We start from the raw sequence: 72,089 nt of genomic DNA on the forward strand, positions 1-72,089 counted from the left end.
CAATAGTCGTTGGATGTCCTGTGCTCTTATTAGGGTGTACTACTAGCTCGAGTACCTATACCTAATGAAACATAATATCCCCCCATGAGAGATATCAATGCAAATAATTTACTGGATATGTAAGGCATGAAATGACTATAGATAAGACAAGAGCTCAACAAAATCAGATATCAATATATAGCAATATAGACAAGTATAGAAGACACATTTGCTTGTATTTATGGAATCGTGTACGTTATATCCTTTACTTTGCTTTATTCTTCTTTACTTTATAAAATTATAAGGCATGATACAAATGACCAGATGATCATTGGTAAAAGAGGATGACCCATACTAGGCATTTTATCCTTTAAGATACGGTCCTCATAAATTCACAAATTGAGGTGGAACAATACTAGTCTTTCCTTTCACCCTTATGATACCACCCGTAATGTTAGGATTGAGCCATGCTATGTGTTCCTTCCACACTTGGGATACCACCCAATAATATGTAGATTAAATTCAGATCATTCTTTTTATCTTTAAAGTTGTTGTTTCGGTGGTCATGTATTAGATTTGGAACTTTGGAACAGTAGCAAAAAGTATAAAAATATACACTAAAAGAAGTAGTAATGAGGAAGAATGAAACAATAATAGGAATATAACACAGAGGAGGTTAACTAATACCATAGGCCATGTTGACTTAGAAAATAACTCATAAAGCTTGTTGTTGAAAACACCTATATCATACTAGTATTTTGAAGGGAAAATGGGCAGATCTAGTAACAAAAACATCTTTAGGTTCTTTAACACCCTAACAAGTTAGAATAAGGTTGTTAGCCACCTTGGAACTTGTACATTGCATTTATGCATAATTTGAAAGAAAGAGCACTTAAGAAGCTCACTTTGTAACACAAGAGTAAGATTCATGCCAAAGAGTATAAGATCAATGAACCATACATACCTTTCCGTACAACTAATCACATTGTAACTTAACGTCCTTCCTTTCAAATTATTAATCTACAATAGATTAAAGCTAGTATTAGTAGCTAATTAACATATTCATGCCATTTAATCTTACCAAAACAGTAGTAGGATTCCAAAACTGCGCACCCCTAAACTACAAGCTTTCTTTGACTCGCGTAGCTACCCATAATTAATTTATTCAAGGGTGTTCTTTCAACCCCGTTTTCCTCTAATTACATTCACACGCAAAACAACTTCTTATAAGGTCCCCCTTGAAGTGGGCAGAAGCTTATGTGATGTTCAATTCGGTGGTGTACTACTATACCCTTCTTCTACCTTACAATAAAAACTATTGACATATTTCCCCATCATCAACCAAGAATCCCCCAACATATACACAAAAATAGTTCCAAACATCCCAAAATGTCCTTTAATATAGCAACCAAATATTGAACTCACCATCTTTTAAGTTTTTAACAAAATATATATGCAATCTTCTACCAAGACATGTATATAAGAAAAGGGAAAAAATGGACTGTAGCCATACCTTAAATTCTGTGGTAGTTTATTCTCTTAATGTGTATATCTTTAATAGATTAATCCTTCACACATAAACCAAATGAGAAAAGAGAAATCTTAAAATAACTAAGAATAATGGAACTGCTAAACTTATAGAGGGTTGTCCTATAATTTAATCATGAAGAACATAATTCTCATAGTTTTCTTAAGATAAGCTCATGACTTGTTCACTTACCTTTATCTTGGAAGGAAGATAAATCTCAAGAACCCTAGTAGAATTATATGGCTATTGTATAGCTAAGAGAGAGAAAGAGATAAAACCTAGCAAGTTACTTTTTTGTCTAAGTTAAAAGAAGCTAAAGGAGTTGGTTTCAATCTATTTAAACGGAGCAGTTCTTGGCTGACTTTGTTGGCCATTTTTTGGGCCATACTTTGTCTTTTAGGTGATGCAACTACTTACCCATTATATTGGGACTTTGTGGATCTAAAACTATTGTGTTTTTGCTTCCCATTCTCTTTCTACTCTCTCCTTTAATATAGGCCAGAATTAATTGAAGTAGGTGATAGTGTACTTGGTCTAATAAAATGGTCAAGGGAGTCTTAGTAGGTGATGCACCTACTTAATTCTTAGGTTGGTCAAAAGGTCAAGTAGGTGACGCACCTACTTACTTTCTATTGTCAAGCAAGCACCTTAATTTTTATTCCATTTTTTTTATTAAAATCCCTTTAGTTAAACTTAAACCTATGTACACTTGGTTGCTTCAGTCTTTAGACTCAAATACCTACTTACAATCCTAAATTAAAAATGCTCTCATCATTGGTATCTTGATTGTACCACATTTAAATTTATGGGAACTCCTTCAACCCTATCTCAACGTCATTAATCACATAGGATACCGATTCCATTACCTATACTATAAGTCTATATTAAGTTCCATATAAGTAGAACTAGTACATGAAGAATATGGGGTGTTTCAAAAACATCCAATCCTTTTATGAACTTCTAAATCTTCTCAAAGTGGGTGGCAATACTGGCAAAACATTATCTAAACAAGGCATGGAAACGTGCCTCATACTCTAAAACAATCATGGAGCCCTTCTCCAAGTGATAAAACTTATCTTTCATCTAATCCCTCAAAATGAATGGCATAAACGTGTCCAAAGAAACCTCAACAAATTGATCCTAAGTCATCTTTAAGGAACCTACAGGTTTGTAACTAATAAGTGACCTCTAGTAATCCCTGATAGTATCTCTCAACTAGTAGGTAGAGTAACCAAACCCGTTCAACTCAACTGATCCATTGTTATGAAACTTCTCCCTACAATTAATTAAGAACTCACAGACATCCTTTTACATAGCTCCACTAAACCTGGGTGGACCTAAACGAGTAAATATCTCAAACCTCTTCTAATCCTCAGAATACATAATTGTACCTACAATAATAGGAGACATAGTGAATCTAGTTGGTTGAGACCCTACCTGAGGGGTAACATATATAAAGGCCAAACTCTTGATCTCACAATAAAAAACTCGAATACAGGCACAGAAGAAGGAACAACACTCAGAGTCTATAAAGTACTATAAAAAGACATTGGTACCACTAGAGGATCCATAATTCGAGTAGAAATGCCACAGAAATACTTAGGTATAGATGGAGGCACAATACTCGAAGTTGGAGAAACAGCTAAGCACTCAATAAAATGCCTTCCAAATGAGCCTGTGAATGAATCAATAACCCTTTCAATATTTAGGTAGAAAAACTCTGTGGAACCTGAGTTGGTCCTATACCTATAGCATGCTAAACCTGAGGATCATGGGAGGTCACCCTATTACTATCTTTAGAAGGGGAAATTCTTATGCCAGTTCTATACCTCGAGCCCACCTACAAATCAGGACTCACCCTTTAGACTGGGCTCTCTTCTCATATAATAACTCCACATCTCTAGCCTCACAAGATTTACTCCTCAATATCTGCATGCGAATGAGTGAAATATGATTTAGAAAAAAAATATGAAAGATAAGCATGATAAGGAACAAAACAAAAAAGTTTCCAAAAGATATCTTAGAGCCTATCGAAGATAGATATGGACATCTATGTATGAATCTGCTAGACTATACCAGACACGTTATTCTTACACGAATGAGACCAATCAAACTGGCTGCTCTAAACCAATTTTTCATAACCCAAAAAATATGGGTCATTATGGTACTTATCATGGCTAATCCTTGATAAGTAAGCCAATCATCCAAACTAATATGAAATTTGGAAAACAATACCAAAATCCCAAGAAAATACTTCTAGGACAAAGTCGAACCTTACATAGGCAATAAAAGTGGAATTATGAATATCAAATAATAATAACCCATCCCACCACCTGGTGTCATAGTGTAAGAACAATCTACATACAACTTGAAGTCTGAAAATTCAACTAATAATCCAAAAAGGAACATAATTTTTTCTTCGAATACAAAATAAGACATAAACTAGATTGGATAGGGTAGGAGGTCAACTATGGAAGCATAGAGTAAAACTACCTCAAAAGTATCAAATCATTACCCGAACTCAATCGTCGTGTGGTGCACTCATACCTGGATCTATATAGAAAAGGCATAATAGGGATGTGTATGATCCACTTATACTCAGTATGTGTCATAAGCTAACTGATCAAAGTAAAATATATGGCATAAATATATCCCAAATGAATATGTCCCAAATGATAGATCATACAAGCTCTGCTAACAGTTCTGAATATATGACATAAACCAGATACAAATATGGAAAGAAACTATTATATCTTATTTTGATCAACTTACAATAAAGGACCAGGTCCTGAGGTCTTCATGAAAACATACAGCTGTCACATGTCCAATGCAATTTGGTCTGTTAGTGTAACAAACAATGTAGGTGAGCTGTGTACCAGTTAGGACATCGGGCTTAATAGAAATTATACCCTAATCATTATCCAGCTATAAATAAAAAAGAATGCTTTTCAATTAATAGTTTTTGCAACTTGATTATTCAGAAGTAAATCAGTGAAAACTCAAATATTTCTCAAGTTCCAACTTTCTGTATGCTGAGGGCGTATTTTTCTTGAGTTAAGTATTATTCTGTAATTGAATTACTCGTCATATAAGAGTAATGCTTTTATTTTGTTTGTTATGTTCTTAGGTAGAGTTACCTTAGTTGACATTGGTTAGAGTTAATCAATATTAAGGACAAATCTTGTCAGAGTTGTCAAAGAGAATTTGTAATAGAGTTGTTACAAACTAGTAGAGCTTAGAGTTAGCTTCCAAATTGAGTCTATTGTCATGATTTTTATAATAGTGGATTCTTGGGTGCTTGTGAGGGAAATCCATGGTTTTTCTTCCCTTGAGCAAGGATGTTTCCAGGTTAAATCTTTGTGTTCTTTAGTTTTCTCCAAAGTATTGTTTCCTTACTACTTTATTGTTTTATTACATGTGTCTGACTTTAAGGGACCTGGTCCCTTGTTAGGTGGTACACCCCTCATGTTTTATCAATTGGTATCATGGTAAGGACACTCTAAAAGGTTTAAACCTATAGTGATTTATTGATCATGGTTTCTCCACCTAATCTGGAAGAAGGGCAATCTACCACTAGACCACCCTACTTTAATGGGTAGTACTGTATGTGGTGGAAAACTAGGTTGTATAACTTTATTATGGCTAAGGACAATGAGCTGATGGATGTAATACTTGATGTTCCTCATGTTCCTATTATATAGGTCAAATAAGTAGACATAACAAGGATGTTTGTCAATACAAGGATAGAGTTTGATGGTGAAGATCAAAAGAAAGTTGAGAAGAATTAAAAGGCAAAGAAATTTCTTGTCTATGGCATAAGACCTGATGAATATAACAAGATTTCTTCTTGTAAAAATGCTAAGGAAATCTGGGATTGCTTGAGGACTGCTCATGAAAGAACCATTGATGTAAAGGATTCAAATATTGATATGCTGACTACTCAGTATGAAACGTTCATTAAGGAAGAAGGAGAAACTATCCAAGAGAAACATACTAGATTCACTTCAATCACCAATGAATTGGACTACTTAGGAGAAGTTATTCCTTTGTATAAATGGGTGAGAAATATTTCGAGAGTTCTTCTAAAATCTTGGGAAAGCAAAGTAGATGCTACCATTGAGGAAAAAAACTTGAAAACTCTAACAATGGATGAACTTATTGGTAATCTAAAGACCCACGAACTCAATAAGTAGCAAGGGCAAGAGAAAAAGTAATCAAAAAGAGAAGAATCTCTGGAATTGAAGGCTTCAAAGTCTGATTCAACTGAGGAGGACAATAATGTTGCCTATTTAGCAAAAGGAATTGTTAGGTCTATGGAGAAAAGTGGTCAGTTTCAAAGAAGACAAAGTAGCAGCAAAAAGGGCGGTACTATTGAAGTTTGTCACAAATGTGGAAGTCCTGAACATTAAATTAAGGACTCTCTAATGCACAAAATGGATTATTAAGAATATCTCAAGACTGAAGGAGAAAAAAGAAAGAACAGGACCAAGTTCTTGTGAAATCAAGAAGAAAGGCTGCAACTAATTATATAGTGAAGCAAACTCCAACAGTCTTGGGAGACTCCTCCAGTGAATCTGAAGAAGCTGAGAAGTTTGAAAATATATCTATGCTAGCTATGGAAGATAGTGAAGTCAGAAGTGATTCCTTCTTTTCTCTTAAGGAAAATACATAAGATAAATAAGAAAATGAGGTAAATCTCTCTAACATTAAGGAAAACTTAGATTACTACTCTGCTAGAAAGATAAAGAAAGAGAAAAGATAAAAATACACCTATCAACTTGTATGACTTTTTCAAAATGACACTTTAACTTTACGGGCGACCTATTACCCGCCTAAATAATTTTGAAATGATCTTAACACATCTTTTTGAAATGAATCCTAGTTTTTTAAAAATAGGTGCTAAAGACGCACCAATCACAGATTGACATGTGTTATTTTATTTTTAAATATATTTTTTGTTTTTCTCTTTTTATTCTTTTCTCTCCTATTCTTTTGACTTTTTGTCCTCTCTCTTACCCAATCCCCTCCCTCCATATCAGCCAATACCCCTACCCCTAAACCCCATACACATTCTTGTTCTTTGCTTCTTCAACTAATTTCATCTCCTTCTTTTACATTCAAAACTACCATCTCAGAATTTTTAGAACTCTCCCATAAATCTTCCACATTATATTTTTCCTAACTTCCCCTGCAATTTTATATAATTACTCATCCTTGTAAAATGTCTTGTACTCTTTGCACCCATATAACCCATGCGTGTTCATGCCCTCAATATGACTACAACCGGATTCTTCATGTGTTGGCCTCACATGATGTCATCAAAAGTTAAGATGGCCATTTGGAATATATCATCCTTCCCTTTTTCAAAAGGATTCAACCTCCACACCTCACAAAATCAAAGAAAGGACAAACAAGCACAACATCCTCATGGCATGAGGGTTAGGGTTAGTACAACAAATAACAACATCATGCCAAGATGGTTCACACTTGAGGTATATCCATGGGTCCTTTGTGTTGAAAGTGACAAGCTTAGTGAATATATCACAAAGAAAGAGGCTATGACAAGTATCAAGATATAAGGAAACTACAATGGTCTTAATGGCTTCATTATACCCAAAATATAAGACTACCTTTATCTTAGGAACCATAAGATACATTTGTTTCATTAACTCTACAAGGTATCTCATCAAATTTGGTGCCACTATTGGTCTTAAGGTCCACCACACCCATATATCATTATCATTTCAAACAAGGAAACCAGTCACCAAACTTCCTGCCTCTACATAATATAAATTCAAAATTAACATGGTTGTCATCATAGATAAAAAGGTAGTATAGGAAGGAATCAAGTGTGAGGACATTACCCAAAGTGCTATCATTTATAAGAAGGCCAAGTACATAAGGATGGACTTAAAACAATTAAGCACATGTGACTTCTTCCCTTCAAGTAAACCATCAACTTGGCATCCACAAGTTAGGATTCACTCAACTCAAGCACAAGTGTGTCAAACAAGTATGCATATTTAGAAGCATTACCCCAATGAGACAATGACACTTTTACCCTTGGGTTTTCAAGAATGACACCTTGTTTGTAATGTAGACCAAGCAACAAGTTGGGTGTGCCAACATCATCATATCCATATTTGGCACTGGGGTCAAATAGAAAAAGTTGCCTTAGACATAGATCCAGACAACATTTTTCTTCCTTATAGGCTTCACCCAATCTAAAAGACATACTCTCTTTAATAGCATACACATCATCAAAGGTAAATAGAGAATAGAGAAAGGTATCACCCAAGTCAACTTCAACTAAGGTTTCCTCATGTATGTACTCACTACTACTTTCAAAATCATCACCATGAGTACTCTCAACAATAAGATCACACAAGGTAGAAGAGGAAGTAATTTTTAAATAATGGACACTTTCTCTATCTTTGGAAGTACCCTCAAGTAGACACATACCATTATGAGCATAAAAAGAGTCATAACCAAAACCATTTTCATAAGAACAATCACTAATTGGGCTTCTTAAACATTTAAGCATATCAAGCTCATCATCACCCAGTTGATCATTCTTTTTCAAAAGTAGGAGATCACTATCAAGAATTGGATGGTTAACATAATCTTCACCCAATCCTATATTCTTAATAAATTTCAAGAAATAGGGTATCAAGTGAATCTTAAGCATACCATCTTTCCTTTTAAACACATCATGTCACACTTCACTAGGTGTCATGCAAGAAGTGATCTCACTATTTTCACACAAGACATCTTTCTTTGAGAAAAATTCATAATTCAAAGGTCAGGAGTTTAAGTATACAAGATTACTCTCACAAAGACATATGTCTTGCTTCACAAAATTTTCTTCCATATGATATCTTTAAGGAAAAATATGATTAAGGCCTTTATTACACAATATGCTCAAATAATAATTTCCATTCTCATGATCAACTCTATCAACATATCACTAAATTGAGACTCATCAAGCATACCACATAAATTCTCAAGTAGTAGACTACACTCATGAGTAAGTTGATCATAATTCACACCTTCACTAGTTATTGGGAACTCACTTGCCAACTTAGACTCAGCTTGATTTTACAAGGGTCAACTAGTGTATGAATACTCTTATCACTTAGAAATAGGACCTTACTTAAGTTATAAGTGCTAGAACTAGGTGGAAACAAATCATTCTTACGAGAAGAATCAATTTTTTCATTTATAGGATCAACTAGTGCTTGCAAACTTACAACAAGAATTTGGTTTTAATGCAACCTAGCAATACCAAGAGTATTACAAAAGGAAGACTCATTCAATTCTCCTCCAATAAAACCACCAACTACATCCACTTGGCCACTACTAGCCACATCACAACATTCTAAGTTTATAGGAGTGTAGGAGATAGCATAGTTACCTTGTGTATGTCTGATATGGGAACGATCATGAAGATGGATGTACGTGGGTATGTATTAAATTAATCCAACTGAGTGTACAAGTTTAAGTGTGAAGAGGGCTTTGGACACTCCAAAGCCACCCCTACATACACTTCAAGGGTTCTTCTTTTGCTCCCATCATTATAGGTTTTTTGGACCTTTCACTTTGTTTTGTAATAAGTCTATAAATATACTAATGTTAGGTCATTTTAGCTTAGTTGTTGAATGTTGTAGAAAGACAAACTTAAAACATCCTTTCTTATCTCTTTGAGAAAGTGGAACACCTTAGTGGTAGGGCTTGGAAAAGCCAAAACCAAAATAAGGGCTAATTCAAGTGTGGAATCACTTGAGTGCAAAACTTGGCTAGAAACTTCGTGCTTGAGTGACGAACACCCTCTTGTGTCATAATAATAGTATTGGTGTTACTTTTACATTAGTTAAGGGTCTCAATGTTTGAGATACACTTAGGTTCTTAGTTCTTCTAAGGATTAATGTCTCACTACCAATCTTTATCTTTTTGTAATCATTTGTAGTGTTTGTCTCTTGTTCTCGTGAAAAGCGTGGGATCTTGTTATCTTGTGTTGTTATTCCTCTTGTTTATCTCATGTTGTGATTGTTTTAGGGTTTTTGTACTCCTTATTATCTCGTATTATTGTGTTGTTGTTCTTGGTCGACAATTGTTCTCATTTGTTTCTCAATTTCTATTGTATTTTGTGTCTTAATGTCGTGTGGAGGGTTGATTATGTTATCATTTGGTATCATAGCAAGGCTGATTTTGTTCCACAAGATCAATCTTGGGTTTGGTTGTTTGAAAATCTAAAAAAAAAAAGTTATGTTCTTGATTTTGGTGTTCTTGGCCAAAAAAGTTGTTATTCTTGTTGTGCATCTTGGCCGAGATTGTTGAATCTAGATCTAGGAGTTTTTTTTAATTGTCTTGATTATTTCTAGTGTTACTTTTATCCTTCACTAACACCTTTGGGTCTAGATCATAGTTGAGCTTTTATTGTTGAAGTTGGTGTTGTGCAACTATAGGCTTGGCCGAGTGTTGGTTTGTTGTTGTTGCGAATCCGAGATATGGAGGTGTGTTGTTGGTTAGTTGTTGTTGTGAATCCGAGATTTAGAGGTATTCATTGGAATTGTCATTGCGGATTTGTGTTTGAGAAGCTGTTGTTATTTAGAAGGTCAACTTGAACCTTTGGTCTTCAAACCATGTTGAAGGTTCTTGGTGTTCTTGACCAACCTTCATGTCTAGTGACAAGAAGAACCTTCAATAGTGGTGTTTGATCTTAAGACCAAGTGGAAGAGTGTAGTATTTCTTGTTTGTCTTGAAACAAGTTCCAAAACTATACCAAAGTTTTAAGGGACAAAAGACCTTTCAAAAAGACTAGTTACCAAAAAGGAGTAAGAGGACTTTTTCAAGACTAACCAAAAGAGGAAAGAGCCAGCCACCCTTCAAAAAGGTGTTTTGCATAAAAGGTGAAAAGAAAGTCAACCTATTTTAAATATGGAAAAAGCTCCAAACTTGTGTATTTCCCCTCCAAAACTGAATTTACCTTTTCACAAATTGAAAGTTGAACAAAAATTTCAAAGTTGGAGAAAAAACAAGAACTCTTCAAAACCCGCAACCAATCAAAGGCTGCCACATCACCCATTTTGTACAACTAACTTTTTTGTGTTTTGTAGATAACTTCTTGGATATAATGGATAACAATGATCATAGTGCTATCTTGGCTGGGATTGAAACTATCAACTGAAGCATGGAAAAGATACACAAAGTTATGTCCTCAATCAACAGAGGCATGTCCTCAATCAAAAGAGACATGTCTACTATGATTGATAGGTTGGATTGTATGGAGAGTCAAAGGAACTCTCATACTTCTACTCGTCGACACCATGTTTCCTCAAGTGGGCATAACAAAAACACTCCCACCACCATTGTCCCCAAAACTTTACCTCAAATGATTCATTCTCTAAGACCACCACAAAATGCCATAAGCCAAGCTCCCAATTACCCTCAAAACCGAGACCTAAGTATACCACCTCCCCCACAATTTTATCAAGTCCAAAAAGAAGGACTTAGAAAACAAATACCTCCACTAAAACCGAACTCTCCCATCCAAGCTCTACTTCACCAAATCAATCCCCTCAACCAAAGATAACTTCACCAAAACCGACACATCCATGTAGAGAAATATGGTAGAGAGGTCCATAAAGGATATGGAGTAAACAATGATGCTTATATGATGGGAGAAGAGTTGAGAAGGAGACATAGGGATCAACAAGGAACTCCCACCAATAAAAGAGGTGGGAATTGAATTGGGTGAGATTTAAGGCAAAGCTCAAGATAGAGAGAAAGGGGAAGCCAAGGTGCAAAATAAAGATGGGGGTAAAGATGTTGGATTGCATGATAGTGTGTGAGACGTGCCTAATTGAAAGAGATGAAGTTGTTAATTTGAGGTTAAATTCCTCTCAAGATGGAGAGGATGATATGGTCACAATCATAAAGATGGACGTACGTGAGTGCGCATTGAATCAAGCCAAGGAAGTGTACAAGTTGAAGTGTGAAGAGAGATTTCGACACCCCAAAGCCACCCCAACATACACTCTAAGGGCAACTCTTTTTCTCCTTTCATTAAGGGATTTTTGAACCTTTCAATTTGTTTTGTAATAAATCTATAAATAGACTAATATTAGGTCATTTTAGCTTAGTTGTTCAATGTTATAGAAATACAAACTTGAAACATTGAAACATCATTTATTCTCTCTTTGAGAGAGTGCAACACCTTAGTTGTAGGGCTTGGAAAAGTCAAAACAAAAATTAGGGCTAATTCAAGTGTGGAATCACTTGAGTTGCAAAACTTGACTAGAAACATTGGTGCTTGAGTGGTGGACGCCCTCTTGTGCCATTGTAAGAGTGTTGGTATTGCTTATACATTGTTAAGGATCTTAGTGTTTGATATATACTTAGGTTCTTAGTTCTTGTATGGGTTAATGTCTCACTACCAATCTTTATCTTCTTGTAATCATTTGTAGTATTTGTCTCTTTTCCAATGAAAACTGTGGGATCTTGTTATCTTGTGTTGTTATTCCTCTTGTTCATCATGTGTTGTGGCTATTTTGGGGTTATTTTACTGCTTTCTATCTCGTATTGTTATGTTGTTGTTCTTGGCAGAGACTTGTTCTCATTTGGTTCTCAATTTCAATTGTCTTTTGTGTCTTGTTGCCATGTTGAGGGTTGATTACATTTTCAATGTCATGGCAACCCAATTTCTCCTTTGGGAAGATTGCATCACAAGGGTATTTGTCAAGTCTTCTCCCTTGAAGCATAGATGACAAATCCATTTGTATTCTTTCTAGGTTATGGTTAATAGTCCCAATATTGGCCATGATAGCACTAAAAGTAATTTTTTTGATGGTACCTAAGAAAAGACAGAAACAAAACCAACAAACACGTTAGCTCAAAAAAAGTATCCTCACAACTCTTCTCTCTTTTGGTTACCTCATACTTGGCTTCACAAGTGTTGAATGTTGGCTTATAATCCATGAGATATGAAGGGATGAGTCTACTCTTTCCCAAAATAGATTTTTGTTTCAATGACTTAAAGAAATCTTGTAGGACTTGAACCAACAAACTACAATGAATCACAAAAAGAGAAAAGCACACAAAGAACGTAAACACGAAAGAAAAGGACTCAAAACTAGCTCACAACCTAGTAGACAATTACTAGTTTATCAATTAGTGCTAGAATCAACAAAATGCAACTAACAAACAAGGAATAGAAACTAAGAAATCAAAATTTGAACTAAAATATTTGTGGTATAAGAGTGATGATGTGGCAGCTTGGGGTTGGCCAAGAATTTTGAAATTGTTTTTTATTCAACCTTGAATTTTGGTCAATCTTCACTCAAGAGAGGTATAAATTCGATTTTTTGGAACAAAATAAAAGGTTTGGAGCTTTTTTCAAGCTCCGATGAGTTTGAACGCCCTTGTTCTTTCAATTATACTTGAATATTCCTTTTGTTACCTTCTTCTTTTGGATGACTTAGAATATGCTTGGAATACTCTTTGTACAAACAACATATACACTCTCTTTCTTCCTTTATCAAGACCAAAAAACCACTTTTGGATGTTCTTCTCCAACAAGATATGAAGATCTTGAAGAACACCAAGAACATTCAAGGTTTGACCAAAGTTGACCTTCAAGCAAACAAACTCAAAATTTGATTTTTCTTGAAGATCCAAGGTCACTTTGTCAAAACAAAGACAAATATCATAAGATTATCCCAAAAACATCATAGCCACACTAGCCAAAATGAGATACACCCTCAAATAGCTTCAAATAGAAGCACAATAATGGTGGATGTTCAAAACACCTCTGATTTAGCTCAAAACTTAGATCTAGACTCTATTAGTGCTAGGGAGCAAGGATCTAGCACTGGAAACTAAAAATACAAAGAAAAACTAAGTATATGTAAGATCCAAAATTCTGCCCAAAGTACAAAAATATGACACCAAATTTTTTTTATTGATTTTTTGAAATTTTGACTCTTTTTTTGTGATGATTTTTTTCAAGGTAACAACAATCCAAGACATAGAGTTATGAGAACAACTCTAATCGTGGATGTTGATACCAAATGATATAGATCCAAGCTAAGAAATAATAAAAAGAGATGAAGACTATACTAAAGAACAAAACACCACACGGATTCAAGAAACAAACCACAAACTAATTGCACAAATGTAAGGGATGGGTGTCTTGACATAAGAAAATACATACCAAAAGAACCAAAGAATGTATCAAATCCTAAGACTCCTATGAATTATATGAGAAATACCAAAATCTTATGTAGAAACAAGAGGAACTCAACCTCCTCAAGCACCAACATTTCTAAACAAAAATACAACACAAGTGAATCCACACTATTTATTTCCCTAGTTGCAAGTGGCTTTTCCAAGACCTATACTACAAATACTCCCTCTCAAGAGAAATGTATTTAAAGTTTCCATATTAATAATCAAATGATGAGAAGTAAGTCCAAAGAGTCTATTTATATCCTATTACATAAAAGACCAAAATACCCTTAATGAAAAGGAGCTCCTATGGAGTGTAAAGAAATGGCATAAAAAGACCATTGCACCCTTAATAAAGGGGAAGCCATGGAGTGCAAGACTCCCATTTCTCTGTTCAACTTGTGCTAATGCTTTGAAATATTTCAAAAAGGTCTTCACACACTTTGCAAACCCAAACTTGGCTCCTTGTGAAAGGTGTTGTACTCTTTTCACCTATACCACCCATGCGTGTTCACATGCCCTCAATATGAACACAACCGTATTCTTCATGTGTTGGCCTTACATGATGTCATCAAAATTTAAGATGGCCATTTGGCTCATATCATCACAATTAAACTCTAAATTACTATTGTATTTATCTTTTCCTAGTCACTTCTCCTTTTTTGGAGTAAGTAGCAATATCTAGGCGGAATTTTAATATGTACACCCATTAAGAAATCAATCACAAGATTAACAATAGCACTTCCCCTACTTTGTCAATTCACCAAGGTTTCTATAATCCTATCTATAGGTTTTAGTCACTCATGATTGTAAAGAAATCAATAACATTCATAATATAAAGAATAGATGAAATAACAATGATAAGATGAATAAAAACCCACAACCATAATTGAATAATCAACCAAAGTCAATACAAGGACATCCCAAGATCAAAGACGGATCTTGGAATCAAAATATATTTTTTAGTGTCACAAGTTTGTAAATCTTACTAAAAAGTACATAATGGGTATTTATGTATGACCCCGCAAACTCCTCTCATAGTCTGAGCTTTAGAGCGTGTCAAGTGAAGTCTAAATCTGGCCCTAGAAGATTTTGAAGTGACTTCCCAATTGACAAATATTTTGAAACATGTATAATTTCCCTAATATCAATTGTTTTTATATATAGGATTGAATAAGCTTTTCGTTGATACCAAATTCGTCCAAATCCAACACTCGGGGAAAGAGTTAGAGCTATTTTAGTGAGACAGTGTGCCACTTGGCACTTTAGCACATCGCGGAGTCAACCAAAATGGCAATTGTCAAATTCTAGTGAGCCTTCGCAATGCCACCGCATTGCAGTGTCTTTCTAGTTCACAACTAAGGTGGCAACGTGATTTCTACCGCGTCGCGCGATAAGCAGTTTCTCAATTGTCCACTTTCCAGTAAGCTGGCGCGATTATGGCGCATCGCGCCAGTGTGTAAAATTAGGATTTCATTCAGGTTCCATTATTTAAATTTCAGGGACCCTTTGGTAATTTCCCTAAAGGCCCAATCAGTCTCAACACGGGATTTAAAACTTCAATAGCCAAATTTGCTTATTTATTCTCATTACTTTATCAAGAACAAAACACTCTCTCTCAAAGATAGAAAACCCTGGCTGTCAAGTTTCAAAATCAATCTCAAGAACCCTTCCAAGAGTCTTCAAGAACTTCAAGAATCTAGAAAACTAAGGTATGCAGATGTTGATTCTTGGGTTCCTTTCACCCAAGAAGTTCAAGAATCCTTTTCTAAATTCAAGAGTACATATATTTATGAGATTCTTATGATTTTTTTTGTAAATATAAATTGAAGTTCATGTTGTTGATGAGTTTTAATTCATGACTTGATTTCAAAAATCCAAGCTTTTATCCTACTATGTGACGTTCATGATAAAATTCCTTCAAGTTGCATTATATTGGTGTATTCATAATAATTTAAGTATAGAATATGTGGTATAACCAAAGCATGCTCCTCATATGTTTGATAGAATGCTTAAGTAAACAGAATAGTTTATTTTTAGTATGTTAAGCATGAAATCCCCAATTATGTGATAACTAGTGCATGCCAAGCGTTTATTGAAATGCCTTAGTTAATGTATTATGATAAGTTGCATGCATTCTTGTCCATGAGTATTCCTTATTGAACAACTATGAGATATTAGTATGCCTACCCTATACATTTACATGCTTATGACATTCAAGTGATTGACGAGATATCATATTGATTATGTTGTGAATGATATTCCATTGTCATGATATTCAAGTGTAGCTCTGTCTTATTAATTTATGCTATCGAGTCCTGGGGGTATTTATACCCGAAAACTTTTCTGCTTATCTAGAGCTGGGTCAATATCAAGAAAGTCTCAATCGTGCTATGATCCATAGAATTCAATCAGTGATAGAACATTTAGGAAAATTTAGAAATCTCAGTACTAGTTCAATCCAGCCTCAGACATCAGTCACTTTCAGATAGAAAGTAGAATTCATAAGTATTCTGTCAAATAATGGAACTAAGTGAACTCAGTTAGATCAGTCAAGAAATATGATCAGTAACAGATTTAGCTAAGTCTAAGTTAAATTAAGGATCCGTTCAGAGTCATTCAGTTAGGAGTAGTAACTAGCACCGAGCGAGTGCAGGGATGATGTCTTACCTGTTAGAGAGGCAGAGTCGTTAGCAGCAATCCCTGTACTCTAAAACTGTGTAGCCAGTCCAAGACCAGGAGTCACCCATTATATTAAGTCTTGACTATCACACTGCCTTAGGCTTGATTTCCTATTCAGGGTTACCCATTAGAGAGGCTTGACTATAGAAGAAGTCTTTACCCGTGGCACGGTATTGACTTCCTTCCAGCTAGGGTTATAGGTTGGACCCAACCAGATCAGATTCGGGGCATGTCGGTTAAGTGAAACTCCCACAGTTTCAATTTTAGTATCAGTCTTCAGAGTAGAATTCAGAAATTAGGACTGTCAGATACAGTTATCAATCTCAGTAAGGAACTCAGATAGTTCCATAAATTCATAGACCACTTGCTAGATAGGATTGGTCTTACATAAATTTATTCAGTATCAGTACCTACAGAGGTCACCCTTCAGATAGGCTTGATCTCAGTCTTAGATTCAGTTGAGTTTTCTCAATATCAGTTCTAGTGATCACCCATTAGTTAGGCCTGATCTCAAGCTTAGTCAATCTTAATCATTACTAGAATATTTAGAGATCATCCCGCTAGATAGGTTTGATCTCAAATTTATCCAGTCGGTATCAATTATCGGTATGCTCAATCATCCAGTTTATCAGTATTATTAAGTACGGATATCAGTTTCAATAGCTTCAAATATGTATAATCTCAGCATGTTCAGAAACCTCAGATTGACGGTATATTCAGTATCAGTTATCAAATTCAGTCCCAGTATGCTCAGTCATAATATGCACAGTATGTTAAGTAGTTACAGATTCTCTATGTATGCTAATCTAGCTTATGCATATCATTCAGTTAGTTATTGTTCATGCATAAGCCCTTGCATTTAGCCTTACCTTATCTACATACTCAGTATATTCTCATACTGACGCATTTACGCTATGGTATTTTATTTGACACTATAGATCCTAAAGCACGAGCCCTAGAGTACCCTTAGCAATCCAGACTCAGTCAGCAGTACTAGACGTAGCAGTGAGTCCTCATCATCCGAGGATACTTCTTATTTCAGTACTTCATTAGAGTCACTTTATTATCAGTAGACGGATTTAGTTGGGGACATGTCTCATCAACTCTATAGTTCATATAGTTAGAGGCTTTTTCAGACAGATGTATTAGTATTCAGGTTTTAGTTTGAGTATTTTAGACGTTTTGAACCTTATGGCAACTTTTCTCCATCTTTCTGCATTTATTATATTATATTATGCGGTGCTCAGGTACAGATATCAGCAAAGGGTTAGCTTGTGGTCCTTCAAGGTCATAAGCACCGTGTAACGACTAGGGGATAGTCTTGGGTTGTTATAATTTATAGTCATGAGAAAACCCTAAAAATAAAGCCCGAACAAAATAGGAGAGAACCAGATCGGTGACTACCTTCTCTCTGTACCTGCGGTCTAACACAGGCGCTGGTAGTATATACGGTCTGGCACAGGTGTAGACCGCAGGTTGTAGAAGGACAAAGTCCTGCAAGTCATCTCTCAGGATTTTAGTTTTTTGGCACCTGCTTTGTCTATATATGGTGTGTAGGTCTATATGTGGTCCGTAGGTTGACTTAGTAGGTGTTGGGAGTTAGTTTTTCAACTCTTCTCTATCTCTCAAACATACATTGATCACGATCAAGCCCAAAAACATCTCAAACATCCATAATCGCTCCAAATATAGCCAAAAATACTTTTTTTACCTTTTTTAGGAATTTAGCATCCAAAATAGGGTTTCCTGCAAAACATACCCAAAACGGATCATATCTAACAAAAAGGCCTCAGAACTTCCATATTTTCCTTATTTTAAGCATCGACAGTGCTATATTTCTATAGAACATCAACATCCTCAACTTAGAACGTCTATAAGCCCTCAGGCAACAAAAATACAACAAAATAAAAACAACGCTTAACTAGGAGAATCTTAGTTATTCAAGACAGTCAGTTATCACATTAAGTTCAAATCACAATATTTCCTCCTATATCTCTTTTCAAAGCCAACTGTGTATGTACATAAAGCACAATAATATGACATAATGGTATCTAGGTATGGTAATTACGTTAGCAATATATAACCACTCATATGTACAAATTACACTACCTGAAATAAGCAAATAGCTAGCAACATGACTCAAGTGCCCTGACAACAAAGATGTTCCACTCACTCTTATAAAGTCATGCATATCAATGTAGGGATGGTCAAGAGACACTCACACTCAACAAGGTAGTTCCAATCAATGCATGCCAAATACCATAGGCTTGTCCTTATTTTTTTTACCTTAGTTTTCTGATAGTCAGGTTAGGATCACTGTAGGGCTTTTCTCGACTTGTAATGTAGGCTTGGGCGCTGGCATGTTACATAAAGATATATCAAGTGACTAAGCCACCTTGGCACTACACTAACTATGGGATCTCACTTACTACCCAATTTTCTTTTTTATTCCACCCTTATTTCTTCCTTTTATTCTTTTATGTACATTTAGGTTGGGTGTGGTCTTTTATTCTTTCTTTTTTGCTTTTTCATAATTTTTTCTTTTATTTTTATTTTCTTTATCTACCATACCCAGCCCTACTAACTTTTCCTTACTTTACCTTTCTTCATACCCATTTTACACTATGCACCCCTATGATTGTCAACCTCAACTTATATATTTTGCCTGTGTTGAGGTGCATAATGTCTAAGGAGGACCCAAGACAAAATAGGTAAATTGTAATAAAAATGGGAATATGAATAGTAAAAACAAGAAAAAATAGGCTTACAAGGCTCAAAATAGGTATCAAGGGATGTCATTCACACATGGAAGATCATTTATGCGAAAAGTGGACTAAAATAAAAAATGTCATATGATCCTTTCCTAACTAACTATCCTTCAACAGGTAAGACAAATGAGGAGAGTTTTAAATTTGACATACAAAGGGAACTAGGTAGTATCTTATAAACACATAGCACAGAGTCAATAGTACCAACTACTACCTATACAGTCCACGCAATTGTCAGCAAATGGTATCATGTCCCTAATCCTAATGCCATAACAAGATCAACAAATTTCACATATATATACATCAACATAGTTCTAAAACATCAGATTTTGAAGGGTATCAAAAATCAGTCAATTCATGACTACTTTCGTAAATACTTAAAAATCTCCAAATTAAACAAAAACACAACACAACACGAAATAAAACACAATATGACACATATTTATCAAATATATACCGGTTCTACAATCATACCAAGCCCAACAAGAAAAGAAGCACGTCAATAAAAACCAGCGGCAGTATGGTATGCTGTAAAACCCCGTAAAATCCTAAGCTTGATTCGGTCCTTTAAAGCTTGTTAAGGGGTGCAAGACTTAGAAAGTTTAAGATAAGTATTCATGCGTAGACTTATTTTAGCCTGCATAGTTGGCAATCTTATTTTATGACCCTTACGACCATTAAATATCGATCTTCAAGTTTTTTCATGATCAGGAATATCAGTAGGTATTCTCGGACAAGTTTCAAATTTTTTGGACATCATTTAAGGTATGTTTGGGAGTCCAAACCAGTGTATTGACATGATTTAATTGCTCCACATTGCCTATCGCATTGATGAATATTTTTTCTCCAACTCCCAGTGCAATTTTCAGTGAACTAACGTGGACTTGATGCAGCGCATCGGCCATAACGTTGACCCCATAAATGCTATGCGTCGATCTGTGCATCACTAAGTCAATTTTCAGTCATTAAGATTCTACATCCTCAGGGGTATATGGGTCTTTTCCCATGACTATTCAACCCTAAAAACATGAAATTCAGCTCTCCTTAAGCAAATTACACCCATTCTCTCTCCAATTACTCAAGAATAAACCCTAGGGATTTCTATTCAATATTTGAATCTCAAGAATTTCACCATCAATATTCAAGAATTAAAGCATTAAGGTATGTGAAGTGTTCATCCAAGGGTTCCTTCCACCCTTGGAGTCCAAGCAACTCTTTTAAAACTTCAAGTAAATGGATTTGATGAATTTCATGATTGAATTTGATTTTGTTCATGACTATGATGTTAGTTGGGGTTAGAATCCATAAATAATTTACAAGTTCATGAGAAATAAATGGCATGTGTGGGTTGTTGTATGGTTTCATATAAAAAAACCTTTGAATTATGAGTTAGGTTTATGATTATGATGCTTGTATGTTATATTACAGTGATGTGCATAAATTATTCTCTTCAAGTGATTGATGAATTGTTCATGTGGGTTGAGTATTGTAACCATATCATGATAATATGTATATAAGTTCATTTCATGCAAGTGTTTGCCAAAATACCTCAATGAATGATTTGTGATCAAGAAGTTTGTTATCATGTTTCAAGATTTTGTTGTCTTATAGTTTATGCTATCGAATCCTAGGGTATTCATTACTTGACAATTTAGTTGTTTACCTAGAGCTACAATAGTTACAGAATAGTCTCAAGTCACGGATAATAGTACTCAGTAATCAGTCTCAATTCAGTATTTAGTTCAGAACTCAGTGAACTCAGTCAGTTAATAGAACTCAGTAGTATTTCATTAATTAGCAGAACCCAGTGAACTCAATTCAGTTCAGTTATATAGTACAATCAGTAACAGCAAAATCATGTCTAGTACATTCTAGGAATCAAATCAGTGTCTAATCAGCTAGAAGTAGAATTTAGCACCAAGCGAGAGCAGAGATGGTAGCTTTTCCATCAGGTAGGAAGAGTCATTTGTAGCAATACCTGTACTCCAAAACTATGTAGCTAGCATAGGATAAGGATTCACTTGTCAGAATAGGCTTGACTAAATCGTAGGGGTCACCCATCAGATTAGGCTTGGCTTTGCCCAGGTGTAACCTATCAGTTAGGCTTGGTATCCTAGTCTTTCCAGTATTAGTACCTGTGGCATGGTATTACCACCCTTCCAACTGGGGTCATAGGTTGGACCCCATCAGTTCAAATTTAGGACATGTCGATTAGATGATTACCTTCTACAGTTTTAGTTTTAGTCTCAGTATAGAACTTAGTTTAGCTCTACCGAATTACGAATATTAGATACAGTCACTCAGATCAGTATAGAACTTAGATCAGTATGGAACTCAGACCAGTTCTATAGAATTAGGATTGTCAGATACAGTCACTCAATTATCAATTACAGTAATAGTAACTCAAATATTAGTGAATCAAGAAGCTAGAACTCAGTATACAGTGTTATGATGACCTCAGATATAGTTTATGTATTCATACATGTACTCTCATTCAGTTATGTTCATGTACTCAGCCTATTATTGTTCATAAATATAAACCCATGCATATTATCTTACCTCACTTAGCATACCAGTACATTCAAAGTACTAACGCATACTTTTCTTTGCACTATCATGTCTTATATCATATGTTCAGATGCATGGGCTCCTGACCGCACTTAGCAGCCTAGCCTATCAGTAACATACTTAGTGGTGAGTCCTCATAGTTTGAGGACAGAGTATTATTATTGTATTTTAGTATATTTTCTAGTAGTCGAAGTTAGTTGGGGGCTTTTCCTATCAACTCCATAATTCAGACAATTAGAGGCTTTCAGACTAGAGTATTTCAAACAGTTGTTTCAGTATTCAGTATTAATTTTTTTGTTAGTTATGAACCTTACGGGGTCCTCAGCCTAAATTTTGTATTTATACAAGTTATATTATTATTACAATATTATTATTATTTAGTGCTCATAATAGGTACCAGTCATGGGTTAGCTGGTGGTCCAACGGGGTCGCTAGTACTGTGTAGCATTTGAGGTATAGACTCAAGGTGTTAAAAACTTGGTATTAGAGCCTAAGTTTCAATATATTTATAGGAAGTTTGAAATTCACATTAAGTAGAGTCTTGTGTATGGGTGTGTAGCGTGCCATACCTATGAACAGGCGGCTACGAGATGTTTTAGGAAAAGTTTCCTTTCTTTCAGTATTCATATCGTGTGAGTGAGCATGAGCTCAAATTAAAATTTTATTGTAATCCTTTCTTCCTTCCATTACAGAAAATGCCTCCCAAGAAGAATGGTAGAAGAATAGCAAATCAGCCAGTCCCTCAGCCTGCCCAGGTAGATCCTCTGGATGAGCATATTTCCCATGTGGAATTTAAAGTAGCTTTCACCACCCTAGCTCATTCTGTGGTAGCCCAAAATGAATTCCCAGCTGTTGTTTTGGTTAGTCCAGTGGCCAAAACTATGGTAGCTAATATTCAGGACTTCACCCGAATGAACTCTTCCTCTTTTATCGGGTCGAAGTCAGATAAGGACCCATAGAAATTTCTTGATCAGATGTAAAAAGTTATAGATATTATGGGAGTGACTGTTAGTGAGAGTACTAATTTGGTTTTATATCAGTTACAGGATGTGGCTCACTCATGGTTCAAGCAGTGAAAGGCAGAAAGGGCTATATATGTAGGGCCCATAGAATGGGAGGAGTTTGCCACCACTTTTCTTGATAGGTTCTTCCCACTGGAGATAAGGGAAGATAATATTTTGGATTTTATAAATCTGAGGTAGGGCAACTTGACAGTTTAAGAGCATTCTCTCAAGTTTATTCAGTTAGCCAGCTATGCCCCTTATCTGGTAGCAGATAGCAGATCTAAGATAAGTAAGTTTATGTCTGGTATATCTAGCAGTGTTGTTAAGGAGTGTAGAAATACAATGCTAATTAAGTATATGGATATATCCAGGATCATGGTCCATGCCCAATAGATAGAGGAGGCTAAGAATAAAGAGAAGGGAAGGGAGAACAAGAGAGCTAGAACAGGTAGTTTCAACTTTGCCCAGCCTAAGTCAGAGGGTGGAAATCATTCTTAGTTCCATCCAAAATCTTTAATCTCATCTCCATCCTCATCCAGTGCTCTAATTCCAAAATTTAGGGATGGCAATAAGGATAGGGCATCAAGCCTTAAACCCCGGGGTAGTGTTAGCAGTGCCCGAACAAATCCTCTTTGCCAGAAATATGGTAGAAACCATCAAGGCAAGTATAGATCTGATAGTGGTATGTTCTTTGGGTATGGAAAGCCAGGCCATCGAATTTAGGATTATCGGGTAATTGCTCAGAAAGGTAGGGAGTTGCACCAACAGGGCCAGTCCCATCAGTCGTCAGTTCCAGCCGATCGTCCAACTGAGAAGGGTGCTTCTTCCAGTGCTACCAGTGGGCAACACCCAAATAGACTCTACATACTTTAGTCTTGACAGGATCAAAAAAGTTCTCTTGATGTGGTCACTGGTACGTTACAAGTTTATTATTTATATGTTTATGCTTTACTAGATCCAGGAGCTTCCTTACCCTTTGTAACTCCATATATAGTTTTTGACTTTGAATTCAGTCCAAAAATCCTAGCAATCTTTTTCAGTCTCTATCCCAGTGGGTAAATCTATCATAGCCCGGAGGGCATACAAGAATTGTTCGGTTATGGTATCTCAGAAAATTACTTCAGTAGACTTAGTAGAATTAGAGATGATAGATTTTGATTTCATTCTCGATATAGATTGGATTCACTCATGCTATGCTTTAGTTGACTACAAAAATAAAATTATCCAATTTGAGTTTCTGAATGAGCCCGTCCTAGAGTAGAAAGGTAGTACTTCAGTATTTAAGGGTCAGCTTATTTCCTACCTTAGGGAAAGGAAATGATATCTAAGGGATGTGTCTACCATATTGTTCGAGTCCAAGACTCTAGTTTAGAAACTCCTACTTTTATGTTAGTATCAGTAGCTTGTAAGTTCCCAGATGCATTTTTTGAAAATCTTCTCGAAGTTTCTCCTGAAAGGGAAATTGACTTTGGAATTGACCTTTTTCCAGATACTCAGTCCATTTCTTTTCCGCCATACAAAATGGCTCCAGCAAAACTCAGAGAATTAAAAGAACAGTTGAAGGATCTCTTAGATAAGGGATTCATCAGACCCAGTGCATTTCCTTGGGGTGCACCAGTTCTATTCATGTGTAAGAAAGATAGTTCTCTCAAAATGTGTATAGACTACCGTTAGCTAAGTAAAGTCACGGTCAAAAATAAGTATCCACTTCCCAGAATTGATGACTTGTTCTACCAACTTCAGGGTGACAGTTACTTTTCTAAGATAGACTCATATCAGACTATAATCAGCTCAGAGTCAGAAAATGTGACATCATAAAAATAGCCGTCAGAGCTCGGTATGGTCACTTCGAATTCTTAGTTATGTCATTCGGTCTTACCAATGCCTCAACAGCTTTCATGGACTTGATGAATCATGTGTTCAAGAAGTACATGAACATGTTCGTCATAGTCTTTATTGATGATATCCTTATCTACTTCTGCAATGAACATGACTATGTAGATTATCTTAGAATAGTGTTACAGACTGTCAAAAACCATTAGTTGTTCGCCAAATTCAGTAAGTGTGAATTTTGGCTACGGTCAGTAGCTTTTCTTATCCATATCATTTTTGGTGATAGCATTAGAGTTGATCCTCGAAAGACCAAAGCAGTGAGAAACTAGCCCAGACCCATCTCTCCATCAGATATCAAGAGTTTCTTGGGCTTGGCACCGAAGGTTTGTTGAGGTATTTTCACCTATTGTATCCCCTATGTCCCAATTGATTCAGAAGAAAGTCAAATTCTAGTGGTCAGAATCTTGTGAGAAGAGTTTTCAAGAGTTGAAAGCTCGACTCACTACAGCCTCAATTTTAACTTTACCAGATGGTTCAAACTGATTTATGGTATTTTATGAGGCTTCCAGAGTTGGTTTGGGTTGTGTTTTGATGTAGAGAGATAAGTTCATAGCCTATTCCTATAGATAGCTTAAGCCCCACGAAAAGAACTATCCTACTCATGATCTTGAGTTAGCGGCAATAGTATTTGCCTTAAAGATTTGGAGGCATTATTTGTATGGAGTGCAAATAGATGTGTTTACTGACCATAAGAGCCTGCAGTACGTATTATCTCAAAAAGATCTAAACCTCCATCACAGAAGGTCATTAGAGTTATTAAAAGACTAAGACATAAGTGTCCTATATCACCCGGGCAAGGTCAAAGTGGTGGTTGATGCTCTCAGTAGGATGTCTATAGGTAGTGTTGCTGATGCGAAAGATGATAAGAAGAAGTTAACTCAGGAAGTTCATTATTTTTCCCGAATAGGTGTCCGCTTAGTTGATTTAGCAGAAGGTAGTGTATAGGTGCAGTGTAGTTTAGAATCATCTCTGGTTTCCGAAATAAAGAAAAAGCAGGATAGGGATCCCAGTCTAGTTAAGTTGAAAGAATCAGCCAGAGATTAGAAGGTTGAGGTTTTCTCCTAAGTGGAGATAGTTTATTGCATTGCCAGGGTCGGCTATGTGTGCCTGGTGTGGATGACTTGAGGTAGTGGATTCTTGCAGAAGCGCATGGTGCCCGCTACTCGATTTGCCTAGGCACCACTAAGATGTACCGCAACTTGTGGGAAGTCTATTGGTGGAGTAGGTTGAAGAGAAATACTACAAATTTTATGGTTAAGTGCTCAATATGTCAGCAGGTTAAGATTGACCATCAGAAGCCTAGTGGGTTCATGCAGGAGTTTAGTATTCCCACATGGAAATGGGAAGAAGTGAACATAGATTTTGTGATGGGTTTGCCCTATACTCATCGGTAGTATGATTCAGTTTGGGTCATTATAGATAGAATGACCAAATCAGCTCATTTTTTACCAGTCCATACCTCTTATTCAGCTGATGATTATGCCAAGCTCTATGTTAGAGTGTTGGTCAGATTACATAGAGTTCTCTTATCCATCATTTCAGATAGAGGTACGTAGTTCAACTCTCATTTCTAGAAAGCCTTCCAAAAAGGTCTTGGTACCCAAGTTCACCTCAGTACAGCCTTTCACCCTCATATAGATGATCAAGTAGAAAGGACCTTCCAAACTCTAGAAAATATGTTAAGGGCATGTGTCATTGACTTTAAGGGCAGTTGGGATACCTATTTTTCACTAATTGAGTTTGCATATAATAACAGTTACCATTCCAGCTTTCAGATGGCTTCGTTTGAGGTACTCTATGGGAGGAGATGTAGATCTCCTATTAGATGGTTTGAAGTGGGTAAGGCTGCAATGGTAGGGCCTAACTTGGTATTTGATACCTTAGAAAAAGTTCAGTTGATCAAGGAGAGGCTTAAGACAGGTCAGAGTCGATAGAAATCATACGTGGATCTATGAAGAAAAGATTTTGAGTTCAAGATCGGTGATTATGTATATTTGAAGATCTCTCTTATGAAAGGAGTCAAGAGGTTTGGCAATAAGGGGAAGCTCAATCCCCGATATGTCGGTCCTTAATAAATTTTCAGCCATTTTAAAAAGGTAGCTTACGAGCTTGAGTTTCCTTCAGAATTAGCTTCAGTCCACCCAGTATTTCATGTCTCCTTGCTAAAGAATTGCATAAGTGACCCAGCAGTTGTAATCCCTATAGAGGGCATAGATGTTCAGAACAGTCTCTCTTATGAAGAGGTTCTAGTCGAAATCCTCAATTCTCAGATTTGTAGACTAAGGAACAAAGAAGTCCCTCTAGTTAAAGTTCTTTGGAAGAATCATTCCATTAAGGGAGATACTTGGGTAGCTGAAGCAGATATGCGGACCAAGTATCCTCACCTCTTCTCCACAAACTCAGACTCAGCCCAAAGTAACAGTTTTTCTTAAATTTACTCAGTTTTGAGTTCAGGTGTAGTTGCCTACTTGGTATCAAGTAACGTTGCATACTTATTCATGCATTTATGAACCAATTCAGTCATGTACTCATGCATCAGTTATGCATGTTCAGTATACAAACTCAACTTATCAAAAATATGGGTTACAAAATCAAGCATCAGTTATGCATGTTCAGTATAATATCTCAGTATATCAATAGTCTCAACTATTCAATCATGCTTCAGTTGTGCATTTCCAGTATGTACTTTCAGTCTATCAATTCTCCCATCTTAGTCAGTCTTATTCGAGGATGAATGTTCCCAAGAGGGAGATATTGTAAGACCCCGCAAAATCCTAAGCTTGATTTGGTCCTTTAAATCTTGTTAAGGGGTCCCATACTTAGAAAATTTTAGCTAAGTATTCATGTATAGACTTATTTTAGCCTTCATAGTTAGTGATCTTATTTTGCAAACCTTACGACTATTAAATATCGATCTTTAAGTTGCTTCATGATCAGGAATGTCAGAAGGTGTTCTCGAACGAATTTTGGATTTTTTGGACATCATTTGAGGCGTGTTTGGGAGTCCAAACCAGTGTATTAATGCGATCTGAATGCGCCGCATTGTCTATCTCATCGATGAATATTTTTCCCCAACTCCTAGTGCAATTTCCAGTGAATCGACGTAGAGTCGATGCGATACGGCGGCCATAGCGTCAACCCCATAAATGCAATGTGTCGATCTGCACGTCACTAAGTTTTTAGTCATTAAGATTCTACATCCTCAGGGGTATTGGGTCTTTTTCCATGACTATTCATCCCCAAAAAACACGAAATTCAGCTCCCCTTAAGCAAAGTACATTCATTCTCTCTCAAACTACTCAAGAACAAACCCTAGGGTTTTTCATTCAAGATTCGAATCTCAAGAATTTCACCATAAATCTTCAAGAATTAAAGTATTAAGGTATGTGAAGTGTTCATCCAAGGGTTCCTTCCACCCTTGGATTCCAAAAAACTCTTTTAAAATTTCAAGTAGATTGATTTGATGAATTTCATGATTGAATTTGAATGTGTTCATGACATTGATGTTAGTTGGGGTTAGAATCCATAAATAATTTACAAGTTCATAAGAAATAAATGGCATGTTTGGGCTGTTGTATGGTTTCGTGTAAAAAGAACTCTTTGAATTGTGAGTTCGGTTTATTATTATGATGCTGGCGTGTTATATTACAGTCATGTGCATAAATTATGCTCTTCAAGTGATTGATAAATTGTTCATGTGGGTTGAGTAGTGTAGCCATATCATTATAATATGCATATAAGTTTATGTCATGCAAGTGTTTGTCAAAATGCCTAATGAATGATTTGTGATCAAGAAATTTGTTATCATGTTTCAAGATTATGCTATCCCTTATAATTTATTCTATCGAGTCCTGGGGGTATTCATTACTCGATAATTTAACTATTTACCTAGAGCTACAGTAGTTATAGAACAATTTTACTAGGGTCATGAACAGTAGTACTTAGTAATCAGTCATAATCTCAGCTCAGTATTCAGTTCAGAACTCAGTGAACTCAGTTAGTTAATAGAAATCAGTAGTATTCCATCAGTTAGTAGAACCCAATGAACTCAGTTTAGTTCAGTTAGACAGTACAATCAATAACAGCTAAATCAATTCTAGTACAGTCTAGGAATTAGTTCAGTGTCTATTCAGTTGGGAGTAGGATTCATCACCGAGTAAGAGCAGGGATGGTGGCTTTTCCGTCAGGTAAGCAGATTCATTAGTATCAATCCCTATACTCCAGAACTATATAGCTAGTGCAGGATGAGGATTTACCCATCAGACTAGGCTTGACTACCTGCCAGGGGTCACCCGTCAGATTAGGCTTGGCTCCGCCCAGGTGTCACCTGTCAGTTAGGCTTGGTGTCCTGGTCTTTTTAGTGTTAGTACCTGTGGCACAGTATTAGCACCCTTCCAACTCAGGTCACAGGTTGGACCCCATTATTTTAGATTTGGGGCATGTTGGTTAGATGATTATCTCCCATAGTTTTAGTTTCCGTCTCAGTGTAGAACTCAGTTCAGTTCTACAGAATTAGGACTGTCAGATACAGTTACTTAGATCGATAGAACTTAGATCAGTATAGAACTCAGATCAGTATGGAACTCAAATCAGTTTTATAGAATTAGGAATGTCAAATACAGTCACTTAGTTATCAGTTATATAGTATCAGTAACTCAGATATCAGTGAATCAGTAATCCAGAACTCAGTATCCAGTGTTATCACGACCTCAGATATAGTTTATGTATTCATGCATATACTCTCATTCAGTAATGTTCGTGTACTAATCCAGTTATTGTTAATGCATATGAACTCATGCATATCATATTACCTCACTTAGCATACCAGTACATCCAAAGTACTGACGCATACTTTTCTTTGCTCTATGATTTCTTATATCATAGGTTCAGACGTACGGGCTCCTGACCGCACTTAGCATCCCTGCCTATCAATAGCATACTTAGTGGTGAGTCCTCATAGTTCAAGGACAGTGTATTATTTCAGTACAGTTTCTAGTAGTGGAGTTTGTTGGGGGCTTGTCCCATCAACTTCATAATTCAGATAGTTAGAGGCTTTTGGACTAGAGTATTTTAAATAGATGTTTCAGGATTCATTATTGATTTTTTTGTCAGTTATGAACCTTATGGCATTCTTAGCCTAAGTTTCATATTCATACCAGTTATATTATTTTTACAGTTTTATTATTATTTAGTTCTCACAGCAAGTACCAGTCATGGGTTAGTTGGTGGTCCTACGGGATTGCTTGTACTGTATAGCGTCTGGGGTACAGACTCGAGGCATAACATATGCCCACCCCCAACTAAAAAATTATGTACTATCCTCAATGCACTAAAATAAAGTAAAACATTGGGAAGTGAGAACATACCTAGGATGCATTAAGCGCCTGAATCAGGAGCATCCTTGATGAGGGCATATTAACTAGAGGAGGCGGTGGTAGTAGCGGTGCACTATTAGTGGATGCACCCTCTTCTATAGATGCACGCCTCTGCCTGCCGACGAATACATTCTCTAAAGAACTATTCTTGGCCTTTTTAACAACCTCCTTATCTATCATATCAGGATCCTACAAGTCGTCTAAGTGACTTCTCTTGGTACCAACTGCTAGGATGTTCTCTTCATTCTTTGCAAAGAAATCAAAGTATATCGGCACATGAAATGGTGAAATCTATACCAAAAGGGAGTTTAATTGAGGGAGTAGCTGCAACACAGCTCTCTATATATTGGGACCTCCCTCATCTAAACTAGATCTAGCACACCTGTTCTGTATATCGGAAAGTAATCTGTCTCTGTAGATCAGCTCATCTATAATACATCTATCTCAGCCTGCTATAATTTCACTCAACTGTAGATACAGTCGTGATGTAATTTGGGCCGAATATAACTCTGAGGATAGTCTCTGTTGATATATCAACTTTGACCCCTCTAACAAGTGTGTGATCAAGTTGTGGCTGTTGAGTAAATCTGATAAAACTTGGATGATGGTGTATAGAAAGTAATACGGTAGATCTACAGGAGGCAAAAAACTATCATACCATAGTCGGGCTATAGGAACCGAGTGGTCTGGTTATCTACTCTAGCTGATATCTGTCATATGTTACTCGTAGCTGTGGTACTAGATCTAGCCTCGATAAGTCAATCCAATGCTTCTCATAAATATATCTCGTAGGCATGCCCAACTCTTAAACATGACTATTAATATCAAATATATGTTACATCCCTTCCACACACCACATCAGATGTCTCTTCTCGGGAGATGCATTTTGGGGCATGTGCGGGTGCAGGGCTCTGCTGCACTAAAGCATTGTGGGAAAGAAGCTCAACATCCTCATTAGAATGGGGTACCTTTGTCTATTTTACATGTGTGGTTGTACCCTCCTCAGATCGGGGCACCATAAATGACTACTTCTACTCAAGTTCATCAGATAAATCCAGGGACCCCTCCTCCAATTGGGGGTCCTGAGTATTAGCCTGTGGAGTAGTCTCAAAATCTGTCTCCTTGTCATCATCATCATTAGGTAGAGAAGTATGGCGGTGATATTCATTCGGACTTCATTCTCATCCACGCTGCAGCTGAATGAACAATCTGGCAAGTTTATTCTCTCGTGACTCTATGTGTCACCCCAATGGCAATCTCTCTACGTCACAGCGTTGGGTACTCCTTTACTGATCTACTATGCTCGGGAGACTCTGCCATCTCCTCAAAGTATTAGCCTTTGTTTTCTTTACTGCTTTAGGTGCCATGTGAACCTTAAAAAATAGTTGTTAGTTTCCCAAAAAGTAAGGGATAGCAAAAGTCAAAGAAAAACTTAAAATTCAAAAAGTTTAAGTTTTTCCTTAATTTTTACATCCCTATAACCTATTTGACATCCCAAAAATTCCAATGTATACATGCTAATAAAGAATCATGAATTTCAAAGTAAACAAACATGCTCAGCCCGTGATATTACACTATTCATTCAAGTTCAACTTCTGGTTAGGGCCTAAACATAGAATTTTAGTTCAAAACAAGGTCGTACATTATGATATTAGGTTACTTCAAGGCTCCCAAATACAAGAATGATAGTTTCTATATATTTTGTAATGAAATACACAATTCAACTTTTTAAAACAATAGATAGATTAATAAATAACCTTTAGGATCGGAGAAAGTTACCTTTTATATGAAGAATTAGAAAAGAATAATGAATATCTCAAGAAAAACCAAGGTAGAAACTTGTTTTTAGTGTGTTGGGACAAGTTGGTACCTCAAACAAGCACCAATTTAGCCTTTACCTAAGTGTGGAGTTAGTTGGGATTTTAAGTGGGAAGTGTGAAGTCAAAGAGAAAAGTTAAGTTTTGAGGATTAGCATGAGGGTAGGAATGTTTATTTTATATGTGGGTGGCTGTTTTAGATCATATTTAAATGTTGGTGGGCCAAAAATTTAAATTAAAAATCGAGCCCACAAAGTGGCTTAGCTTCGGCATCAACCTGTTGGGCGCAAGTGCCGGGATGAAAATTTTGGCCTACTTTTTTGCAACTCAAACTCGGCATTTTGATATTTTTCCAGATTCTTATGGTCCCGAAACATAAGTTTTAGGTCCCAAAAGTAAAATTAAATGCCAGAATCCATAACTTACTATTTTTCATCCTCAAAATTTCAACTTTTTGGCTTATTACTCAACTTACCAGGTGGGATTTGTAACCATGAAGGGCTGATCACACAGTCCCCTTACCTGGAAATTGATGGATGTAGCAATTTTTATCATATTTAGGGTAAGGTACAAAAGCTAAAAACCTACAAAAAGACAAAAACAACAAAAATGTGAATACTAAAATATAGTTGGTTGCCTCCCACTCAGCGATTAATTTAATGTCGCGGCACGATGTTGCTATGTTGGTTACTCAGACTTCACCAACAAGCCCATGGGTTTCCTCTCATGCAACGCTTGATTTGACATTGTGGTTCGACAAAGGTATCTTGATTACTCAGAATTCATCAAGATACCCATATGAGTATCCTCCAGGATCATCAATACAATCAATCACTGACTACCCTCATGTCGATTGGCTGATTCATTGACTTTTGAATGTTGAATGTTGTTTCCTCACCATTGACTCAAAATTTAACTCATCTTTTCCATGTTAATCATAGGTCTACCTGTGGCCACAAATGGTCTTCCTAGTATAATGGACATCTCGATGTCAACCTTACATTCCAAGATGAAAAAATCAGCCAAAATGAAGTTATCCACCCTCACATCACATCAAACGAGATTCCCAATGGCTTTTTCACTGTGCGGTCAGCAATCAACAGTCATATCAAAGTCGGTTCTGAAGGGTTTAAGCCTAATTTCTTGAATACAGCCAGCGGCATCAAGTTAATGGTGTACCCTAAGTTAGACAAGGCTCGAGCGAATTGGGATGACCCAATAGTGCATGGTATAAAGAATGCTCTGGGATCACCCTTTTTCTATGCCAAGGACCCAGTTATGACTGCACTGCAATAGTGCACACCATCAACATCCTTAAAAGTCCCTCTTTTCTTCCATATGACCAACTGTTTCATGAACTTGGTATATCCAGGCATCTGTTCTAACACCTCAAGAAGAGGTATGTTCAATCTCAATTCTCTAAGCATCTCAATGAATCGTTTGAACATACCTTCCTCCTTTTTTTACCTCAATCGCTGAGGAAAAGGTGAGGGTGGTCTTGGGATCTGTCTGACTTTTAGATCAATGACAAGACCCTTACCTTTATCTTCAGCAACTATAACTTTATCACCTGTTACTTTCTCATATGCAGCACCAAGTGTCTCATCATCAACAACTTCTGTAGCAGGTAGTGAGGGATCCATAGTAGTGATACCACTCCTCATAGTAATAGCAAGTACATAACCATCGTTACTCATATTTTGCATTGTGTTTCTTGGAAGGGTACATGGCTACCTCTGGTTTAGAGTTGCTGAGATCTTCCCAAACTGGTACTCCAACTACTTGATAGCAGTGGCATATAACTCGGCTTTCTGGGTTAACCCTGAAATATCAGCCTTAATCTCTACAATGCTAGTCTCTTGACTTTCTTGACCCTTCACTAGCTTAGCCAACATCTCCTTCATTCTGGATTCTACATCACGTCTACCATGTCGAACGTACCTATCTCCCTTCTCTCTACAGTTATTGTTTACCTCTAATCACTATCTCGCTCTCTGATATAGTCTTTATATCCATCATAGTAGTTTCAACCTTGGTTCCCTTGACCTTGGGCTCAGAAACCCATCATCTGATGATCCAGATAATTATCTTCATATTCCAATTCTGACTCGTATACTTTGGAAGCTGACCCTTATGCTACTATTGCATTTACTTCTCAGAAGTCTCTATTGCAAACTACCTTGCTAGCACCCTTAAATCAGTCCTTAGTAATGCAACTTCTTGCGCTACTGTATTATAAGCTACTCTCTGGTCGCAAGAGGATCCAATAGCATATGTACTAGATCCCTTCTTAGCCTTTCGAGTTTGCCACCCTTGGTTAGTGAGTGAAATCTGATCTAACATCTCTGAAGCTGCCTCCTATTGCAGTCTCATAAAAGCTCTTCCATAGATGGTGCCTTCCATGGATCTGGAACGATGGTCAGAGACCTATAGAATATATCTGATAAGCTCTTCCCTGACAACGGATGATTTGGCACCATGCTTAACTTCTTCTTAAACCTGAACTAAGCCTCAAACATGGATTCTGACTGTAGTTGCCTGAAATTATAGATCTTGTTCTTGAGCTACAGCATCCTTAATAGAGGAAAGAACATATTTAAGAATTACCTAACCAAGTCGTGATAGAGCCTCTTTGTAATTCCCCTAACCATAAAAATGCTTCTCCTATAAGTGAGAAGGAGAAAAGCCTCAGTCAAAGTTTTTCTTGATCTACCCCTGGAATTTTAGATGCGGTGCAGATTCCATGGAAATTTGCAATGTGCAAGTTTACATCATCGGTAGATAATCTAGTAAATACACCCTTCAACTTTAGAAGTTGGATCATAGTACTCGTGATGTAGAATTTGATGCCTAGGGGCAAAACCGGAGATACTTTGGCTCTAGTCTCGATCGACAAAACATATCACAATAATCTCCATCATCTATATATGGTTACATGTACTGATATGTTGGGATTACATGAACATGGTCACCTCTAACTCTGTTCTGGTTTCCACCGAGTGTTGCTCGGTAGTCTACTGCTTATCTCTGCCTATTAACATTTGCTATCCTAGCTACTCTCTAATCTTCTTCCATTGTCCTCTTCTCGGCTTTAGTATAATTTAAAAGCTCACCAGTCTGATGATCAACAATGTCCTGCACTCCTTCAGGCGGAGGTACAATATCACAACCTCTTTAGGGTTATCTGCTCTTTTCTATTCAGATATCAACCAAGTATTTGTGGGATCCTCTCTAGATTCTTATTGACTGGGAGTAAAGGTTTATCTCAACTTCATATTTTATGCATACACCGGTGTATGTCCAATTAAGAACAAAAATAAAAACCTAAGAAATGCCGCAACTTCAAATCACAAATCAACACCGTCTTCCTCGACAACGGAGCCAATTTTTTTATGACGTCCGAGCAACACCTCCTATTAGATAATGGAACGGTTGCTGTCAATATATAATAACCCAACTAAGGTTGGGGTCGAATCATAATGGAACACGTGGCTTTTCAGATCTCAGTAGTTGTAGTCGATGGGCAGAACAAGACAAGTAAATAGGGGGTTTCGTTTGTAGTAATCTCGATCAAAGAACAACATTAATTTTGTAAAAATAAGTCATAATTGAAAATTGGGATTGTGTTCCCTCATGTTTCTCAACTCCATATGCTTATCATGCATTGTTGAACTAATCAAAAACCGAGCATGCAGAATCAATAAGTTATGTACCTACTATAGCCTATGGGATGAGTAGAAGGATTTCACCCTTTAACTTTTGAGTCTTAGGGTGTCGTACTGCTAACCCTTATCTTGATCCCAGTTAACTATTACCTTTTGTATCTCTAATTGTTAGATGAAACATAACCATCTTACGCAAATAAAACCTAGAAGCGTGGATCGACAGTTAAACTCTAAATTACTGTTGTCTTTATCTTTTTCTAGTCACTACTCCTCTTTTGGCGTAAGTATAAATATCTAGGCGGGATCCTAATGTGTGAACCCATTAATAAATCAATCACAATGAAGATAAAGAAATGCATGACATTGGTATTGGTTCAGATCAACAATCGCACTTTCCCTACTTCGTCGATTCTTTAGGGTTTCCACTACCCTAGCTACGGGTTTTAGTTGCTTATGATTGTGAATGAAGATAAAGAAATGCATGACATTGGTATTGGTTCAGATCAACAATCGCACTTTTCCTACTTCGTCGATTCTCTAGGGTTTCCACAACCCTAGCTACGGGTTTAAGTTGCTTATGATTGAGAAGAAATCAATAACATTCATAATACAAAGCATAGATGAAATCTTAATGATAAGATGAATAAAAACCTACAACCATAACTGAATAATCAATTAAAGTCAATACAAGGAAATCCAAGATCAAAGATGGATCTTGGAATCAAAATATGTTTTTGAGAGTCAAAAGTGCATAACTCTTACTAAAAAGTACATAAGGGGTATTTATAGTACATGAGAAAACCCTAAAAAATAAAGCCCAAATGAAAAAGAAGAAAATCGGGTTAATGGAAACCTGCTCTCTATACCGGTAGTATGCTATAGGCGCAGGTAGTACCTATGGTCTGGCACAGGGCACAGGTGCAGACCGCAGGTTACAAATGGACAAAGTCCTACAAGTCATCTCTCAAGATTTTGGTTTTCTGGCACCTTCTTTGTCTACACGCGGTCCGTATGTCTACATGTGATCTGTATGTTGACTTAGTAGGTGTCAGGAGTATGTTTTCCATCTCTTCTTCGACTCTCGAACATGCATCGATCATGATCAAGCAGGAAAATATCCCGAACATCCATAATACCTGCAAAAGTAACAAGAAAACACCTTTTTCATAAACTTAACATCCAAAACATGATTTCCTACAAAACATACCTAAAATGGATCATATCTAACAAAAATGCCTCAAAAAAATTGCATATTTTCCTTGTTTTAAGCATCAAAAGCGCTATATTTCTGTAGCATATAGCACCCTCAACTTAGAAAGTTTGCTTGTATTCAAGCAACAACAAAATAAAAATGATAACTAGGAGAATCTAAGTTATTCAAGACAATCAGTCATCACATTAAGTTCAAATCACAAGATCCCCTCCTATATCTCTTTTTAAAGCCAACTGTGTATTAACATGAAGCAAAACAATCTGACACAATGGGATCAAGGTATGGCAATTATATTAGCAATAGACAACCACTCATATGTACTAATTACACTACCTGAAACAAGCAAATAGCTAGCAACATGACTCAAGTATCCCCACAACAAAGATGTCTCACTCACTCATGTGAAATCACGCATGCCAATTGTCATGACCCGAACTAGGGCCCGGCCGTGATGAACATTTCAAACCATGGAGGCTCGAAACAGCCCTATCTATCTGATAATCATGCACATAATTTATGACAAAGGAGATGCAGAAGATACACAATATAACGGAAACATGGTCAAGAATCATATGAAAATAAAAATGGGGAATAGTGTCCCACAATATAAATCAACATCTCTAAAACCATCTGCGAAATCTCTACTACATGACTGAAAACAATGTCTATCTGAAAACTGGGACAAGGCCTCCAGCAGACCCAAAACTAATATAAGATAAAAGGACTGTAGGACATAAGACCTTCCAAAACATAGAAGGCTCACCACTTGTCACTACAACTCTGTCTGAATGGTCTACTGATTCTCTTGACCCCTAAATTGAGCCTCTGAACCTGGGAGGTTAGAGAGGGGAGGGGGTCAGCACAAAAGTACTGGCACACAGAGATATCAAAACAAAACATAATATTTTTACAAAGTATAGTTGAGAGCCATTATAAAGTAATTTCGTATCAAATCATTTGAAAGAACATGGGTTTAATGCAATAGTTTTTCTTGACAATAATGAAATGCAACTGAGCTAGGTAGAATACCCTACATAATTTACACCAACTGTCAAACCTCGGATGCCGCCGAGATTAGAGTATAAGTGAGGGAGAGACACACAAGACCACAAAGTATGGTATATCAACCCAAATCAAATATGGTAGCGCACAAGACCACAAAGTATGGCTCTTAACCATAATCCCAATTTGGGAAAATATAATATCAGGTACGCAAGACCACAAAGCTTGGTACTGATATTCTATGTCGGCAAACACGTTCTTCCAGCGATGAGCCGCTTGTGTCTCAAACGCCTTCTTCGGGCATCCACCTTTCTTATGTAAAATCAATGCATTCAAATTTCATCTTATTCAATCGCATATCATATTCTGTAGGGTATCATCATACCCAACTTGCAAGTCATCAATATCACATCCATATATGCATAATTATGTAAAAACCAAGGTGCTTCATCATTTATAAGTGGTGAACAATATTTATTTCAAATTCATTTTTTCTTTTATTGATCACAATATAATATGGAGTATCGAAACAATTATCATGGGAATTTGAAAATAATTTATCATTCATATTTATCAAACTTCCATGGAAAATCTCAATTCACATATGCATGGTTTCAACCATTGAAGTATATAGGCAAAAAATTCCCATGACATAAAGAAAATAACTTAGAAATCATATTGAAAGCAAGATATTAGCATTTGATTGAAAACCCCCATTTAAAAGCATGCATGTTCATAAAGACTACACCCATAAGATTTTTGGATAACCCCATGTACCTTTATTTCTGAAGATACTAGATGTTTCTTGAAGCTTGCGGATTGGTGATTCCAAATATGTAATTATCTTCGAAAACCTACGGTCGAATCTTGAACTATTTGGGTTTTTATTTTGAAACCCTAAGGAGAGTTCTTGAGCAATTTTGGGGAAAGTATGTGTATTATGGTGTTTGAAGGATTAAATCTCGTGTTGGTGGTATATATAGGGGTGGAGGATGACCAAAATACCCCTAAGGAACAATTAAGGTCAAATCTGTCCCTCAATTGACAGTTTGATAGACTGGAGTAAATAGATTATAACTTTTTACTCATATACTCAAATTGGATGAACCCAACTACATTTGAAATAGGAATCAAAGAGTATTCATTTGATATATTATATCTCACACAGTTCACTATATATAGGGAGTTATGGTCGTTTAAAGTTGACCCTGAAATGCTGAAAACTGGGCAATAGGCTATGTGTTTTGCTACTGTTTTGAAATCCAAACGCAGCCTTATGCTTTCCAAAAATTTCTGAAACTTATCCGAGATGTACTATGAGCTTTCCCGATCATAACTCAACTTGAAAATCTTAAAACGGATGTTGGGAAGGTTGAAAAGTTGTATCTTGAAGATTGCCAGCTAAAATGACTCTAAGTCCTCAATACACTTAGAAAAATTTTCAAGTTTTTAAGTCTAAGGGCACTTTATTAAAGGCTAATCCATGCACGACTTTTATGGGGTGTTACACCAATGCAGGGATGATCAATAGACACTCACACTCAACAAGGATGTTCCAGTCAATGCATGTCAAATACTATAGGCTTGCCCTTATTTTCTTTGCCTTAGTATTCAGATAGTCAAGTTAGGATCACTATAGGGCTTTTCTCGGCTTGTAATGTAGGCTTGGGGGATGGTATGGTACATATAGATATATCAAGTGACTACTCCTTGGCACTACACTAACTTTGAGGTCTCACTTACTAGGCAATTTTCTTTTTTTTTTTTCACCCTTATTTCTCCCTTTTATTTTTTATGCACATTCAGGATGGTTGTGGCCTTTTCTTCTTTCTTTTTTGCTTTTTCACAATTTTTTATTTTCTTTTTCTCTTTCTTTTTCTTTTCTTTTTCTACCACATCCAGCCCTACTAACTTTTTCTTACTTTACCCTTCATCAAACCTATTTTTTACACTACGCATCCCTATGATAGGCACCCTCAAATTAGGCATTTTTCCTGTGTTGAGGTGCACAATGTCCAAAGATGAACTATACCAAAATAGGTAAATTGTGATTAAAATGGGAAGGTGAATGGTGAATATAAGAAAAATAGGCTTACAAGGCTCAAAACAGGGATCAAGGGATATCATTCACACATGGAAGGTCATTTAGGCTAAAAGTGACTATAATCAAAAAATGTCCTACGATACTTACCTAACTAACTATCCTTCAACCTAGGCAAGACTAACCAGGCAAGTTCTGAATTTGACATGCAAGGGGAACTAGGTAGTATCTCACACACACATAACACATAGTCAATATTACCAACTACTACCTATCCAGTTCATGCAATTGTTAGCAAATTCTTATCATTTTCCTAATCTTAATGCCATAACAAGATCCATAAAGTTCACACATATATACATCAACACAGTTTTAAATCATAAAATGTTAGAGAAATATCAAAAATCAATCAAAGAAATATCAAAAATCAATCAAATCATGACTACTTTTGTAAATACTTAAAAATCTCCTAATTAAAAAAACACACAACACAACACAAAATAAAACACAATACGACACATAATTTTCCAAGACATATTGGTTCTACAACCATACCATGGCTGGCAGGAAAAGATGTATGACAAAAAAACCCACGGCGGCATTGTATGCCCACCCCCAACTAAAAACCTATGCACTGTTCTCAATGCACTAAAACAAAGCAAAACATAGGGAAGTGAGAAAATACTTGGTATGCATAGGCCCCCGAAATAGGAGCATCCCCTTATGGGGGTATATTAACTGGCAGAGGCGGTGGTGATGGTGGTGCACTACTTGTGGATACACCCTCTACCTGTCGACGAATGCATTCTCTAAAGAATCGTGTTTGACCTTTTTAACGAACTCCTCTTATTTCATATTAGGATCCTATAAGTCGTCTAAGTGACCTCTCTTGGTCCCAACTGTTGGGACCTCCTCATCATCTTCCGTAAAGAAATCAAAGGGAGTCATTTCTACACTGCTCTCATCAAGAGAGTGTACCTCTGCTTATAGAGTATCAAAATCCTCCCTCATCTGAACTAGATCTGGCACACCTATCTCAGTTTATCAGGATGTAAACCATATCTCAAGCTCATCGATTCATGTCAGAAAATCAGCACAAAGCTCTAATAGTGTGGCTCTCTGAGCAGCCTTTAATCTAGCCTCAAATTGCTCAAATCTAATCCTAACCCCTGAAGTCATCTTCCCGAAGAGGGTAGTCATCTTAGTATCGACCACCTTCAATCGATCAGCTATGGGCCTCTAGCTGTCCACTAAACTCTTCATAAACTTACTGGATATAGTAGTTATACTTGTCGCGGGAGAGGTATTGGATGGGATAGAAAGCTCTATAGATACACCAACCAACTCTGAGGTTGAAGCTGGGACTGAAAAATAAGTAGATCGTGTCCTCTCGCCCTATGTACTCAAATCTGGAGTATCTCTCTGCTCATCTATATCCATGTTAATACTAATACCCTTATTATCTCAATGAGCCTCATCAGGATCTGTGAAAACTACTGGGCCCTAAGACTAGCCTGTGGTACTACTGTTTATTGTCTCAATCTCCTAAAAGTACCTAAAGGTTCTAGACCCTTCATGATCCTCATCTGCGTAGTCGCGGTCGTAGGTACACTCTCATAAATACATGGTAACTCAGGCACTCTACCCCATCACATAGCCTCTGGATCATACAAGGAAATGGCAGATTAGTTAGCTCACTATCACGACCCAAACAGGGCCTGGCCATGACGAGCATTTCCAATCATAGAGGCTCGAAATACCCCTATCTGTCTGGTAAACATACACCTAATTCACATGATCAAAGTAATGAGGAAAAACACAATAATTCGAAAACATGGTCATAAATATAAAAGAAATAATAATGGGGAGTTAAGGTTCCCTCAACATCAATTAACCTTTAAACAACTGTATGCGAAAATCTCTATCAAATAACTGAGTCAAGTAACCGTATATAAACTGGGACAAGGCCCCCAGTAGACCCCAAAACTAAATATAAGATAAAAGGACTGCAAGACATAAGGCCTTCTGAAACATAGAAGGCTCACCACTTGTCTCTACAACTCTGTCTGAAGGATCTACTGATTCTCTTGACCCCTAGACTGGGCCTCTGAACCTGAGAGGTTGGAGAAGGGAGGGAGTCAGCACAAAAGTACTGGCACGCAGAGATATCAAAAAAAACATAATATTTTTACAATATAAAATTGAGAGCCATTATAAAGCAAATTTCATATCAAATCATTTGAAAACACATGGGTGTAATGCAATGGTTTTTTTCTGAACAACAACGAAATGCAACTGAGCTAGGTAGAATACCCTACATAATTTACACCAACTGTCTAACCTCGGTTGCCACCGAGATTAGAGTATAAGTGAGGGAGAGACACACAAGATCACATAGCATGGTGTCTCGACCCAATGGTAGTTCCAAAGATCAGTTAGCTCGGGCTCCTACCTATAGTCCCAATTTAGGAATGACATGAAGTCAAGTACACAAGATCACTTAGCCTGGTACCAATACTCCGTGTTGGCAAACACATTTTCCAGCGATGAGCCCTTATATCTCAAATGCCTTCTTCGGGCATTCACCTTTCTTATGTAAAATCAATGCATTCAAATTTCATCTAATTCAATCACCTAATATGTTCTGTAGGGTATCGTCATACCCGACTTGCAAGTCCTCAATATCACATCCACATATGCATAACAATGTAAAAACCAAGGTGCTTCATCATTTACAAGTGGTGAACAATATTTATTTCAAATTCATGCCCTTTTTTGTTGATCACAATATGATATGGGGTATCAAGACATTATCATGGGAATTTGAAAGCAATTTATCATTCATATTTATCAAACTTCCATGGAAAATCTTAAATCACATATGCATGGTTTCAACCATTGAAGTATATAGGCAAACAATCCCATGACATAAAGAAAGATGACTTAGAAATCATATTGAAAACAAGTTATTAGCATTTGATTGAAAACCCCCATTTTAAAGCATGCATGTTCATAAAAACTACACCCATGAGATTTTTGGATAACCACACATACCTCTATTTCCAAGGATAATACATGTTTCTTAAAGCTTGCGGATTGGTGATTCCACATATGTAATTATCTTTGAAAACCTACGGTCAAATCTTGAGCTATTTGGGTTTTTATTTTGAAACCCTAAGGAAAATCTTTGAGCACTTTTGATGAATGAATATGTATTTTGGGGTCCTTGGAACTAATTTCGTGTTTTAGGGCTAAGTAAGGGTGGAAAAGGATGCCCATAGACAACCTACTGAGGGCGTCGACTATAACATTTGCCTTGCCCGAATGGTAATGCATACTCATATCATAGTCTTTCAAAAGCTCCATCCAACGCCTCTGCCTGAGGTTCAATTCTTTCTATGAGAAAACATACTGTAAACTCTTATGGTCAGTATAAATATCAACATGCACTCCATAGAGATAGTGCCTCCAGATTCTAAGTGCAAACACCACGGCTGCTAACTCTAAGTCATGAGTGGGGAAATTGCGCTAATGCATATTTAACTGCCTAGATATATGGTTATCACCTTACCACGCTGAATCAATACACAACCAAGTCCCATACGGGATGCATCATAATAAACCATAAAATCATCTACACCCTCGGGAAGGGTCAAAACAGGAGCAGTAGTCAGCTTGTCCTTCAATTTCTCAAAACTGCTTTCACACAAGTCAGACCACACAAACTTCATCTTTTTCTGAGTCAGTTTAGTAAGCGGAGTAGCTATGGAAGAAAAACTCTCTACGAACCTTCTGTAATACCCCGCCAAACCCAAGAAGCTCTGAATATCGGTTGGAGTCGTAGGTCTGGGCCATTTTCTCACTGCTTTAACTTTCTGGGGATCCACTCTTATCCCCTCACTAGACACAATGTGCCCCAGGAAGGCAATAGCATCTAACCAGAATTCACACTTAGAAAATTTGACATACAGCTGATGATACTTAAGGGTCTAAAGATAATTCGGAGGTGATTTGCGTGATCCTATTTTCTCTTAGAATAGATCAGAATATCATCAATAAATACAATGACGAACAAGTCAAAAAACTAATGGAACACTCTATTCATAAGATCCATGAAGGTTGCAGGGGATTTAGTCAACCCGAAGGACATGACTAGAGATTCATAGTGACCATATCAGGTTCGGAAGGCTGTCTTGGGTATGTCTGACTCCTTAACTTTCAACTGATGATAATTCGAGCGAAGGTCTATTATTGAAAAACACTTGGCACCCTGAAGTTGGTCAAAAAGGTCATTAATCCTAGGAAGAGGATATTTATTTTTAATCGTGACCTTATTCAGCTGACGGTAGTCTATGTACATCCGAAGGGACCCATCTTTCTTTCGCATGAAGAGCACGGGTACACCCCATGGGGAAACACTAGGACAAATAAAACCTTTGTCAGGAGGTCTAAAAGCTATTCCTTTGACTCCTTTAGTTCTCGGGAGCCATTCTATATGGAGGAATAAAAATAAAATGAGTGTCTGGCAACACATCAATGCCAAAATCTATCTCCCTATCAGGGGGTATCCTTGGGAGATCTTCAGGAAAGATTTTTAGGAATTCATTCACTACAGGGACTGACTGCAGAGGAAGGTTTCCAACTTTTGAATCTTTTACTCGGATTAGATGATACATACAACCTTTGGAGATAAGCTTTTGGGCTCTAAGATAAGAGATAAAGTGACCTCTAGGTTCCATAGAACTCCCCTCCCATACAATTGGTGTCTCATTCGGGAAAGAAAAAGTGACCTTTCGGGTTCTGTAATCAAGGGTGGCATAACACGAATGGAGCCAGTCCATCCCAAAGATGACATCAAAATTTATCATATCCAGTTCTATAAGGTCTTCCACAGTTTCCCTACTATGAATAGACACGACACAATTTCTATACGCCCTTCTAGCAACAATAGAATCACCTACAGGAGTAGAAATAGAGAAGGGTTCTACAATAACTTTGGGCTCAAAACCGAAACCAACAGCCACATAAGGGGTCACATAAGATAAAGTAGACCCGGGATCAAGCAATACATAAACATCATGAGAAAAGATTCGTAACATACCAGTGACAACATCTGGTGAAGCTTCCACCTCCTGGCGGTTAGTCAAAGAATATAATCAGTTACGATCGGTTCCGGTAGCTGAAGGGGCATCCTTAGGAAAAGGAGCTGTGGAGGTGGCTTGGGACTTATGCCCCCCCCCCCCACACACACATTTACTCCAGCAGAAAGACAATCTCTCTGAATGTAACCTACTTTGCCACAAGTATAGCAGTTTCTCCCCTCAAACCAACACTTCCCTAGATGATTCCTTCCGCAAACCTCACACCATGAATAAGAACGATGCTGCTGGGCCACACTGCCCTAAGACTGTGTACCTAGAGGTTTGGACCCATGAGGAGTCTAAAAACTCTGAGTTTGTCTGTCTGCTGGTGGTCTGGGTGCTGGGGCGCTGGCTGTTGACTGTGCATTATTCCAAAACTTCTTATTATTCGACCACTTATTACCCCAGTTACCACTCTGCGGCTACCTCTAGTGCTGGTCCACAGATCTAGCTCTATTAGCCTGTCTGTCTTTCTCTCTAGATTCAGCAATCTTTTTCTTTTTCTATTCCACCTGCTGCATATGAACGGTCAGTCGAGCAAAGTCTAACTCCTTATTCAACATAGTCCCCTTGAACTCAACTACCAGGTTATCTGCAAGGCCAGATGCAAATTTCCTTATCCGGGCTCTTATATTACTAGTCAACTCTGGTGCATAGCGGGCTAGTTTATTAACCTTTAAAGTGTACTCCTGGACAGTCATATTGCCCTACTTCAGATTCATAAACTCTTCCACTTTGGTCTCCCTCAACTCCTGAGGAAAGAATCGATCAAGGAAAGCTTCCACAAATTTGCCCCAAACTGTGGGCTCACCACTTTTACCTTTTGCATCTTCCCAGTCGGCATACCACTGATTCACAACGTCCTTGAGCTGATAGGTTGTTAGCTCCACCCCTTCAACCTCAACCACATGCATCACCTTAAAGATCTTTTCCATCTCATCCATGAACACCTGTGGATCTTCCTCTACCTTGGTGCCAGTGAAGTTAAGTGGGTTCATCTTCATTAAATGTCCGACTTTAGTAGCCTCAGATGTAACAGATCCATACCCAACCCCTTTCGATCATTAAACCTAGTTACCTACCAACTGTGCCAGCATATAAATGGACTGCCTGAATTCTGCATTTGAAATATCTCCCTGAGCAGTTAGGGGACGGTTGGCATTAGTTTACGGAGCCTGAGGTGGACTGGTCAAAACTGGAGGGACTCCCAAAGTAGGGACGAATTCTGGAGTGTAAGCCCTGTTATGGGTCCGCATCCTATGGGTGGGACGAACCTCATCTGCCTGAGCATTCTGATTAACGATACGAGATGGAGGCATAACTGTGTTTCTGAAACACAACTGATCATTGATTAGGGGACAGTTCAGACTCTGAAGCACGAACTAAATCACAAAGAAGGAAAATATTTCCTAAACACCTAGCAGCCTCTTGCTTATAAGTATGGTGCGCTACACACCCATAAATAAGACTCTACCTGACGTAATTTCACAGACACCCTGGGACCATGAACTGCACTTTGATACCAAGTTTGTCACGACCCAAACCAAGGCCTTGCCATGATGAGCATTTCGTACTATGGAGGCCTGAATACCCCTATCTGTTTGGTAATCATACACCTAATTAATATGATTAAAGTAATGCAGAAAAACATAATAATTCAGAAACATGGTCATAAATATGAAAGAAACAATCACGGGGAGATAAGGTTCCCTCAAAATCAACTAACCTCTAAACAACAGTCTGTAAAAATCTCTAACAAATGACTGAGTCAAGTAACCGTATATAAACTGGGACAAGGGCCCCAGTAGACCCCAAAACTGAATATAAGATAAAAGGACTACAGGACATAAGGCCTTCCAAAACATAGAAGGCTCACCACTTGTCTCTATAACTCTATCTGAAGGATCTACTGATTCTCTTGACCCCTAGACTGGGCCTCTGAACCTGAGAGGTTGGAGAGGGGAGGGGTCCAGCACAAAAGTACTGGCACACAGAGATATCAAAACAAAATATAATATTTTTACAATATATAGTTGAGAGCCATTATAAAGCAAATTTCGTATCAAACCATTTGAAAACACATGGGTGTAATACAATGGTTTTTTTATCAACAACAACGAAATGCAACTGAGCTAGGTGGAATACCCTACTTAATTTACACCAACTATCTAACCTCGGTTACCACCGAGATTAGAGTATAAGTGAGGAGAGACACACAAGATCACTTAGCATGGTGTCTTGACCCAATGGTAGTGCCCAAGATCAGTTAGCCCGGGCTCCTACCTATAGTCCCAATTTGGGAATGACATGAAGTCAAGTACACAAGATCACTTAGCCTGGTACCAATATTCCATGTTGGCAAATATGTTTTCCAGCGATGAGCCCTTATATCTCAAACACTTTCTTCGGGCATCCACCTTTCTCATGTAAAATCAATGCATTCAAATTTCGTCTGATTCAATCACATATTATGTTCTATAGGGTATCGTCATACCCAACTTGCAAGACCTCAACATCACATCCACATATGCATAACCATGTAAAAACCAAGGTGCTTCATCATTTACAAGTGGTGAACAATAGTTATTTCAAATTCATGCTCTCTTTTGTTAATCATAATATAATATGGGGTATCGAGACATTATCATGGGAATTTGAAAGCAATTTATCATTCATATTTATCAAACTTCCATGGAAAATCTTAAATCACATATGCATGGTTTCAACCATTGAAGTATATAGGCAAACAATTCCCATGACATAAAGAAAGATGACTTAGAAATCATATTGAAAACAAGTTATTAGCATTTGATTGAAAACCCCTATTTAAAAGCATGCATGCTCATAAAAACTACACCCATGAGATTTTTGGATAACCCCACATACCTCTATTTCTAAGGATAATACATGTTTCTTGAAGCTTGTGGATTGGTGATTCCAGATATGTAATTATCTTTGAAATCCTACGGTCAAATCTTGAGCTATTTGGGTTTTTATTTTGAAACCCTAAGGAGAATCTTTGAGCACTTTTGATGAATGAATATGTATTTTGGGGTCCTTGGAACTAATTTCGTGTTTTAGGGCTAAGTAAGGGTGGAAAAGGACCACTTTGTCCTCAACACGGAGTGTTTAAGTCACTAGAATTCCTTACATAGGCGCCGCCCATCCCATTGCCTATGTTCACATAGGCGCCACATAGGCTATCGCCTATGTTTACATAGGCACCGCCTAGCCTATTGCCTATGCTTTTCAGTGGCCATGGGCAATTGGTTAGGCGACGCTTATCACTTTGATAGGCCATAACTTCTTGCTCGGGTGTCAGATTTTAGCCAAATTGGTATCGTTGGAAAGCTAACTAAAATACCTATCATTTGACACATAGTAGGGTTCCTAATTCGACATATACAGAGAGTTATGGTCGATGGAAGATGACACACTTTACAACGTCCACTAAAACTTAGTCGATCAAAATAGTTTCAACTCATCCTTGAGTTGAAGGATCTCTATGGTCTAACTTCAAGCTTGAGTGGATTCACATGCAACACAATAATTAACATACCGTATTGGCATAGGATTTTATGGCTTTAGGATTAACAACGCATTGAAATCATGGTCTATATTATAGCCCGAATTGCAGGGCGTTACACTCACCAAATGCGCTATTATATAACTCATGTCACAGAATAGCAAAAAAATCAAAATCATAACCAGCCAACATACATGCAACCAGTGCTGCTCCCTCCCATATTAATGCATTATCCGAAGCAGTGGGTATCAGTCAATATCTAATCAGCAACCACCAAAACTGGCCCTACAATGTTAAGAGCCCCCTTCTTGATTACGGTTTTCCCCTCAATCCATAGGATTGCATCACCCAATAGTGAAATATAAATAGCTATCCACCTAGCCATCTCAAGTCTCTAAATGGTGCTCAGCATCCCACATGATATGTCGATCCTATTTGATCCTCAGTCTCTGGTCGCACTCAGTTGTAAATATAGGAGTGGTGTAATTTAGGCCAAATATAACTCTGCAAATAGTCTCTATCGATGTGTCAACTCTGAACCCTCTAACTAGTAAATGATCAAGTTGTGGCTACCGTGCAAATCTGATAAAGCCTAAATGATAGTGCATAGAAAGGACTACGGTAGCTCTATATGATGCATAAAAATCTCATACCATAGTCATTATATAGGAACTGAATGGTCTAGTCATCCACTATAGCTGATATCTATCAAATGTCATAGTTATGGTGCTCACTTTAGCCCAATAAGTCAATCCGACGCTTCTCATAAATACATCTCATAGGCCTTTCTATCTCTCAAACATGACTGTTAAGCTCAAATATATATCACATGCCTTCCATACACTACCTCAGATGTTCCTCTTTGAGGGTGCATCTGGGCCATATGCGGGGCTCTACTGCACTGAAGCATTATGGAAAGCTGCTTGGCACCCTCATCTAACTAGGGTAACTTTATCTATTGTACATGAGTGGTTGTACCCTCCTCATACAGGGTCACTACAGATGACTACTCCTGCTCAACCTCATCAGATAAATCCCGGGACCCCTCCTCAGATTGGGGGTCTTGAGTAGCAACCTGTGGAGTCATCTCTGACTCTTTCTCCTCTTTATTATCATCATTAGGTGGAGGAGTATGGGGGTGATATTTGTGCAGACTTTATCCTTGGCTAGGTTATAGCTGACTGAGCATCCTAGCGAGTCATTGCCATATCCTGGCGATTTTGTGCTCTCATGAGTCTACATGTCACCCCAGCGGTAATTTCTCTACGTAGCTGCGTCAAGTACTTCTCCACTAATCTTCTAGGTTTGAGAGACTCTACCCATCTCTACAAAGCACTGGAATTCACCTTCTTTATTGCTTTACGTTCCATGTGTACTTAAAAAACCAGTTGTTAGTTTCTAACAAAAGTGAGGGATAGCAAAAGTCAAAGAAAAAATCAAAATTCAAAAAGTTCAAATTTTTCCTCAATTTTCACATCTCAATAACCTATTTGAAATCTCAACAAGTCCAATGCATTCACACTAAACAAGAATCCTGAATTTCAAAGCAAACCAACATGCTCAACTCATGGTATTACTCTATTCATTCAAGTTCACATTTCGGTTAGGGCATAACTTAGTATTTTAGCTCAAAACAAGGTCGTACATTATGATTTTAGGTTACTTTAAGGCTCCCATATATAAGCATGATAGTTTCTATATATTTTTCAATGAAACACACATATTAACTTGTTTAAACAATAGATAGATCAATAAATAACCTTTAGAAACCGAGAAAGTTACCTTTTATATGAAGAACCGAAAGAGAATAATGAAGTACTCTAGAAAAACCAAGGCTAAAACTTTTTTAGCATGTTGGGACAAGTTCGTACCTCAAATAATTGTCAACTTAGCCTTTACTTAAAAGTGTGGGGTTAGTTGGTCTTTTAAGAGGGAAGTTTAAAGTCAAAGAAAAAAGTGAAGTTTTGAGGATTAGAATGAGTTAGAATTAGAGTAAGAATGTTCTTTAAGGTGGGGGACTATTTTAGGTCATAGTTAAATATTGGTGGGTCCAAAATTTAAATTAAAAGTTGGACCCACAAAATGACCTAGCTGCGGCATCAACTTCCACTTCACACATACGGTCAGGCAGTGGATGTAGGTACCACCTGTAGCCTGCAGGTATCAGCGAGGGTGTCGGGCTGATAATTTTGGCCCTATTTATGCAACACAAACTCGATATTTTGATATTTTTCCTGATACTTATGGTCTCGCAACCTAACTTTTAGGTCTCAAAGGTAAAATTAAATGCCAAGAGTCCATAACTTACCATTTTTCATCCTCAAAATTTCAAATTTTTGACTTATTACTTACCATGTGGGACTTATGATCATGATGGGACTATCACACAGTCCCGTTACCTGGAAATTGATGGATGTAGCAATTTTTACCGTATTTTGTGTAAGGTACAAAAGCTAAAAACCTACAAAAGGGTAAAAACAAAAACAAATGTGAACACTAAAATATAGTGTGTTACCTCCCACTCAGCGCTTGATTTAACATCGCTGCATGATGTAGCTATGTTGGTTATCAGACTTCACCAAAAAGCCCATGGGTTGACTCCCATGCAGCACTTAATTTAACATCACAAATTGATGCGGGTATCTAGACTACTCATAATTTATTTTGATACCCATATGTGTATCCTCTAGGATCATCAATACAATCAATCACTGACACTACCCTCATGTCGATTGGCTGCTTCATTCACTTTTGGATGTTGAATGTCGCCTCCTAACTATTTACTCTGATTTTTATCTTACCTTTTTCCATGTAAACCATAGCTCTGCCTGTGGACATAAATGGTCTTCCCAGTATAATGGACATCTCGGTGTCAACCTCACAGTCTAAGATGACAAAATCATCTAGAAAAATGAAGTGATCCACCCTTATAATCATAGTCCCTTCTCTATATATTCATACTTCTTCCTCTATTTACCATCTCGCTCTCTGCTATAGTCTTTGTATCTATCATAGTATATTTAACCTTGGTTACCTTGCACATGGGCTCAAAAATCCACCATCTAATGATCCAGATAACTCGCTTCCTATTCTGATTCTAACTCGTATGCTATAGAAGCTGACCCCTGTGTTGCTACTGCGTTCACTTTCTCAGAAGTCGCAGCTACAAACTGCTTTGCTAGTACCCTTAAATCAATCCTTAGTAATGTAATTTCTTATTCTATTGTATTATCAGCTGCTCTCTAGTTACAGGAGGCTCCAATAGCATTTGTACAGGATCCCCTCTCAGCCTTCTAAGTTTGCTACCCTCCATTAGTGAGTAAAATCCAATCTAACATCTCTAAAGTTACCTCCTAGTGTAGTCTCATAAAAGATCCTCCAGAGATGGTGTCTATCATGGCTCTGGAGTTAATGGTCAGAGCCCTATAGAATATCTTTGATAAGCTCATCTCTGATAACTGATGATTTGGCACCATGTTCAAATTTTTCTTAAACCTGAACCAAGCCTTGTACATAGATTCTAAATCCAGCTGCCTAAAGTTATAGATCTCATCATCTAGCTGCAACATCCTTGATAGAGGAAATAACCTATTTAAGAATTGTCTATGTAACTCATACCAAGTCGTGATAGAACCTCTTGGAAATTTCCCTAACTATATAGATGTTTCTTCTGTAAGTGAAAAGGGGAAAAACCTCAATTAAAGCGCTTCTTAATATACCCCTGAAATGGTATACGAGGTGCACATCCCAAATAAATATGCAAAGTGCGTGTTTGCATCATCGGTAGACAATCCTACAAACACACCCTTCAAATTTAGAAGTTGGATCATGGCACTCGTAATGCCGAATTTGATGCCTGAGGGCAAAATAGGAGGTACTATGGCTCTAGTCTCAGTCGGTTCAACATATCCCATATCTTCTTTATAATCCATATATGGTTGTATGTACTGATATGCTGGGATTACTTAAACACGGGAATCTCTAGCTCTATTTTAGTTTCCACAGAGTGTTGCTCGGTAGTTTGCTATTTGTGTCTACTCAGTAAGATATGCTTCCCTAGCTACTCTCTGAGCTTTTTTAATTACTGTCTTATCGGCTTCAGCATAAGCTAACAGCTCACCAGTCTAATGATCAACAATATCCTGCACTTCTTTAGGTGGAGGTACAACATCATGAACCTCTTTAGGATTATCTGCTCTTTTTTATTCAGACATCCAACCAAGTGTATATAGGATCCTCTCTGGATTTGGATTGACTGGGAGTAAGGGTTTACCTCAACTCTGTGTGTTATACATACACCGGTGTATGCCCAATTAATAACAAAAAAACCCAAAAACTGCAACAACTTCAATTCACAAATTAACACCGTGCTCCCTGGCAACAGCGCCAATTTCTTGATGACGTCCAAGCAACACCTTCTATTAGATGATAGTATGATCGCTGTCAAGCTATAGTAACCCAACTAATGTTGGGGTCAAATCTTAAGGAACATGTGTCTTTGCATATCTTAGTAGTTGTAGTCGATGGGAAGAATAAGACAAGTAAACATAATCTCAAGTAAAAAATAGTATTAACTTGGTTGAAATCAGTCGTAAGTGAGCACTAGGATTGTGTTCCCCCTAAATTCTCAACTTTTTAGGCTTATCGTGCATTGTTGAACCAATCCAATACCTTGAATACAGCATCGATAAGTTATGCACCATCTACAGTATTTTGGATGAGTGGAAGGATTTCACCTTTTACCTTTTGAGTCTCAGGGTGTCACACTACTAACTCTTATCTTGATCCCTATTAACTATTCCCTTTTGAGTCTCTAGTTATTAGATGAAACATAACCATCTTACGTAGATAGAACCTAGAAGTGTGGATCGACAATTACTCCAAATTACTGTTATCCTTATCTTTTCCTAGTCACTACTCCTCTTTTGGAGTAAATAGCAATATCTAGGCGGGATCCTAATGTGTGCACCCATTAAGAAATCAATCATAATGAAGATAAATCAATGCATGCCACTGGTATTATTTTAGATCAACAATCGCGCTTTCCCTACTTCTTCAATTCGCCAGGGTTTCCAAAACCCTAGAAATGGATTTAGCCGCTCATGATTGAGAAGAAATCAATAATATTCATAATAGAAAGCATAGGGGAAATCACAATGATAAGATGGATAAAAACCCACAACCATAACTGAATAATCAATCAAAGTCAATACAAGGAAATCCCAATATCAAAGACGAATCTTGGAATCAAAATATGTTTTTGAGTGTCAGAAATGCGTAACTATTACTAAAAAGTACATAAGGGGTATTTATAGTACATTAGAAAACCCTAAAAATAAATCCCAAATAAAATAGGAGAAAACCGAGTCGGTGGCAATCTGCTCTTTGTAACTGCGGTCTGGCACAGGCACAGGTAGTACCTGCGGTCTGGCACAGGGTACAGGTACAGACCACAGCTTGTGGATGGACAATGTCTTGCAAGTCAGCTCTTAATATTTTGGTTTTCTTGCACCTACTTTGTGTGTATGTAATCTGAAGGTCTACATGCGGTCTATAGGTTGACTTAGTAGGTGGCAGGAGTCAGTTTTTAAGCTCTTCTTCAACTCTCAAACATGCATTGATGATGATCAAGAAAAAAAAACATCCCAAACATCTATATTCGCTCCAAAAGTAGCCAAAAGCACCTTTTTCACCTTTTTTCATGAACTTACCATCCAAAATATGGTTTCCTGCAAAACATACCCAAAATGGATCATATCCAACCAATAGGCCTTAGAAACTTGCATATTTTCCTTATTTTAAGTGTCGAAAGTGCTATATTTCTATAGCACATCAGAACTCAAACTCAAGTAGGTTTCCAAATCTAACAAATGGCTATGTGTACAGGTAGGAAAAGAGGAATGTTGTTAGAACTAGTTCATGGATAGTGGATGTTTAAAGCATATGACTAGGAGGACCGACTGCTTTCTCTCTCTCAAGACTCTTCAAGGTGGAGGTGTCTCTTTAGGAAATGGTTAAAAGGGCAATATTTATGGTGTAGAAAAGATTGGAAAATAACCTAATTAGGTAATAGAAGATGTGTATTATGTGAATAGCTGCAGTCTTCTAAGTGTTTCTCAAATTTGTGACAAAGGTAATGGCATGAAGTTCTCATCAGATGGATGTACTGTGTCAAGCTTGAAGTCTAAAAAATTTATTCTCAAAGCCAAAAGGTTCAAAAATGTGTATGTGGCTGATTTAGAGTCTGTAGCAGATGAGGAATCAACTTGTTTAAGTATTCAAAGTGAAAATATTGATCTATGGCACAGAAGGATGAGATATGTAAGTTCCTTTTTGTTGAACAAGTTGATATTGAAAGAGATGGTCTGTGGCATGCCAAAGCTAAAATTTCTAGGCGACAAGGTTTGTAATGTTTTTATTAAGGGAAAATAAACTAGGTATTCCTTTAAGCTAAAGAAGCAGTTGAGTACTTCAAGGCCCCTTGATATGCCACATATGGATCTTTGTGGACCTATTAAATTCCAAAGTGGAGGAGGAAAGAGGTATGTGTTTTCCATTATGGATGACTACTCTAGATTCACTTGGAAAATGTTCCTGAGAACCAAGGATGAAACCTATGAGGTTCTATTAACTTTAGACAAGCAAATTCAAATGAAGTTGAATAGTAAAATTGTTGAATTCAGATCTGATCATGGAACTGAATTTGAGAACTCTTAAGTTTTTGGATTTTGTGTTGAACATGGAATTAATCATAACTTCTTTACTCCTAGAACTCCTAGAAAATAGAGTTTTTGAAAGAAAGAACATAACCCTCATAGAGATTACCAGAACCATGCCTATTGACATTGGGTTACCAAAGAACTTTTGGGATGAAGGTATTAATACTACCTGTTATATGACAAATAGGTGTTTGATTAGATCTCTCCTAAATAAGACCACATATGAGCTTGTGTTCCATAGAAAGCCTAATCTTGACTACTTCAGACCTTTTGGGTGTAAGTGCTTTATGGTAAATAATGGGAAGAATGAACTGGGAAAGTTTGACTCCAAAAGTGACAAAGCAACATTTGTGGGATACTCCTCAACAAGAAAAGAACACGAAATTTTCAACAAAAGAACTCTGTGTGTGGAAGAAAGTATCCATGTGGTCTTTGATGAACTTGGAAAGCTTATGAATCCTGGCGATGATAAAGATTCTGATATTAAAGAACTTATTCCTGTTCAAATAGATGATATTACTGAAGATGATGATCAAGGACTAAATAATGCAGTTAGGAATAATTAAGATGATGGTGATCTAGGATCTCAGTTACAGACCCTTACTCCAGTTGAAGAATATCAAGAAGGGTCCAGTCAAACTCCTTCGTGACCTGTTCTCAGTGGACCTTATCTTAAAAGGTCAAACTAGAGGCAGAAATCTTCTCACCCACTTGAGAATCTGACAACACCTTTGGAATCTAGAGTCCAAACAAAAGCTCAAGCCAGAAATTTCAAGGCATTCTCAGTATTCTTGTCCCAAATTGAGCCTAAAAATATGAAATATATTGACTGTATCAATGCAATGCAGGAGGAGCTATAGAAATTTGAAAGAAGTAAAGTATGGCACCTAGTCAGACATATTGATAGAACAATTATTAGGACCAAATGGGTGTACAAAAATAAGCAGAATGAGTATGGATCTATCAACATAAATAAAGCAAGACTAGTTGTTCAAGGTTATAACCAGGAGGAAGGAGTTAACTATGATGAGACATTTGCTTCTATAGAAAGGATAGAGGCTATCAAAATTCTTATTGCATTTGTTGCCAACATGGGGTTCAAAGCTTTCCAAATAGATGTCAAAAGTGCTTTTCTCAATGGAAATTTGAAGGAAGAAGTCTATGTCAAGCAACCTCCAGGTTTTGAAGATGCAGATTTTCCTCATCATGTGCTTAAATTGGACAAAGTTCTTTATGGTCTGAAGCAAGCACCAAGGTCTTAGAATGAGAGACTTTTAAAGTTTCTTTTGAAAAAATGGATTTAAAAAGGGGAAATTTTACAATACTCTCTTTCTAAAGTCCATAGGTAGTAACTTACTAATTGTTCAGATATATGTTAATGACATAATATTTAGAACTACTTCTGAATCACTATGTGAAGAGTTTGCAAAGCTAACAGGGAGTGAATTTGAAATGAGCATGATGGGTCAATTGAGTTTCTTCCTAAACCTGCGGATCAAGAAAACTTCTCAAGGGAAATGATTTTTGAAGAGAATTACATCAAGGATCTACTAAAAAAATACAATATGAAAGATGCCAAGCCAATTGAAACTCCAGTTGGAACCAGTTCAAATATGGATAATGATTAATTTGGTTCCTCGGTTAATAAGACCATGTACAGAGGGATTATTAGATCCGTATAATATTTTAATATGAGCAAACCATATATTGTATTTAGTGTAGGAATGTGTGCTAGATTTCAGGCTTGCCCAAAGGAGTCTCATTTGAAAGTTGTAAAAGAAATTCTCAGGTATCTGAAAGGGATAGAAGACATATTCTTGTACTATCCATGTGAGGACAATTTTGATCTGATGGGCTATGCTAATTCTGATTATGCTGGATATTTGGGAGATAGAAAAGCACCTCAGTAATGGCTCATTTTTTGGGTTCTTCCTTAGTCTCCTGGGGTTCTAAGAAGTAGAACTTAGTTACCTTATCTAATGCTGAAGTTGATTATGTGGCTATAGCTTCTTGTTGTGCTCAATTATCATTGATCAAACATCAACTGAAGGATTTTACGATTGTATCAGACACTATCCCTCTAATGTGTGACAATAAAGTGATCTTAACATGGCTAAGATCCAGTGCAGCATAAGAGGACCAAGCATATTGATGTGAGGAATTATTTTCTGAGAGACAATATTTAGAAGGGAGCTATTGCATGAAGTTTTGCAAGATTGATCAGATAGCAGACATCTTTACTAGGTCTCTCCACAAAGAACCATTTGTGAAGAACTGGTTAAGGCTGGGGTTGATCAAAATAACCTAACCTACCAGATGAATCAATTTTCCTCCCTAAAACTTAGCTAAAATTAGGAGATAGTATCCTTGATAAAATATGTACTTGCTGGTCTAAATCATTACCATACCTTTACAAGTACACATGCATAAAAATAACTTCAAAAAAAAATAGTTGAAGCAAACACAAACTTAAGGATTCACTTAAGAAAGAGAGGGACCTGGTCACATCTCTCAGGTTACTATCATGAATGTACATTTTTGTTCTGTCAGAAAAAACTGCTTATTCTCTCTCTATGTTAAAAATTTATGTTATCCTAAAAAGAAAGATGAGTCACCCCAAAGGTAAAATCAATCTCATCTCACTCTTTCAAAATCTCATCCTTGTGTGTATATGTTCCCCTAATGCCTTTTCAAGATTTGTGGTATTTTTTCTTTCAAAGGAGCACCTAATCTGAAATAGTCATGTCCTTAAAATCTAGTGTAGATAAAGACCGACTCTCAAAACTTCTTCAGAGCTCCAAGCCTGCTTCATCTTTCATATCCCTATTAGGACAACACACGACTGAGCCAATCTTCACAGCCACTTTCCTGGATGAACTTTAAGCAAATGAAATCCTTTAAAAAATGGATGATCTTCTTCCTAAAGTATTGTTGTCAGAGAATCCCCTTTCATTCAAAGAGTCAACCAAGTTAATTCATCTTATCCCTTCAAAGCCATATTCCTTCTTCGCTCAAATCATTGATAAAGATTTATCCCTAAAAACACTTATCCTTTCTGACAATGTAATGACAAGTGATGATTGGGTTGCTAAAAATCACATTTACTATCAAATAACCTAAAAAGAGTCTGTTTGGTCCTAAGACACAAGATGTTAGTATGAAAATAAAAAGTTTTGGAGTAAAACCTAGGAGTCCTACTATGAAGAGCAGGCTTCAAAAGGACCTAGTCCCAAAAAGGGGAAAATAGCCAAAAGATAATTTATTATTACTTATACTAGAAGGAAATGGGAGGAAGAAAGTAAGCTTGTTCCCTAGAAAGTTAGAAATAGGTTCTTGACAAATCAAAAAGTATTGACTAGAAGGGTTTTTTACTCAAGTGTATTAACAAAATGATGGAACTAGTTGAGCTTGTTAAATATCAGAAATGGCTCTATCTTGTAGAAGGACCCATTCCCACAGTCTTTCATGAGGTAGTCAGGTAATTCTATTCCATATTGGATTTTTTAAAGACAGACTGAAGATTACTGCTGTAGTACAAGGGAAGAAGTTAAATATTGATGTTGTATTACTTGGGAGAATTCTGGATGTGCCCATCAGTGGTGTAAGGACTGTCTCAAAACAAAAGCCTACAACAGAGTTTATGGCAAATACATCAAAGGTTAAAGGAAAACCTGTGGATGCAGTAAATAGGAAATCACTCAAAATTGAGTTACAATTAGTCTTTGATTTTGTTAACAAAGTGATTTTGTCTGCATCACAAAAAAGAAACATTGCTTCAGCTGTTGATGTGTGTGAATAGAGTGTTTGATCATTTTGGTATTGTCTGTGAAAATGAAACTCCAAGAACAGTGATAAAACTATTTGGCATGAAAACTCTGATCAAAATTAAGTGTGTAGAAAATAAATTAGGAACTATCTCTCAAGAGGAGCTCAGCAAATAAATAGAGGAATTAAAGCTCAACACAGGTGCTAAGGATACAGATATTAGCAAATTGCAAATGACAATTTAGCATCTTTCTAATGAGGAACCAAGTGTCTCTAAAGATCTTAGAATTGAGAATTCTGAACCAAAGAAGAGAGTTTCAACTCTAACTGATGGGGTTCTTATCTTAAATACAGAGATAAAGAAGCTAACCAAGTAATTGTTACACTGTCATGTTGCAGAAAATAATAAGATCGCTCTACTTCTCCAAACCCTCTTCCCAAGTCCTTCACCTAATTAAATTTTATTGATTCTTATGGCTTTTTCTATGGAACATTTAAATCTTGCTAATGCTTTACTTTTACATATGAAAAAATCCTTGTTTGTGTGTTTCATATGTCTCTTCTTTACTTTAAAAGTTGTTTTTCATGTTAGTGTTACCCCAGTGGCCATGAGTTAACTAACTTGTGCCTATTTTACTCTGGGTTTACTATTATCACTTTTCAATGATGCCAAAAGAGGGAATACTAAATGTATGTGTTAGGAACTAGGTACCAGGTGTAGGTGTTGAAGTTTAAATATAGGTACACATGTTGAATATTTGTGAAGGATGATGGAATATTGACAGGGAGAAGAATATTGGTGCATGGTGATAGGGGAAATCATGGTGCATAGTGATAAAAGGAATATTCATCAACAATAGTGGTGATCACTCTGATTAAATAAGGAGAATGAACTTTGATGATCAAAAATTTATGGTTGGTTTGTCATCATCAAATAGGGGGAAATTGTTATTATATCTTGTTTTGATGATGATCAGTTGACAATAAGGGACCAAGTCCCTAGATCTTCATGAGAACATACAGTAGTCATATGTCCTATGTATTTTTGTTTGTTAGTGTAACAAACTTCGTGGGTGAGTTGTGTATAATTTAGGACACCTGGCCTAATAGAAATTCTACCCTAATCATTATCCAGATATAAATAGAAAAAAATGTTTCTTAATTCATAGTTTTGCAACCTGATTATTCAAGAAGGAAATTGGTGAAAACTCAAATATTGCTCAAGTTCAACCTTTCTGTGTGTTGAGAGAGTGTTTGTTCTAGAGTCAAGTCTTGGTCTGTAATTGAATTACTCATGTTATAAGAGTAATGCTTTTCTTGTGTTTGTTAAGTGCTTAGGTGGAGTTACATGAGTTCATATTGGTTAGAGTTAATCAATATTGGGGAGAGATCTTGACATAGTTGTCAAGGAGAGTTTGTAGTAGAGTTGTTACAAACTAGTGGAGCTTAGAGTTATGTTCCAAATGGAGTCTATAATAATGAGATTGATTATATTGGATTTTTTAGTGCTTTTGATGGCAAGCCATGGTTTTTCCTCTCTTGAGCATGGAGGTTTCCACATTAAATCTTTGTGTTCTTTAATTTCTTGCAAATTGTTGTTTCCTTACTGCTTTACTATTTTATTGCATGTGTCTGACTTTAAGGGACCTGGTCCATTGTAAAGTGGTGTAACCCCCATGTTTCATTAGAAACATAGAATATATATACATCAAAGCAAACATGAAACAACAATACTGAAGTTGCAAAACATTTGAAATATAATGAGGATGATGATGATGTGATGTGTTTGAGGTTAACGCATAACCTCCGTATACACCTACTGAGCACTACTCTCGATGTATGACCTATGAGGGGTTCACAACCCATATACAATCTTAATAACTAATAACAATCCAATATCCTTAACTCATCTCAAAATCGTGAGCAAGGACAGAGGGATATTTAAAGTGTCACTTTTCCGTCAGAAAAACCAATATTTCCACAACGGTACCAATGTCTTATGAATGTATGTATGATATGAGGATATAATTCTCACAACCAAAACTATAATGGGAATCCCAAATCCAACCAATAAACACGAACATGAGCCAAAATCCACTCAATAGGGTAATCAACCACGATCCAATATAAGCCATGTACCATTAGAGTGAAATATTCAAGTGATATACTAGTGATACCATATAAACCCCAACTTAGGCATTTCTACCAACAACAAATGAATACACAAAGCCAACAATATCAGATAAGACCCCCACATTGACCACAAATAGAAATTATTGTCTCAAACCATCAATAACAATAATATAAGCCCCCTCATGGGCACACAACAATAATAACACAATTTTTATGATCCATTCCTATACTCCTAGCATGCTTTTATGTAAGATATTAACTACCCTACCAAGTCTAAAGAAAGTTAAGCCATAACCTACCTCGAACGAAGAAATCCCAGTCTCAAACCTTCAATCACGAAGCTTTCCCCCCTCTAATGTCTTCAAAACTATAAAACATACAAATATAGAATCTAAATGTTAAAAAGGCCAAAACTATCCATATTACCTATTTTTGAGTTGGGTCAAAATGAACCCTCGAAACAAATTTTCAAAAACTTGTAAAACAAAAATTTTAGTTCATAAGCACATTAATCATGATTAAAGGAATACATGGAATAAACCCCAAGTAAAAATAAGTTTAAAACGAGGTTAAAATAGAAGAAAAACAATTTAGGCCTTTCAGGCCAAGATCTCCAAATTTTACTTTCAAAATCACAAAATTATGGGTTTTGGATTACACGAATCAAAGTAAAATAACTAAAATAATAATTTAGAGCTTACCCAAGCTTGATAATGGAAGAAATCACCCAAAATGCTAAAACTCGGCGCTCAAAGTCTCAAAGATAGAAGAAAAACCAAGAAAATATATTTTATATTATACCAGCTATAGCCACTATAGTGGAAAAATGACCGCTTTAACAGTGATCGCTAAAGCAGTCAAGTGTCAATTTAGTGGTATTCTCATATATGCTCAGTCTTCTTTAACAGAGAATGGGCCTCTTTAGTGGCCTTCGCTACAATGGATGAGGCTTTGATAGAGTATCCCCAACTGGGAGTCGAGTCAATAAAGTGACCGACTGGCTGCTTTAGCAGCCACTGCTAAAGTGACCCAAGTAGCGCTTTAGCGGTTGCACCAATTTTAAGTCTTTTGAGATCCCTCGGTATTCATCCAAAATCCCAAGAACGCGAATGAATTATGCTACCCTATCAAATTCAATATTCCAGACTAAAGAATGAATAATTCACAAAAACCAAGTCCTTACCGTATTTGTATCTAATAAATGCTTTCGTAGCTTACTTGCACATAAAAACATTTTTCTACAGCTCAATTGCGCAAGTGTTATACACTTATTAGGCTTACAAACTCATATGTTAAGTTCTCCTTTTGTGCTAATTTGCTTATGTGTCATAGACTCTATGTGACATGCTTGTCCATATATTATATGCACCTATTTGTGCTTATTGATTCAAGTGTTGAACATATTGGGAGAAAGTTTCCATGTATCTTGATGAAGTGAGGATTGGCTAGAAAAGGTTAGCCATATATATGAATTTTAGCACAACCCTAGATAATGGCTTAGCATAATGCCCTATCCAAAGGTGCGACACTAAAACTTTAATATTAATATTATGTATTATTATAAGACTCACTTATGAAAAGTGTCACAAGATTTATGAAACACAAGAAATTTCAGCCCTCAGTATGTTAGTGTAATGACCCTTCAGGTCATTTTCTATATTTCTATTTTTCTTCACCGTTTAGAGCTTTCTTATAACTGCCCTAAGTCACTTATGACTTTTTGGGAATGACAGTTCAATTACCGGCTAGTTCATTTGATTTTTAGAGCCAATTCTCTATTTTAAAGCCTTTATTGGTTCAAATTGGCTACCAAAAAAAAATTCAGTCAAACGATCTTATATGCTAAATCTGACTATTCCAATAGCTTTGTACTATCAATTTTAGTCTTGGTGGGCCCTTGGTTTGGGTCCTGAGGCATCCGAGCTCATTTCAAGCTATTGGTAGAAAGTTACGAAAAATAGTAAGTGGGTATGGGACCCACTTTCTAGCGAAATGACCTTGGATGAAAGTTTTGACTACGCCATTGAGTCCATAATGTCAAATTTCATAAGGTACCATAGTGCGTTTGCATATACGAGATTCTAGATGAATCTCGAGAGGTTGGAAGAGACTTGGAAACTTGGAAATTTTCTAAGTCTTAGTTGGTGCTAGTGCATTGGAAATTTGGAAATTTTCTAAGTCTTAGGGTGCTAGTGCATCACATCTATGATGCCTTCAATCGCTTAAGTGATCTGCCAACCAGCAGCAAATATCACATATGCGAAAATTTTGTCACGTAAGAGACTCCCTTGGCAATAGAGCAGGTATCGCATAAATGATACTATTGTCGTATAAGCGAAAGCTGCTTGGATAAGCCAAATATCTCATAAGAGGCTTATCGTGCAAGCGATATATGTGCCAGGGTCAGGTATCACATAAGCGGACAGAAATTTACTTAAGCGAAACCTATGTACCTGGAAAAGGTATAAATACCCTATTTAGCCATTTTTCAGCATTTCTAATCTATTTCCAAGATATTTAAACTCTACAAAGTGAAAAACATGGGGATAGCACTTGTGGGTAATTTTAGGACTTGGATAAAGAGTATTTACGCATTTCTCCTTCAAATTTGTGGTGAGTTTTCTATAATTTCTTGCTGGAATTCTCTTTCTTTTCCTAAAATCCATAGAAACTTGGTGGCTTGATTTTAGCACCATTATAGCTCAGAATTCACCCATTTTTAGGGTAAATACTCCTTGAGCATAGAAGGACGTTGAGTTGGTTTCAGAAGTGCAATTATCAAAAACAAACCCCCCATGAAATTTTTAAATAATTTTGGACCCGAAGCACAGTAATGCAATATGGGTATCATTGTTCTTATTTTGATGTGTAGATTGTGATAGTGTGGAACCTTGAGGAAGCTTCTTGGAAGTAGGGTTGGGCATATTTTGGTTCAAATCAAAAAAATTAAAAAACCAAACCAAAATTTAATTTTGGTTTTCAGTATAAATATAATATATAATAAGTAACCCAAACTGTCAAACGTCATACGAGTTACGAGCTATGTCTCTAATCCTAAGTGTTTATTTCAATACTGGTTGTTGACTTATTTTAAGATTTTAGTGGCTCCTCGAGGAGACGAGGCAACAAGTGTCGAGTTTTCGGCTGTAGTTATACATTATGTTAAACTTATGGTTATTTCATTTCGTTAATACGTGTTGAGTTATTTATATTTGAAAATGAAAAATTTGTCTGAAAAAAAATATTTTTCTATAAAATCACCAATTTTAAATGCCCAGTCATGATAAAGAAAGGCTCGCTACTTTAATCTTCAAAGCCGAAATAAAAATCTGAAATAACTAAAACAAATTTGTAGAACCGAACCAAACCTAATTTATTTTGGTTTTATTACGATTGGCTTTTTCGTCAATCCAAAAACTGAAAAACCGAACCGATATTAAACAACCAAACCAAACAAACCCAATGCCTACCCCTACTTGGAAGGAGAAATCCATGATTTAGAGGATTCTTTGGCGCCCAACTAGGCTAGGTTTGCCTTCTTTATAAATTAAGCTATTTCATAGTATGTTATGATATTACGCTAGATATGGAGTAGGATTTAGGTATTGGAGCTATGAATGAGAGTATTTGGTTTAATTGGTTCGTTAGTCTAACTTGAAATCATAGACTTGGAGTAGTTAGCATAGTTATTCATGGCTTAGGTGGATTAAGCTTTGCGGCATAGATTTAGAATGGAAATGTCTTAATTACTCAAGGTTGGTGAAATTTTCCTAGTTATTCATGTTAGAGTAGAATTGCCTTTAGTTGTTATTGTTCTAAGTAGGATTGCCTTAGTTGTTCATATTTGGGAAGGATTACTATCTTAGGGATAATTATGTCTTACTTGACAACTAGGAATGAACATAGATAGCTTAGCCTAGTCTGGGGTAGAAATTTCCTAAGAGGATTTTTTGGAATTAGAAGTGGGCCCCTTCCAGCCCACCTTAGGCCAAGACTTGTGACAACCTTGTAGACTCATTTATGTATGATATACTCTTATTGATAGTAGGTTTGACACTTGAGTAGGTTCAATATAATTATTAAGTATGTTAGTTGGATACTGAAGGAGTGATGCTAATTTTCAAGTATCGCTAATGATGTTGCTCATATGTATAATTAAGAATATAATTTATAAGTACGAGGTGTGATTTATACATGTGATTACTGGTACGTATCCCTAATATGATTGATAATGTGGCCTATGGACTTGTTTAATGATATAGATACCAACGTGATTAAAAGGTATAGTTTATAGACAAGATACGGCTTATGTACTTAATATTGCTTATAAGTACGATATGACTTATATACATAAAATAGATTATTGGTATGATATGGATTATATAGATGATATGGTTTATATATATACGATATGTCTTATGAATATGTTATGGCTCATAGATATGATGTAACTTATAAATACAATTTACGGCTTGTAGATATGATGAGTGGCCTATAGATAAGACTATAGGTATTAATCTGAAGATGCTTAATAGTATTGCTTATGAACATTAGTAGCAATATAGATTCCGGATATGGCTAATAATATGGCTTATAGAAATGATTATGGATTAGACCTACGGATATGATTCTTTGTTCGGTGTATAAAAATGAGTAAAGGGATGAGTTATAGCTATAATTAGTTGGTATAATCTATTGAATTTAGCTTATTTAAATTGGTCACTAGAGTGATTCATTAATACAGTTTATAAATATTAATTTTGGTTTGAGTCTGGCAAATGTTAAAGGCTTTTCTGTTATGAGTTTCAATTCAAGTTCAGCAAAATTGATTATAATAATGATGATGCTATTGAGTCCCAGTTCAGTCTGGTATTGAGGATTGCTTATGATGTGATACGTGATGGGTGAATTCTTGGTTATGGCATGACAGTTAGTAAATTTTGGTTATTCGATTGTTAGTTTCCTTGATTGTACCCTCCAAGCTTATGGGGGCCTACGTTAGGTTATTTACTTTTCCACACTTATTGATTTATGAGGGTCAATCTTGTAGTTAATGGTATGATCCTTATGTTATCATTCTAATATGCATTTATTTATCTATGTACAGTGGTGTCAAAGCTTATTTTCAGGTTCGCCCCTTTTTATCTTGGCTTAGCTTATGTTATTTTGTATCTTATCATATTTATATCATGATTTAGCTCAGTCAATCGATGATGCCTACTGAGTACCCATGGTTTTGGTACTCATACTATATTTTTGTACCTTTTTGGTGTAGATCCGAGTACTAGTTGCTAATGTTGATTCGATGTTCTCGAAGAGTTGATTTCAGAGATTGAATGAGCTCTTGGAATCGGAGTTACCCATTTTCCTTCTATGTATCTATATCTAGTCTTTCCATATCAAGATGGATTGTATTTGACTATTCAGTACTCATAGTTTATTGTAGTAGCTCTTGTACTGTCATTACTGAGACTTGGGATGTTTGTTGGTTTCTATCAATCTATTAGAGCTTTATGATTGTATTATTTCTATTTGAATATTTATTTGTTAACTTTTGGCTTTTATGACATTTTTCTACCAAGTTACCCCATTGTACCCAATCTGAACTATGGTTGGACTTACCTACTGGCGGGATAGGTTAGGTGCTATCATGACTCGTAAATCAGGTCATGAAAAATTAGTATCAAGCCCTAAGTTTCACTGGTATTATTCGTACAAGAGCAAAGTCTAGTAGAGTCTCGCAGATCAGAATGATGACGTTCGTTTATTATCTTTGAGAGGCTATAGGACATTCTTAGGAGTTCTTCACTTCTTTTACTCATTTCATAATAAGAGCCTGAGTTGGATTCTAAGGCATTCCTTTGGTTTCACTTTTTCATAGATGGCATAGACACGTGCTATTGTTATACGAGACAAAGGTCTCAAGACTGAGCCTAGGGATCTTGTCATTGTTCATGGGCAACTTAGACGTCATGTACAACCTCGAGATATGTCCCCATCTAAGGTACAGGATAGGGGTCCTTCACCAGACTCTATTCCTACTCCTGAGCTAGAGATTCTTTCGCCCCAACCAGCGGTGGGCCAGGGACCAGACCAAGATCCACCTAGATTTATTTCTTCTTTAGTTCTTAAGGATGAGGTTTAATTTTTGGGATTGGTTGGTGGCACACCATCTGATGGTTCACAGTCTACAGATTAAAGTAGTAATGAGGTAGGGGCGTATCTTGTAGTTGCGGCTCCTAGAGTTGAGCTCCCTTCTCTGCCGATGGTTTCTTAGTTGGCAGTTCCTCAGCCAGTGGTTGCCTAGCTTTCTATGTCAGTAGAGGAGTAGAAGATATTGCACAGATTCTTACGATTGGCTCTGCCTAGGTTTTCTAGTGCGTCGGGCGAGAATGCTTTTGAGTTTCTAATTGCTTGTGAGGATAGGCTCTGTAATTTAGGCCTAGTTAATACCCATGGTGTGAATTACACTACTTTTCAATTAGACTTGGCAGCTCGATATTGGTAGGGAGTTCACCTTGATTCCAGGCCAGTTAGATCTTTTCCTTTGACATAGACTTAGTTATCCAAGATCTTCTTGGAGAAGTAGATACCATGCAGCCTTAGGTATCATTTGGGGGATCATTTATCATGGTTGGAGTAGGGCTCTATGACTGTTGTAGAGTATGAGGCTCAATTTCATGAGTTGGCTAGGCATGATACTTCTATTCTGACTTTTGAGTATGAGAGGGTTCATTGCTTTATTAGGGGATTAAGAATTCCCCTTCACATGTCTACTCGAAGTTTGGTTATTGTGGGTAGGTCTTTTGCTGAGGGTTTTAATCATGCTAAGCTTATGAAGGAGATACATCACGATGCCCAAAAGGGCAGTGATAAAAGGCTGTGATATCAGAGTAGGTTCAATAGGAGTAGTAGTAGCTCCCAATTCAAAGAAAATGGTCCTCATGGTAGGTAGCCTCGACATTAGCTGTTTTAGCATTAAGATCAGTCTAGCAGACCCGTTCATGTCGTGCTTCAAATTATCGATGGAGGCTAATCTAACTCTAGTGATTTTCCTGACCAGGGTCGTGGTCAGTCTTTGAGGGGTTTGTCTTTAGGTTATTTTAGTTGTGGTGGTTATTTTGGGTCAGTTAGATCTTCTGGTTTCACCCCAGCGCCTTAGGCAAGTTATGGTTGTGGAGCCCTTGGTCGCCGAGGGAGTGCCTCATTCATAGAGTTGTTATTCCTTCAGTTCAGAGCATTCTACCTATTAGGGAAATTCATCCCTCGGCTAGAGGTGGTATGTATAGTCATAGGGGTGGCCCCCAAGGTGCTCATAGAGGTTCTTGGCTAGGTAGGAGAGGAGGTCGGTTAAGAGCCCAGCCAGATGGCGCTCGTGGTCAGTTGTATAAGAACTTTCTAGACGTTTGGATGAGTCTTTAGTTGTTATTATTATAGGCATAATTTTGGTGAGTTATTAGTCGGCTTTTACTTTATTTGATCAGTCGGCTTTTGCTTTATTTGATCCAGGATACATTTATTCTTATGTGTCTGCTTATTTTTCCTATGTTTATAGTTATCTTGGGATTCATTATCTATGCCACTATGTGTATCTACTTCCATGGGTGATTCTTCAGTAAGTTTTCAGATCATGTGTTGTGATTGCTATAGATGTTGATACTCATATTGATTTTACTATATTAGACATGGTAGATTTTGATGTGATTCTAGGCATGAAATGGTTATCCCACTATCATGCAGTCATGGATCATTTTGCCAAGAACGTTACCTTAGTTATGCCCGACATACCCCCAATCATGTGACTGAGAGTTGTTAGCCATGATCCAATAGGTATAATTTCTTATATGTGTGCTAGGAGGCTTATTTTGATAGGTTATGAGTCTTATCTCACTTATATTCATAATATTAGGGTGGAGAGTCTGTTGTTTTACTCTGTTCTTGTAGTTCGTGAGTTTCTAAATATTTTCTCTATCAATCTACCTGGCCTTCCTCCTAAGCATAGTATTGAGTTTGTTATTGATCTTAAGTCAGGAACCCGACCTATTTCTATCACACCTTATCGTGTGGTTCTTGCCAATCTTAAGGAGATGAATTTTTAGCTTTAGGTTCTTCTTGGTAAGGGTTTTATTAGACCGATTCTGTCTCCCTGGGGAGATCTTGTGTTGTTTGTAAAGAAGAAAGATGGATTTATGAGTATGTATATAGATTATAGGCAGCTTAATAAGGTGAAAGTGAAGAACTGCTATCCTACGCCTCACATTGATGACTTGTTTGACTTGCTTCAGGTAGTAGCGGTTATCTCTAAGATTGATTTGAGGTCTGATTACCATCAAATAAGGATTCAGATTAAGGATAACTTGAAGACAACATTTAAGACCTGTTAAGGTCATTATGAGTTCCTAGTGATGTCTTTTAGGTTGCATAATATCCCAACTGCTTTTGTGGATTTGATGAACTGTGTATTCAGACCTTATTTAGATTCTTTCATGATTGTGTTCATCAATGACATCATTATGTATTTGAGGAGTAGAGAGAAGCATGTGCAATATTTGAGTATTATGCTCAAAACTTTGAGACATTATTTATTTTTTGCCAAGTTCTCTAATTGTGATTTTTGGCTTGAGGTGATGACATTCCTTGGGCTTCTGGTGTCTAAGGATGGAATTATGGTAGACCCGTCAAAGATTGAGGCTATTCATGATTGGGCCAGTCCTACATCTCCGACTGAGGTTCATAGCTTCATTAGCTTGGCCAGTTATTATAGATGATTTATTGAGGGTTTTGTTACTATTTCAACACTATGACCAGATTGACTCAAAAGGAGGTTCCTTTTCAATGGTCTGAAGAGTGTGGGTCGAGTTTTAGAAAGCTTAAGGAAATTCTTACTTCGTTTCCCATTTTAACTCTTCCTATTGAGGGCAAGGGATTCACCATGTATTGTGATGCTTCTGGTGTTGGTTGGGGTTGTGTGTTGATGCAGCAGGGTCACTTTATTACTTATGGTTTGAGGCAGCTAAAAGTGCACAAATGTAACTACCCCACTCATGATTTGTAATTAGTGGCGGTAGTTTTTGCACTTAAAATTTAGAGGCATTATCTTTATGGTGTGCATTGTGAGATATTCATAGATCATCGCAGTCTTCAGTATCTTATGACCCAAATAAAGCTTAATGTTAGGCAGTGTAGATGGATAGAGTTGTTTAAGGATTATGATATCTCTATCTTATACCATCCATACCAAGCAAATATGGTAGTAGACGCCTTAAGTCGGAAGGCAGTAAGTATGGGCAGCTTGAATTGTATTTTAGTTTCTTAGAGGCCGTTGGTGCAGGACATTCAGTCCTTAGCCAACTTGGTGGTATGACTTGATATTTCAAGCCCTTTGAGGATTCTTGCTAGTATTGAGGCGAGATCCTCGAGATTGCCAATTTAAGGATAAGAGACTTTTTATCAGCCATGATCAGGTGTTGAGTGGTGAGTCCAAAAGGGATACCATTGATTCTAAAGGTGTCTTGAGATTTGATAGCCGCATTTATGTTTTGTGGGTTGATGACCTGATCCAGTCGATTCTACATAAGGCTCACAGCTCCAGATATTCTATTCACCCAGGTACAGCTAAGATGCATAGAAATTTGAGACAACATTATTGGTGGAATGGTATGAAGAGAGATGTCGTAGACTTTGTAGCTCGTTGCCTATGTTGTCAGCAAGTGAAGGTTGAGCATCAGCGACCTGGTGGTTTGACTCAAAGATTGCCCATTCTTGAGTAGAAATGGGAGTGGATTACCATGGACTTTATAAGTGGGTTGCCTCGTACTTCTTGTGGTTTCGATGGTATTTTGGTCATTGCGGATCAATTTACCAAGTCAGCACATTTCAGTCCTAATCAGATATCCTTCAGTACAGAGAGGTTGGCTCATATCTATGTTAGTGAGATAGTCCATTTGCATGGTGTGCCTATATCTATTATTTCAGACGGAGGTTCAGTGTTTACTTTTAGATTTTGGAGAGCTTTCTAGAAGGGGTTGGGTATTCAGGTAGATCTTAGTACAACTTTCTACCCAGAGATAAATGGCCAATCAAAGCGGGCTATTCAGGTTCTCAAAGATATGCGCCGAGCTTGTGTTATGAATATTGGAGGTCAGTTGGAGCAGCACTTATCCTTAGCAGAGATCTCATATAATAATAGTTACCATTCAAGTATTTAGATGGAGCCCTTTAAGGCTTTATATGGTAGCGATGTCGTTCAACGATTGGATGGTTTGAGACTTCCAAGTTTTGACCTTATAGTACTGACTTGCTTCAGGAGTCGTTGGATAGAGTCTGGGTGATTCAAGATAGGTTGAGGTGATACGAGTTAAATGGATATCATAGCTTTTAGTGACATCATGTGAGGCTAACACATGAAGAAACTGGTTGAGGTCAAATTGAGGGTACAGGAACACACATGGGGAGCCCATTTTGAGCCCACAATAGAGCAATTCCGTGAGTGAAAGGTTGCTTGGGAGCTTACCTTTGATCCCTACCCGAGAACCTAAGTCTTGAAGTATGAAATACCCACGGATTTGAAAGCATTGAAGAGGTGCCCCATTCATCAAGTCCAAACACTCCATGGCCGCCTCTTCCTTAAGGGCATTTTAGAGATTGCACATGGTGTCTTAACACACCATGGTCGTCCCTTCTCATTAAGGGTAGTTTGGTCACTTTATTTTTATAATAGATTATAAATAGACTTTTAGGTTATTTCCATGGTCAGTTGATTTTTTAGATGGAAAGATAACATTGTAACACAAATCCTATCTTATGAGAGTAGACCAAAACCAAAATTAAGAACAAGTGTGGATATCACTTGTGTTGAACATTTGTCTTAGAAATGTCGGTTCTTGAGGAGGGTGATTTCCCTCTTGGGTCACGTAAGAGTTTGGTGTTAGTTATTACGGGATTTAGGGGTCTTGGAGTTAGGTTTTTCAATCTCTTTATGTCAAACTAACTATCCTTTATCTTATTGCATTTTGTGTGTTTTGTATCTTGTTTTTCATTCTCAA

Source organism: Capsicum annuum, chromosome 11, assembly GCF_002878395.1.
Source record: "Capsicum annuum cultivar UCD-10X-F1 chromosome 11, UCD10Xv1.1, whole genome shotgun sequence".
Classification (NCBI taxonomy): domain Eukaryota; kingdom Viridiplantae; phylum Streptophyta; class Magnoliopsida; order Solanales; family Solanaceae; genus Capsicum; species Capsicum annuum.